At 40.4% G+C, this 72,089-nt stretch overlaps 2 protein-coding genes across 3 annotated transcripts; one reads left to right on the top strand and one right to left on the bottom strand.

Annotated features, from left to right (window-relative positions):
• Positions 1 to 20,317: 20,317 nt before the first annotated feature.
• LOC121066145 (cytochrome b5) lies at positions 20,318 to 33,635 on the bottom strand. 2 transcript variants are annotated; one of them, XM_040549554.1, is made up of 5 exons: positions 33,398 to 33,628; positions 25,979 to 26,107; positions 24,074 to 24,103; positions 22,226 to 22,260; positions 20,318 to 21,439 (listed from the first exon to the last, which is right to left on the bottom strand). In XM_040549554.1, the coding sequence occupies exons 1-5, from the start codon at positions 33,539 to 33,541 to the stop codon at positions 21,361 to 21,363; spliced, it is 417 nt and encodes a 138-aa protein (XP_040405488.1). In that variant the 5' UTR covers positions 33,542 to 33,628; the 3' UTR covers positions 20,318 to 21,360. The 2 variants fall into 2 exon arrangements, with proteins under 2 accessions (XP_040405488.1, XP_040405489.1); XM_040549555.1 differs by lacking the exon at positions 22,226 to 22,260 and having other exon boundaries at positions 33,398 to 33,635.
• A 1,378-nt stretch (positions 33,636 to 35,013) lies between these two features.
• C2H18orf63 (chromosome 2 C18orf63 homolog) lies at positions 35,014 to 53,479 on the top strand (the record flags this gene model as incomplete). Its single annotated transcript, XM_040549553.1, has 15 exons — positions 35,014 to 35,354; positions 37,324 to 37,396; positions 39,031 to 39,200; positions 39,906 to 39,984; positions 40,506 to 40,562; positions 41,995 to 42,106; positions 43,254 to 43,295; positions 44,315 to 44,391; positions 45,888 to 45,997; positions 46,638 to 46,734; positions 46,846 to 46,931; positions 47,487 to 47,670; positions 48,751 to 49,815; positions 51,083 to 51,202; positions 53,429 to 53,479. Coding segments are annotated over exons 3-15 (2,214 nt in total), but the record flags the coding sequence as incomplete, so codon positions are not given.
• Between the last annotated feature and the right edge of the window lie 18,610 nt (positions 53,480 to 72,089).

Below are 72,089 nucleotides of genomic sequence, written 5' to 3'. Positions count from 1 at the left end.
TAATGGAAGAGATTGAATCCCGAAGAGAAAGAATTGCTGGCCTCTTTTTATACGTGATCGATTTGGTCGTTCTGGGCACAGAAAAGTATTATCCCTCCATACCTCACTACGAGAAAGTTAATAGCTCCTTTCTTGTGCTACAAGGGCAACAGTGATAGCTACTTGCCTGGTGGAGTCTCTCACATTTCTCAGCTTATTTAACAGGAACAAGTTTAGATGAGGAGCATTTGGGATCTTAATCTTCAGCTGAATGTCGTGATTAGTTTTGGGGGAGATGTTTCAGTGCTGTTTTGTTTTACATCCTTTGCTAAAACATACGCAGCGACAAGCGACTCATCTGTAGGGGCTGCTTATTTTTACAATCAGCTTTATATGTCCTATAGTGCTCGGACGCACGTAAATGTCCACTGAAATGCATTTAACAGCTTTCTTCTTGTATTTATCTAAAGCTTTTGTGGTCTGTTCTTCTTGTCTTCCCCCAGTGTGGGAATTATCGCCTTGCCAAGCAAAGCTGCTTCGGCACCTTGCTGCTAAAATGGAAAGCTGTAAAGCGTCCAGAAGTCTGCCTAGGTTTCCTGATTTAAGAGATGCTACTGTGTGCCTTAAGTCAAAATGATTGTAAGAGAACAAGTTTTGCCTTAAAGAAACCCAAACCATACAGCACTGAATAGATGCGTTAAAGGGAGGTGCAGACACCAAATAGGTATTTTACATACAATTTAAGAAAAAGAAATCAAAATCTTCTCAAATATAACTTCTGAAACAGCTTTTAATTAAGGTTTATATACTCCTAAAACCGCAAGTTTGTTTTGAACAGACAGCTTTTAAGCAAGCATGGCAATGAGGCTGGGTACCTAAACTTCTCTCAAATGCATTTTAAAAGTGCTTAATGTACAAGGTCAAGAAGATCTTACATCCTGAGCCCTGCAAAGCCTGCCTGATAATGGTCAAACTAGGTAAAATTTTTGGCCATTTTTTTTCTTCATTCTTTTGCATCTCCAGGCCACACAGGACAGAGGATTTTCCATGTTTCCATGTCCTTCAATTGTATCCTGCTCTTCATTAATTTACTTTAACTGGATTGAAAACTGTGACGTGCCTTGAGAGTTTTTTGATTGGCTTCCTGATTGCAAAGTAACATCGATTCTGACCCCAGGAGCATCCACAGGAAAGAAAATTTTTTGCTCTTGGCTCTTAGCTTACAGTTCTTGCCTACATTAGGGATTTTTTACACAAAAATCCCCGGTTACTGTAAGTAAAGCTGAGAAGATATGCATTTTATGTGCTGTTCTAAATATATATATATATAAATAAATAAAAATTCAAAGAGTCTGAAGTTTTGTACGGTAATATATCTAAAATTAACCTTTGAGGATGTGATCTTATCAAAGGGAATGGAGATGATTTAGTTAAATGGCGATTATTTTAAGCAGTGTTGTGATGCTAACAACTCTAAAAGACAGAAGTCATTTATTTTAATTTTTAAAATATGCAGAATTGATGTCACATACAGCCTAGATGCGAATTTATTGACACAGAAGACACCATTCTTGTTGTCATGTATAAGAGAAGAATTGCTCTTTAAATGTAATTAAAATTCTCAGAGAGACTAGCTTAAATATTTAATGATTTTTAGGCCTTGCTAAAGTAATGTTGATTATTTCTCAGATTCTGCAACCTTTCTGGCTTTGGGAGATGTTTATGCTGTGAGTGTTACGTGTTCACCAAGCATGAAGTTTAGGAAAAAAAATATATAATTTTAATTGTAATCCAATGTAGAGGATGTACGTAGTATCTGGCAACCATAAGTTGCTCCTTCTCTCACCTGCCCCTACCAAGGATGGCAGAAAACACTGCTTTTCAATATGCGTAATGAAATCAGTGGATGATCTTCAAATATTTGTTAAGCTTGTCTTTCTGCGCACACAAGTATTCTGTGGATAAAATCACATTAAATAAGAGTACGATGTGTGTGGAGAGAGATGGGGGCTCGGGGAGAGTCAGGTCATTGCAGGAGTGAAGTGGAAGGAAGAAACGGGATGATGTGCCAGGGCTGCAGGTGGACAGCTGGTCCCTGCCCTACACTGACATGAAGTCAGCAGGACGTGGAGAAAGTGCCAGACGTGACATGAGGAATGGCTGGAGGTGCCAGGTGACAGCAAGAGGAACTGGCAAAAATTCAGGGGAGCCAGGGGAGGGATGGCTGGATTTCATGGGTTGTTAAGGGGAGGCTGTGTGAGAAAAGGCCAAACGTGGCAGGCAGCTGAAGGGAGCACGGGGGATGTGGGGGCACACTGCGCCTTGCATGGCTAAACCTTCAAGGATCACCACAGCCAAAGCCAGGATGCCTAAACCACACCAACTGTCCTGCCCACCTCACACCATGCACTTCAAACCCTCCGTTGCAGCCAGGGGACTGGAGACAAGAAAGCATTTCTAATAAGCCATCATCACAAGCCGTTGATGCCAGCCAGGCTGCCTTTCCACCATTCTAAAGTTTAGTTACTTGGTGTCTTATTCTTACCTCGTTACAAATTCTGGTCTCCAACCCATCTTTTAACCACTCTAATCTCAGTTCTCTGCAGTCATCAAATTAACCAGGAGTAGAGATGCTCCATTTCCTTACATTTCGTTTTTGATCGACTCTTTACGTGAATCAGTCTAGGACAGCAATGCAAGCACCTCTTCCTCGGGCATTAGATGTTATATAATATATAACCACAGCAAACATCGTTCATGTGGCATAAGGCCACAAGTTAAAGACCACAAGAGGTCAGTTAGTCTAGGCTCTACTTCAGTGTCAGGGAAAATTACACCTAAAAATAGGCATTCATCTAAACCTGAAGACCTTTTGGCTACAGCAGCTCCATAGCCACCCACGCAACCTCTTCCATTGCTTCCTATCCTTGCTGTTGTGTTACTGCACTGTTTGACCTGCAGCCCCCAAATGTCCTCTGATCTTTTCCTGCAGAAGACAAAGGGCTGTTCCCTGTGCACTGATGGTAGTCTGTGGTTGCTGCCCAGCCATACCACCTTTCTTTTATCTCCACGATAAAAGTGAACCGTATCTCCAGAAAAAAATTATTTCTAACCTTGTTCCTCTTATTACATCCAAAAAAATCCACTCAAGAGACTTCCCCAAGCAAGGTATAAATTATGTGCTTTCTAATAAGGCATGACCCACAAGTGAAGGTGTGGCTGCTCTCCCCAGCCAGCTACCCACGGGCACGCTGTGTCCATACAGACACTGCTCATACATTGCTACCCCTCAGGTAATGCATTAATGGCTTTTCCTTTGTAGCTGGCTGCCTCTTTTTACAAGTGATGTCAAAATCTAATATCCCCAAAACCTTTTTCCTACTGCTGAGTTTGTTTGAAAACAATCAATAAATTCAAAATTATTTAGGGGAAATAACACACGCTTTTGATTTCAAAAGTGACAGTTCCATAGAAAATAATAACAGCAACAGATAGGTTATTGCATTTTGCACTCAGGTTAAGTAAATATTTTCTTCATTGGCTGAGCAAAATTAGATGAATCCACACTGAATCTACCATTCAGGTTTTGAGCCCTGGAGCATCTATTTCTGTTACAATTTTTTAATCCTGATACAGAATGAAAAGTCTTAAAATTGTGTCAGTCTCAGGCCTGGAGAAGATGAGAAATTTTCTAAACACCAAGAGAAGAAATGATTAAAAAGTTATCTGTTCCACCAGAAAACAAGTTATGACAGAGATAGTAATTTTTCTCCAGAATAATAAACTTACTGCGAGTGTGTATTTAATGCACAACTCTGTTTTTAATTTGAAAAGGTTTCTTTTTGTTTGTTTTGTTTTGTTTTTATGGTAAAGGGTCTTGTTGTTTGTGCTTTAACTGCATAGCATTCCACATCCAATAAACTTCTGATTTTCTTTTCCTTCCCTCCCAAAGTGCCTGTTTTTGTGCAAGGGAGAAACACCTGCTGTCACTATACTAGGACTGCAGATATATAGACTAATCTGTAGTTGACATATTTCATCACTAGAGGGAAATCCATTACAGCGTTCTTCTCAGTAACACAGGTAGGCAGACTATTCTCCAGAGCTGCAAAATGCGCAACAGACTTGAGTTTGGATGCAAAAGTTGTAGCAGCCAAGTACAATGTAGGTAAGGCTGTTTTCTCCTTTCTCAGAAGGGTGCCCAGAGGAATTGTCCCTAGTCTCATCAGGTCACACCAGGTAATGCAGAGGAAGTTGCTGGAACACAAGTGTTCCCAGGAAAGAGAAAGCTCCAAACTGGGCTGATCTTAGCAGTGCAATTGCCCTGCATCAGTGCCTCCAAACCAAAACTAGGGCAGAAAGCTCTCTCAGCTAGGGTAACGCAGGAAAGTAGATAGTAAAGCCTGTTTGCACCACCAGCCCTCAAAACACAGACATGTGGAAGAAACAGCAGCATTTTGAGACATTGGTAAACAACCATTTCCAGTTGGTTTTCCCCCAGCTAGTCTCCACCTTGCACCAGCATTCACTTGGCTGCTGACCATCCTTCAAGATATTGAAGACACCTGGTTCTGTCCACTTTTAAAGTATGTGTCCCTGGGAACAAAAAAAATGGTTTGCAAATTAATGCTCATAAATGAAAAGCATCACAAGCAGAGAGCTGGGGTGATGCAAAGACAAATGTATTGTGCTCTGCCTTACAACCTCGATGTCCCCTCGTGTGTTCCCATGCCTGCTTGCTGCCTGCTGGGGGGGACATGAACGTGCCAGACACATGAGGATGCTCCCCAGGCTTGGCCGCATCGCTGACAGAAAGAAAGAAATGAAGGAGAGAGATCATCTAATGAGGGAGCCAACTTGATTTTCTGAGGGATACCATAGTATATTTTTTTTTTATCTCATTGACAGAAAAGTTGAGGCAAGCCACTGAAAGAATAGAAGAGGATTGTATGAGCCACCGCTGTTTTATTGTTTTGTATGGCTGTTTGTCCATTTCTGGTTTCAATGTTCCTTTTCAGGATAAATTGAACTCGTCTCCAGAAACACCATTTCATGCTGTTTTTACAGTGACCTTCTGTGGTGAATCACTGTGGAAATCAGTATTGTGTGTGTAGCTGGCATTAATTATGCTCCTCTTAATCAAAAGCTCATTTGTAATGAAGCAGAATTGCCACAACTTAATTGTTTTTTCTTTTCTTTTCTCTTCTTTTCTTTTCTTTTCTCTTTTCTTTTTTTCTTTTCCTTTTCTTTTCTTTTCTTTTTTCTTTTCCTTTTCTTTTCTTTTAACCCTTGAACTGTATGTTATGAGTGAAGGAAAAAATGAAGATATTTTAGTCAGTACAGCAGATCCTGAGCAATTTCTTGGCAAACAGATCCTCATTTTGCCATCCTTGCTTTCTGTATTTCCTTTCATCTCCAGCAGTATAACTAGTTACTGCCTCACTGCTCTGTTGTCCCATACCCAGATGCTGAAAGATGGTGTAAATCTTTGGATTGGCACAGGTTTACGCTGTTTTATGCCAGAAACACCCTAACTTCTGATCTCTATATAGTTTATTTCCCAATTATATTATTCCTTTAAGCCATTGCAAAGTGATTTCCATCTTCTTGCACAACCTTTTCTGCATGCGGTTGAGCATTAGATTAAAAAATTTCCAGGCTTCACAGATGAATGCCTGAATCTAAGAATCATCAAACCCTCAGAGATCAGACTGAAGAAATAATAGCTATAATTTCAGTTTTCAACTGCTGTCAAAATCCACTTAAATTTTAAAGCATCTTATTCCGTTCCAACAACTGGAGTAGCTCTGTGATTACACATTGAGCAGGTGAAAAAACAAGATGCAGTAGTATATCATGTCTCCCAGGAGGCTTTTTCTCCTAACAGTAGTTTCTTTGATGAACGGGCATTTCAGCCATGAAAACACAGAGCATATATTCTGGCCATTGAAAAAAGGACTTTTATGGAATTTAAGTGCCATTCCTAGATAATAGCAACTAGCAGAGAAATGAGAAGATGAAGGAGAGCAGGCACAGAGGGAGGAAAAGAAAAATTAGGGAAATCACAAAGGGGTTATCAGCAACAGCTGGAGGAGACACCTACAACCTGCCTCCACCCTCTCTTAGACCACCACCTCTGCCCAGCTGCTGCAGGTCACTTCTTGCTGTGCAGTCAGGCAGGGCTTTGAGTTTTTTTTCTAGTTGTTTCCCTCCAAGAAACAAATATGTCCAGGAAAATTAAATTAACTTGCAGAAATCCAGACAAGTAGCCCTCTACTCTCACAAGTTGGTTGCTATATGGCTTCTTTTCCATACTTATCTGCTTTGGAAGGGCACGGTAACAGGCTGTCATATTTCACTCACTGATTTAGCCAGAGTGCCTTATAACAAGCTTCATACTGCTACTGTCAGTGAAAATGAAATGCTTACACTGGAGCTGAGGGGTAACCTTCTTTCTGTACTTGTCTGCGTATGCATATATGCACACATACAGAGAAATTCATAGAAAAACCCTGGTTGGAAGGATCCTCCTGATGTCACCTAGTCTGATCCTGATTCAAAGCAGGGCCAACCTTGAAGTCAGATGGAACTCCAAAATTAGATCAGATTGCTCAGGGTCATGTCTAGTCAAGTTGTGAATATCTCCAAGGATGGAGACGTATGCTCTTTCCATAACAAACAAGTGTCTTAGATCCAGAGCACATGCAGCTCAAGGACTTTGGAGTTTATCTACAAAATAAATTAAGAACACTAACTGAAGAGATTATGTAAAAGCAAAAACTTCATCCCATTCATCTGAATCAGATCTGGGCTTGGATTATAATCTACTTTGATTAATTTCTTCTCCATTACCAATGTTTTACTTTCACCCTAATATCACAAAAAACATGCATTTTCTCCTTTAAGGGAAAAATAATAATAATTGCGTTATATTAAGTTACACAATTCAGGAGCTAACATTAAAATTGTATCAGGATGTTTTCTTTTGGGTTGTCTCCTACACACAGAGTTTGAAAAACTTCCTTTACTGATTAATAGACATTTGGTAATCAAACAGTCCAAAGTTTTACTGGAAGGACTGAACTCTTTTACACTTTATCAATGGTGAACCTCTTCAAAGAGCTGTAAAAGTAATCTTTTTTTTTTTTTTTTTTTTTTTTTTTTTAAATAAATTACCTGGGGAAGAAATTCCTTTTCAGCAGCTCAGTGGTGTCAGTAAGCAGAAAAAGAAAATGAACTGGAAAAAAACATATGCCCATTTCAAGATAAGTTTCAAAATGTTGCAGTATTTGATGTGTTCCATGTTCGTTTTGAAAGACAGTGCAAAATGTTGATATTTTGCATCATAAAATATAGTTGTTCAAAAATATGAATTGTTTCAGAAAACACTAACACAGTCAATGTTTTAAATACACAGAGCATTGAACAGCAACGTGAAATTTCTCAGCTAGGTGGGACCCAGGTGAAATACAGGACCAGACTGGAAAACAAGGGCTGCTGTAGCTTAAGCCAAAGTCATTTCAAATGTTCTTGACCCTGCTGAAGGCCTCTCTTTGCCACTGAAGTTTGCTGAGCCCACCCCATTTCCATTCCTTCATAACAGCCATGGCCACTGCAAACATCTCACTTACAAAGATGGATTTGCACTAGTATCTGATCTGTAAACTGGGATATACACCAGCTCCCAGCTGCAGCTGGTACAGAGCTGCAACCTCCAGCTGAACAGGACTAAATCCACCCGCACTTGTTTGTCAGAGCTATTAGACTCAGCAGCGCACACCATTAAAGCATTTGTCCCCAGATGAGGAACAGACTCCAGGTTCCTTCTCCCTTTACCTACCCCTCATCTCTTAGAAGAGTTTAGCCCCACCTGTGCAGTGTGCTGAGCCTCAGCCTGTACATGTGCTCACAGGATACTGAAGCCATCCCTCCCACATCAAGCCCACAGGGACTTGAGGGACTTTAAACAGAAGGAAATCTAGGTTACGGTTCATATGATAAAGGCACCAATTTTCTCAGCCTGTTTAGCACTGGGACATCTAAGTCAGACAAAGAGTTTTCACTGGATACTAAGACACTCCAGGGTGAAACAATACCCAAGCATGATTTTCAGGGTCTTCAGTTTTGGACATGGGGTGATATTTTCATCTAGCTTCCAACACCATTACTCCTGCAGCAGTAGGAAATAAAACATGACCAGGACACAGATCACCACAGCTTAGACCTAGCCCAGGCAGCCCTCCACAGCTAAGGGGCTGTGGGTGGTACATCGCAGACAGCAGCAGGCAGACTACGCACACAGGATGAGAGTATTGGATCAGGATGGTCTCTGTTTGTGTGGCACCATTCCTTCACAGACCAGTAGCTAAGAGAGACATCATCGTGCAGAGATGACCACAAACCAGGCCTTCCTACAGCGCCAGATGACTTCTCTCTGTTAGCCTGGGCCTCTCATAAATTGGGAATGACACCAGCTCCTCTTGTCCTCATTCTCCTGGCAGAGTATCCAACACATCAACATGTCAGTAGGTTGACAAGCATGATCCTAAAGATCCATCCTTTAACAAGGCCCTATTTCTCATTACCTGAACAAGGGCAGCCCTTACTCCAAGCCTAGCCCAAGCCCTAGTACAGCCTGTGCCTTCCTGCCGCCATCCTGTTCCCAAGTTGTTTGCATGCCATTTCCCTGTTTGGGCATCAGAAAGATGCCAGCATCCAAAAGCTAAAGCCACAATTGCAGCCATAATCTTACACCATCAGCTGTAGGACAGAACATGGCAAGAAGGGCTACACTTAATCCCTTGGGGATTCTTCTGAGCTCTAATTCTTGTTCAATGAACTCAGGCACACACCTTTTACACACACAAAATTGTCCTATGCTGATTTCTAAATCAGCTCGCTGTCTGTCCCAGCCCTTATTCCAATCCCATCAATGCAGCCCAAAATGCACAAATGTTAACCTGAGCCCTGGACAAAGGACTTCCTGAAAGTGAAGATTTTAAAAAAATTTGCTCTCAGACCATGCTCATGCACACCTATAGCCTGGTGTAGCTGTCCTTTACAACAACCTGCTCCCCTGGAGAAAGGGATAATATTTCCAGAAGAGACTCAGAGTTAGCCTGAACTCATGGTAGCCCAGGATAGTCATTTTTGTGAAAGCAATCAATGTGAATTGGAAGCACTCCATCAAACCACATTTCAGAAAACCTGGAGTCTAAAACATACAGCAATAAATTTAAAATTTCCTCAAACCTCAACCCACAGCTCTAACATAAAAACTATTTTTACCCACATCATCCTCCTCTTTTTAAAAATTGACAAATTGCAATACAAATCCCCAAACAAGTCCTATTTACTCTAAACAGCTCCAAAATATCCCCCACTTAGAAATCAGGCTCATCAAGGAATGAGAATAGGGATAAAGTTAGGAGTACCAGTTACTGAAACAACAACTAAGAGCTTTACATGTTAACTGTGAAATAAATGCATTCACCCAACAGGATTAAAAATTAGCATCTGCAAAAACTTGGCCACCACAGCCAAAAGTTGATGTGGCAAGCACACAACCCATGTAAGTCAAAATTGAGAGAAGAGGTCCTCCTCTGTTATGGCCCAGCCAAAATTCCCTTTGATACCTCCGACCAAGCCCAGCATTTTCCCACCACTTTCATCTCTCTTTGAGGCCGCCATGAGCTGGTGGCTCCTGGCCCAGGACAGCCTGAGGACTCGGGGCTTCCCCCATGGGCCTCAGGCTGAGGCAAAGGCCTGGCTTCAGGCAGGGTCCCCAGCACCATGGGCAGTCCCTGCACTACTGCCAAGGATGGGGCTGTGAGTGATGGCACAGGGCCAAAACCCACAGGGGCTGAGAAGACAATGTTGGTCAACCCACAGGCTGACCTGCACTGGTCTCTGGAGAAGCCTGAGCTTGCTTCCTCACAGGTGTCCCCACCAGCACCCCCACGGGGCATGGTCACAGTGGGTCACAGGCTCATCCCTAGAGAAAGGAAGAGGCCCAGAATGAATTTTAGGGCATGTACATGTGGGGCCATGGCTCAACGTAAGGTTTCAGACCTGCCAAACCCAAAGCAAGAAGGTGACTGAGCTGGCAAGCGCTTGCCAGGCCAAACCAAATGCTCCTGTCCTTGTTCAACACCACTGCATATCATCAGTTCAGTCTATACAGTATGCCCAGGATAGGATTAGGTTTGGGGTAACTTTTCACGATGGCGTGAGTACCCATGTTCAAAAAATGCACGGTCTGGGGCACTCTGTGGGCTACGTCCCCGTGAAGATGATATGGCTGTTGCCGGTTACTGGGCGCAGGCTCCATGTTGACTTTGCAGAGCCTCAGCTCTGAGGTTTTTCAGGCTTGTTTTGCCTGACTTTGCCTAGACCTGCCTGGAGCTTTCCTTTTATTACTTTTATTTGCTGCTGTAACAGCAATTTTTCTAAGGAGCGGGTAGCTACGCCTAACTTGCTTTGTTTACCTTCACATGACATAACCATAGCTTTTATAGAGAGAGCAGTAGCACGCAGCTTCTCTGTCTGTGTAGGATGAAATATTTATGACCTTAGCGTAATGATGCAATGCAGAGAAACATAGGCCTGGTGAGAGAGCAGGGGCCTGGGGAGAGCCCGCAAGGCACAGTACAGAGGAGCACAGGACAGGAGACAGGGCATGGGCTAGTGCTGAGGGCTGCAGGACCACAGCCAACATAGCCGCAGTCAGCTAGCAAAACACAGCCCTGGTAGCTCAACAAGACCTGTTATCAGTAACAAAAAGAATAAAGAAGAAGCATCTAACATAGATAAAATGCACCATATATAGTAAATTCAGTTGTAACAGAATTGCAGACCTGTGAGGAAAGCGCAAGTAGTGTTAGGAAACATGAAAATCACCCTCAGAGGATCCTACAGAAAGAGGAAGAAACCAGAAGCAACTGTACTCCTCCCAGCAAGGAACTTGGGATGCTGACACCTTGCCATCCCCACTCTTCCCAGACTGGAGCCATTGACCCAGAGGAGCAGTGGAAGTGTGAGCAGGACACCAGAGCAAAGGGATAGTTCCTAGACACTGCATGCATAACAATTTTAACTGTTTTGTTCTTATTGAGGCTTTTCCTATATATAGCTATATTCCTAATTTTTTCATCCTTCCTTTTTTTTTTTTTGTTTTAAAAAAAAAACTGCATAACTCCTCCTTCTGCCAAAACTTAATTTACGCTAACAAAAAATCCCAGCTTTCCCCGCCCTCCCCCTGTAGCAGGATTTTGAGTGTGACAGGGCTTGCACAAGCATAGACACGCTTAAGCAAAGGATGAAATGGGAGAGAGGCTGCATGAGGGGAGCTCAAATCAATTCACTGTCCCCAGGGCAGCCTCACTTTTCCCTGGGGCTCCTGCTCTCTGGTGTCTCTGGACTTGGCCTAGGCCTTAAGGCATGCAGTGCTTTGAATGCTTTCCCTTGCAGTTGGACACTGGACCATGACAATGGCTCTCAGGCAACAGAAACAGTTAATTAAGCAGTGAGCCTCTGAGTGGAGCTGTCATGCAACAGGGTCAATTTAACTCTTTTGCCTTGGACTCTTGTCCCAGGACCACTGCCTCCACGCAGTCCAGAAGGACAGCCGAAGTTCAAGTAAACAAAAGGTTATTGGATGGCTCAGGCAAGAGGAGGAACGATAAAGTAAACTGCTCGGATAACCACGTAAAGATTGATTGGTGGTACTATTGTAGGGCAATGGTAGAGGTTGAAAGGTTCATTCAAGTTTTGCAGTGACAGAGGAAGAAAAAAAACTCAAGAACAAAGCCTTACCCACTTACTTATACGAAAAATCATTCCACACAGACTCTGAAAAAGTATACTGAATAGGTAAGGGAAAAAAAGATTTTTATCACACACACACCCTCCACACAGCTTTTAAAAGGGATCAAAACCAAATGTTTAGAAAACCTTGTTTACTTAAAACAATACTTTCCTGTTTATACACTTCATATTTACAAATAGCTTACTAAGACCAAGAAAGATTTTGACCTATAGTTACCCTGAAAAAAAAAAACAACAAAAAAAAAACCACACACTATATCCAAAGTTTTTTTCCTCCCTAACTTCTTTCAGGTTTGTATGTTTTAGTAAATGGTAATTTTTTCAGGAAAAATAAAGACACCATTGCACTCGTTCAAGATATCAGCTTCATTATGTCTCTCCAGTTAAGCCCACATCCTGGCATAACTATATTCCTCATTACTGTAGAAAACCTTTTTTTTGTTTTTGTTATTCAGCTTCAGAGGATCCCTGCAAGGATCACAGCAAACACTGTCCCCTTAGTCAACTTCATAAAGACACATGTCTAAGGTCACTGGAGTTTTTTTCATGAACATGCCCTTGCGTGACACAGCTGATCCCAACACACCATCAAAAGAAACTCTCATAACCTATACAGAAGCACGTGCTCTGAGAGATTAGCAGCTTTCAGGGGTGCCTATGAAATCAGTCTTGCAAATAAGCACATACTCACAGAAACGATAGAAACACAATAAACAACCCTGAAACTTCACCTTCATAACCCAACTCCTCTACAGCTGGACATTTGTTTAAAAATCTTCAGCTGTAGTTAATTAAACACTTGGCCACAGAGTGAGTCAGCAATTGCCTTGAGTTAACACGCCACTGGCAAGCATTCACTAAATGCACATAAACACAAAATATCCTTTTCTGAAGTGGGTGTGCAGTATTTCTTCCTCCTCTGAACCTTGAATGCTTTAAAAAAACAACAAAAAACCACTAGCAATTGGGGAATCGTGTAAAAACTCCACTAGGAACAGACCAAGCCCCTCTATGACTCAGAGCCAAGCCATTTCAGTAAGGCCAGAGTGTGTTAGTTTAAACTTACAGTCAAGAAATACTTGGCCCCAAAATTTTCATCTGCCTCTGCCTAACGTTGAACTAAAGGTGTAGTAAATCTGAGGGAGCAGGGCTGCGTGCAGTACCTATGCTGATCCCCAGCCACCTCTAGCTGTGGCATGCTCTGTCTGCATCACCCATGGGTGGGTGAGCTTTGGAGGAAGAAAACAGCAGCAGAGCTGACAAAAGCCAGGTAACCCCACACAGCACATACTTCTGTAATTTTATCTTGATGAAGAAAAAAAAAATAAATAGATCACCTCAACCTCTTAGAAAACCTTTTGTTCCTTGCTGGTTGTGTTGTCTGACAACAGAGCAGCTCTGTGTTTGGGCTGAGACCTTGGCTGGGCTGAATGCTATGCTTTTGCATGGCTACAAAATCCAGACACAGGTTTTGCCCCACCGAAGAAGATATTAAGAACTTGAGAGAAAAGGCAGAAGAGAGGTATTTATTCTTAGGTAAAAATCTGAACAGAAATTTTCGAAAAGAAATTTTTTTCACTGCCACTTTCTCATGGGTGAGCAGACAAGCTCGAGAATTGTTTTTTTATGAGAGCTTTCCCTGTTTCAATTATTAACATACATCTATATATGTGCAGCTAGATAAACAATTAGGAGGATTATGTAGGTCCTTTCAACAGCACAGGTCAATAGTCCAATTCGTTTTTTTGCATTAAGCAACCTTATGACCTTTCTACCTTAGTTCAGTAAATCTGTTTACTTTGCTCAAGTATTTCTAATAAATACTGCATTTCCTTCATGATTGTGCCTCTGGGGCGCAGCTGCCTCTGCACTGTGTTGCAAGAGGCATGCTAATCTCGCACTTACTTCCATTATTCTTTTCTATTGCCAATAGTTTAATGACTTCTGATGAGTCCCTTACACTAATTCTATTTTACTATGACACAATCTCTAAGCTGCTTGGTGACATGGTATTGTACAATATTTTTAGAAACTGGAGGAACATCTGGATGTAAACATCAGTATTTGGAGTACTAGTCTGAAAAATACCATATAACATGTAAGCGAACTTTTCAGTTGCCTTTCAGAGTAGAAATCTGAACTTGTCAAGTCCCTGAATGTACCCTGTGAAGTTTTTATTATCAGGGCAGAGATATGAAATGCCCGCACCCTAGTTTGGACACGTTGGTTGTAATAGTAAGACTCAAACTACTTCATGAAATGGAGAAATCAGGAGGAAGATGATAGCCAGGGTATACAGGATATCTTTGATTAATGTCTTTGCCACTTGAAAGCCAGTAAAACTTTTGATAGCGTTTTCTGTTTACATTGCTTATATTGCAACACACTGATTAAGATAATCCCTACATTGTTATAGGAGAGAAATTCTGTCATGTGCTGAGTGCCTACTGAATAGATTTGGAATCTACGTACAGCTGATCTATGAAACAAATCACTAAAAAATATGCTTGCCTAAGCAGACATGTTTTTGGAATAAGGCTATCCTTATTCCAGAACGTTGTGGCATGGCAGTAATTTATTGCATCGATTGTGTTGACCCATCTAAAATAGACACAGTTGTCTCAGTTTAAAGATTATTTAAATTTTTAAATTAAAAACAAACAAACAGAGTTTTATTATGTAGCAACCACATTTCTTTGACAATCCTGTTTTCTTCATGACATTCCTGGACACTGGTCTCCCAAAGTAACCAGGCCAGGACATGATCAGAAAATACTGGAACTCATAACACTTATATGACACTTTAAAAATTTTGAAGTCCTTTTCTATTGTATTAATAAATCTAACATGAAAGCAAATTTAACCTTCTTTTAACAGCATTGTATGAGTGGATTCAAAATTAGATTATTAAGGAAGTTTTACCCCAGGGACAGAATGACAGGAATACAGTATGCCAGGAGAAATGCTGTGCCAAGTAACATGCATACTTCCCGTGTTTACTTTAAAATAACACTCCGAAGCACAGCACGCACCCGCAGTTCGTCACAACACTCACACTTCTTGGTCACTCATTTTGTTCTCAATTTCAAGACAAAGTCTGTAGTCTTAATCAATTCCACACTTTAGATTTTTATTGCTCTGGTAGTTTACAAAACAAAAGAAAAATCTAACACTGACATGTAGAGATTTCTATTTAAAAGGGAATTTAGACTCATCAGCTTGCCTGCTGGCCCCGTTACTGATACCCTTTCTAGCAGTGTTATTAGAGCTGTTCAGCTCCAAGCAGGATCACAGGTTTTTTGTATTTAGTGTTTTATACCAAAGCATAGTCCTTGCAATGATGACGTTAAAATATGTGTATTTTTAGAGGATAAAAATAATGTAGTTTGGTGATTTGTTATTAATGCTAACCCTATGAGTGTGTGTTTGTTTTAAATTCAGATTAGCAGTTGGAAGTAAGAAGGTCATCTATTTTTAAGGGGTTCATAATGAGCTCGTGCTGATTCAAAGAACGAACTGAAACGTCCCCACTTGGAAGCCTGCAACAAGCCTGGAGCTGCATTCCTGTGCCTCGTGCAACCCAGCAAGTCGCACCTACGGGAACGGTGCAGGAACATCCACGCTCACACTAAACTAGGTCAGAGTTTGCTCAAGCTGTAACACTTTGTCCAAGAACCAGGGTAAATATTCAGGTAGTTTGTCTGTTCCAGTGATAGAAAAAACAATGCTGGATTCACGGCAGAGAGAAGAGAATAAGATCCTCTGCAGCTTAGCAGTTAGAGCTCAGAAAGAAAATCCTGGTTGGTCGTCCTTGCTTCAAAGTCTGTTTCCATTTTCTCCAGTGACTGTTCTCTCACCTACTGACACTTATTTGCCAACACCAACTTAGTGTATGAAGAAGTATAATTAGTTGTGAAGAGTCTGATCCTGTTGATGTGCTTGTTATACGTGGTCTGAGACACCAGCCTCCCATCGGACCTCGAGGCAGCCAAGCCTTATTGGTCAGACTTGTGCATCTACTAGACGTTGAGCTTCTCAAGCATAAGATCATACATCCCTCAGCGAAGGTGGAGTAAATTATCTTGTAGATTCAGCTAAGACTAAGAGCAGCCCACCCCCAGGTGCTGCCAAGAAGCTAGTTAGCTTTAAATCTACACACCCTAGCTCATTTTCTAGTAATTTGTTCATCCATATCCTCAGGTCTGACAGCAGATCTCACCAAGACAACGTAATAACAGTACATAATAAGCTGTATTACTCAAGTATTTTTGTTACTTCATTAGGGTCAAAAAGTAATTCTACAGAATCACCTAAAGATAAAACAAGATTTTTCCCATTCTAAACCCATAAGCTGTGACTGCTCAAATACCATATGCCTTTTATTATTCATGAAGTGTCTGTACTCCTTAGACCCACGCAGAGACTGTTACTCACTGCAACCCTACTCTGAAAATAGAGTCAAATAAACACTGGTCGGGAATCCATTCAGTTTACAAATGAAAGGCCAGTTTTGCTTGCTTCCAGTTACCAGCCCACCAACCTGTGGGTTTCTATGTTGTAAGCTAAGCTCTTTTTTCATGTCCACCCTCAGCACCTACATAGAAATCACACCTATCATGCCCTTAAGGACATCCCTACAAGCCTTGTTAATATATGATGAGTGATGCTAAAAGCATCAACTGGCTTCAGAAATCTGTGACAATTGAATATGACAAGAGAATGATTCTTCCCTATTTTCAAAATGCCATTCAGGAAAATACTCTGCTTTCTTGGCTTACCGTTTTCCACTCTACCTACCTCCTCTTAGTCCTCAAAGCAGTTTCCAAAATATATTCTATTTAAAGTCAATTATTTACCCACAGCTGATGGATAGTAACCTCGTAATTTCAAACAATACGAGGCCACATTTATCCAGGACCTAAGTAGGTGGAATTCCAGAGCTCCTGTGGAGCACTCTTACCCTGTAATGGGATCGGTTGTTCAGCTTTATTCAAGGACCAGAGTCTACAGAAAAAGGAGATATTTCCGCAATAACTATGCTACTGGATACTGTTCATAGACACTGGGAATCCACAGGATTTCTGCGGTATTCCACCCAGGAATACCAAAACCCTTTCCTAAGGTTTTCTTGTGCATAACTCCTCTTGCCTGACAGCGCTACTTTTCTCTCAGTGAACAGAATCAACTGCTCTTGGCATTATGTGGGATACCTTATTGCTCTCTACAGCTACCTGAAAGGAAGCTGTGGGGAGCTGGGTGTCGGCCTCTTCTCATGGGTAACTAGTGATAGGACTTGAGGAAATAGCCTCAAGTTGTGCCAGGGGAGGTTCAGGTTAGAAATGAGGAGACATTTCTTTTCAGAAAGAGTAGTCAGGCATTGGAACGGGTTGCCCAGTGAGGTGGTGGCATCACCGTCCCTGGGGGTGCTCAAGGAAAGGTTGGATCTGGCACTTAGGGACATGGTTTACTGGGTGACAGTGGTAGTAGGGTGATGGTTGGATCAGATGATCTTGGAGGTCTCTTCCAACCTTAATGATTCTATGATTCTGTAAGTTATACTACACAGGACAGAAGTCAAAATCTATTCCTTATATGTGAGACTCTACAGTGCAATCTAATCTATTCTGAGCTCTGTGTTAGCAGCCACCAAGAGCGACCAGTAGCTGCATTGTGTGTCCCCAGTTTTAGAAAGTTGGCAAAGAAAATTTCAAGAATTGTTTTATGCACACTCTGGCATGTAAGAAGATCAAGAACAAGTCTAACTACTTTCCAGAAAGAAGAGAAAATCCAGCATTAATCCTCTACCAAGATGCAATGTGCAAGTATTTCTCATCAATTCATGCGCTTGTTTGACCTCCTACTTATAAGCCAAGTCATTCACTAGGTGAACTATTTCAATACATAATGAATTCACCATGAGAATGAATGTAATGTAACATAAAAGGAAAGCGAAGTCAGGAAAGTATAACTCAAATTTGTGATCTATCAGTTACTAACTTCACACCAGATCTGGTCAGTCATTAGAGCTAAGGAGACGGTATAGCTCCTCCCCCTCCTTGTTTCTTCTGTACTATTTCTGAAATCCTTTTCTGTGTTCAGCTCATTCGTTCTGACCGAGTTTCAGATGATAATCTTCACCGCCAGCCTTGCAAAAAACATTGCAACGGTTTTGTCAACACAACCATGAAATTCATAAGCACCTATTTACCCTCAGCAGTCAAACATTCAGGAAACAAAAACAATAGTGACTTCCTTTTTTCTTTTTTGCCTCTGCAGAGAGATGTACTGAGTTACAGATTTGTGATCAGGCTCCATTTTCTAGTTTTACTCCCTGGCCAGTCCCTCTCTGGCATTCTGGAGACCCCTGACTGCAGCACAGTGCTGGGTGCAAGAGAAAGGCATTAGACCGCTGTGCCAAAGCCAGTGAGCAAAAGAGACAGCATTTTCTTTTCCCCATCTTAGCAGATGAAACAAATGAATGAGTGTACTGGCTTTACTCTGCAGAAACCAAGAGGAAGACGATGATGTCTCCACTGAAAGGAGCTCACTTGCCACTCTGCACTCTTTTGAACATGAGAGAATAGTCAAATTAAGGTCAAAACCACAGAGCCCAAAGAAATTACTTCAGGATACAAAGGCAGTATAAATAGTGCTGTTGTAGAAGTAAGCAACATAGGAAGACATCTGGTTTAAAGCATCGACCACCAAAACCAGCTTCTCCAAACAAAAATTAGTATGAAAGGAAATTGCCAGATCATTAGAGCAAATAACTTGGATGGGATTTTGGGACTAAGGGCTTTGTTCTGAGAATAAATTAGTCTCTGCTTATTCTTTTCTTTTTGCTGTCACACCATGAAAACATTGACTCTCCTTACTTCACTTGAATTTTTTTTTTTTTTTTTTTTTTTTTAATAGCACAGTAATTCTTTCCTCACCACACCCATCTTTCTTCTTCCTCTCATATTAGCAATTAAAAGCTAAAGGCTCGTAAAAATTCCTCTATGACCCCTTATGGAATGCAGGTCTAGCCTTACTGTAATAAAAAGGAAATTTAATACTTTTTTTTTTTTTAATCATTTCACATTTAAAAACCTGCAACAGTAATGTTCACCTCTCAGGAACAGCTTACATCAGCACCCATGGAAGGGAATACAAACAGACCAACTATAGGGAGCAAGCTGCATGCATCTACAGTAGCTTTTTAACATGCATCAGTTTCTAAGTATCCCCTATTGTCTCCACTCATGGCATTTTTGGTTCACATTGTGGAAATTCTCTGAGCGTGCCAGCTAGACTGCTTTGTGATGGAACTGAGCTTGAAAAGATACTCCAGGGGATTGCATGATGTGATCCAGCCCCCAGTAAGCATCCAGAATACTGGGACATGAACAGAGCTATACCATATTAAAGTTCCCAAAGCATGCATAACACAGAAAAAAAAAAAAATCTCACGACAAGTATGTTGCTTTTTGCTTTATGGATGCACTTTGATTGCATTACCCTATCTGTTGATGTGAACATAATTATCCCATTCTGAAATTCTTGCAAAATTATTTGAAAGGTTAAGCTTTTTTTTGTATTTTTGGTTTTTGTCTTGCCCAGACATGTGAACTTAAACGTTATTTTAAAAACTAACAAACTTCAGTATTTCAAACTTGGTTTACAAGTCTAAATATCAACTTGGAGTTAATACATCCTTTTTAAAGGTCATCTGTAACAAATGGATAAAGCCTGAACTTTTAGCTCAGCCACACCACATCCAGAAGAAAAGTTAGGGCAAGAACAGGACAGCGTAAGAAATTAGTGCTACACAGAATCCCAACTACTGTCATTTATACTGCAAGTTCAATTTCTAAGGCTAAGAAGGTGATGGGATATACTCTAAGTGTACATCCCTATATCTCTAAATCAAGACTGACAGAAGAGAACAAAGTTGTAAGATACTACATGCCTTCACCATTGAAGCTGTGTGAGATGTTTACTGCAAGAACCCGAGTTTTATTAGATCCTTGTCTGCTTTAACAGTAAAGGAATTACCACTTCAGGAATCCTACAACAAAGAATACTTAAAAGACTAACACACTGTCTGGTGCATATGTAGGAATCTGCTTATTGTCTGAAGTCACAAAACTTCCCTTCCCCCCTTCTCCCTACTAAAATATGTATATATTAAAAAGCTGTTGTTCACAGCGTACCATTTTTCAGTTTGGTTTGGCTTGATGCAGGGCTTACACTGAACGCACCTTCCCCAGTGCTGACGTTACAAGTCCTGGCCACTGTCAGACAGGCAAAGCTTACAGGGCCAAACCACTGCTAACAGTGGCTACTCGGCGCTGAGTGCTCCACAGTACGCCATCCCACCTCTCAAATGTAACTTCCCTGCATAAAGGAAGCATCCAGCTTTCACTGTCAAACAGGTTCATCTGGAAAGTGTCCCAATATGCAATAGGATCCCTTCTAAGGCCTTTAATAAAAGGCTGAAATTAAAAGTATTTGAGCCAGGCAAGAGTAAGCAATTAAACTTTTATTCATGATCATTTACATATGCCTCAAAACATTCGCCACAAAATGCAGACTTTCAGTTATCTTGTATTTAGCATAGAAAATGGTCATCTCTGTAGTAAAGCACCAAGGAACACACAACAGAACAATCAGAAACAGATTCCACGTATCAGTTTTTTCCCTTCACAATGTACCACGACAAAGTTGGAGATTACATAAAAGTCTAAAAGTTCCAGAACAAATTCTAGAGTCACCTGAGTGCTTGGCAGGAACAGTATTACTTAGTAGCAGTTACATTACCTGCAGTGGAATTACACGCAGCACTTATTTTCTGCCTTTATTTTTTTGCTCAGAAGAGTTACTTTTCACAAAACTGAGACAAACATTATTGGGCCAAACACTAGGTTTCATATTTGGCCTGAATTTTCCAATGGCAACCAAACAGAACAGTTTGCCGGTAGGAGTACCTACAACAACTGTAAGAGCAGATGTCAAGAGGGAAGGAAAGAATCACCTAATTATAGTCTATCACCTCATTACATAGGGCCCAACCACTTAAAAGCCCTTACATACTACTCTACTCAGCTTTTTCCCCATTATGCTTATTTTAATTAGCATTTCAAATTTACTTCTTAGAAGACAACATGATTTTTGAATTAAGTGGTGTACATGGGCAAATACATGTACAAAGTTTTGGTAGTAATTTAAAGCTGTAAAATTGATATGCAAAGGAAGTCCTACAGACCCCATCACAGGTTAAAAAGAAATAACCAGAATCAGGGTGTTACATATAAAGCTACTTTAACAAAGAAACTAATACAGTTATCAAATAATTCATTAGAGAATAAATTGTTATACAAAAAGAAATGCTGCCTTTTTATCACTTCAGTACAGCAAATAAGAAGGCAACATTAAGAAAAGTGCACAGCAGAGAACTGTTCAGCTTTCTGAAAAAGTTGAATTTTTCTTCAGACACCAGGCTTTCGTCAGGAAACATCTTGGGTTAGGATTACCCCGATCAGTCTCTTCTTGCATTAGTTCTTGGTAAGGCGCTTACTCTGACATGTAGGAACGATACATCAGGGCCACGATAATTGCTGCTATTGCCGGGATCACCCAGTTGGACCATGAACTAGAAAGAAGTTTTTGAAACAGCAGTTTAAGAAGTGACAACCACCAAGTTAAAAAAGTCACTGGTTAAAGAAAGTCCTTCCCTCCCAACACATACTTCAAGGTTCAGGCAAGAGCAGAACACCTGGACTGGCCCAGTAATGCTCTAGCCAAGCAAAAAAGCTTGTCCTGTTCAGACTTTGTACTAGAGCTTACAAGTTAGTTTACTAGAAGAGTTAAGACTCTGGACATGCTTAAAGTCATGGCATGCTGCCCAGAATATCATTCATTCAAAAGCCATTTAAGACGTAACACATGACACTTTCAAGTACCCAAACTCCCCACTCAGAAGAGTACGGAATGGTGCTCTGAGGTTTCAGCAACAGGCCGCAGGATATAACTTTACAAAGTTATTCAGGCAATTTCGAACATACTCTCCACATCACCCCATTCTGACAGATTTTTCCTTTAATTGTAGCAAATTTTAAAAGTGAGCGAATCCATGTCAGAAGTAGTCAGCAATGGAACCAAGTGTCTTCTATTTCCTTGCTAGCCTCCAGAAATGAAGGCCTGTACAGCATAAACAATTTGATAGAGACTGGTACACATCAGTGTGGGAAAAAATTTAGATATTAACGTGCTTGTAAAATGGTACATAGATGCCAAACTGGACTTTACACAGAACAGAAATGTGCACGCTAAATCCTTTGACATCTCTGTTTCTGTAGATGAATGCTATTCAGCTTTCTGAGTGTCAGAAACATTATCATGAGGAGCTTCAGGTTTGATACCAGATATCATACTGTACCTGGAATTAGACTGCGCAGTGGTAATAAGAGGTTCCTGGAAAGCAAAACAAAAAGATATTTACATCAGGCAGACATCCTTCGCCATACTTAATTGCCCCTCAATTTCTCAAAAATTAAGGGGAACTAGTTTTGAAAACAACTTTGTGCATTGCCTTTGGAAAACATTTTATCGGATTTGCTGTAACAGAACTGTTGTATTATAAGCCAGATCGCTGCAGTTTCTGCAGTCAACACTGCATCGAAAGCGATTTCACAAAACAAGAAAGTTCACTGCAAGTTTTCCATGAAGTTAATGTCAACCTCAGGTTACAGTCTGAAAAGTTGTAGTTGCCTAAAAGACAAAGATCCATTGCTTGTCTAAAATCTAATCAAAGAGACTCCAAATGAATACAAGAGAATTTCTTACACAGAAGCAAGGTGCTGATTTACACGCACACAAGGCTTATTAAACTCAGCTTGTTAGCGTGGTGTTTCAGATTGCTTAAGAACTGCTGTCAAATTATTACAGCTTTTGATACTGACTTGTATTTCTTGTTCAGCTTCCATAGAAAAAGAACCACTACAAGACCAAATCCTAGGTGGGTATTTATGCAGTTTATAAGAGGACTTAATCATTTGAGTATTACTAACTGCACGTGGCCTAATTGCATTTGAAAGATCCAAGCATTAACAAAAATGTACTTTAATAGTACAAGATCCATCACTGAAAAATGAACTGACTGAGCTATAAACACTCTGATACCAAGGCAAAGTGTGGAAAAGATCCCTCACAGGGATCCTGTGTAGGTTTAAACAGGCTACTTTTTCAAAAGCCCAAATTATCATAGGCTGATGCACAACAAATTATATTTTAAAATAATACAGCTCACTAATTACATCCGTATTGTTTTTTGTGAACATCTCCACGAAGAACTAACCCCAAAGCCAAACCGTGTGGAGCAGCTCTTGCCCACACCATTAAGGCTAGCACCTTCTACAACAGATTTGCCACATTCAGGGCCAGGGAATGGTTCCCCCCAACACTAAGGCAGCAGGAAGAATGCAAACCAAAATATTATTAAAATATGAATAAAGTCACCAAAAATACGTTTCTCAAACATCATGACACAGGAAATTGTGTGCTCATGGTGCTTTAAACTGTGCAAAGATGAAAAAGACGTTTGTAAGCACAAGGCCTGCTGAAGGTTCCTAGAGGGCCAGGGCATAGGTTTGTCACACATCCAGAGGGCAGTTCTAAGTGAAACTGTCTTATCAGCTATGCCCACACGTCCTGTTAGAGCAAAGTGTTCTGTCTTTCCAGAAAGAAGCTGGAAAACACTCATTAGTGTAGATAACCATGACCACCAGCACTAAAACAAGGGAACAAGCCAAACAGGAGCGTAGTAAGGTGTCGTTTAGATCTCTCTTAACTCCAACTGGCCATACTTTGGCCAAACTACAATCCTAAGTACTTCAATTTACTAAGTTTCTGTGAGTTTACTGTAGTTAAGAGATAGTATTACTACAACTTGCACTAGGCAATCTGTTTCTCAGTTGCACTTATGGTTGCTGCTCTTACAGCTTAAGTGTAAATTATCCTGAATTTCAAAACAACTCTGAATGACAGATCTTTTTCTTGGTGGGAAGAAGCTCTGAATTCCAGTCACCACTCAATTTGTTAATTTTATTAGTACATTAGTTCAATTAGTTATGATGCCAGATCAATGAGCTTAAGAGATTTATGATCTGAAACACTAGAACTTAAATAACCTGACTTATTTTTGCATCTGAGTATACCGTTTACTCAGAGATACACCATCTACAATGCCCAAAAGAAATAATGTGACATTTCACGAAACAACACTTACTGTTGGCTTCTGAAGCTTCGCTCTATCATCCTGTGTGAAAATAAGGAGAGAAAAAAAACATTTAGATAAACACCCAAAACATGAAAAAAGTCACAAAGAATCATCCAATTCAGTTCCCAGTTCTATTCTCTTAGTGTATACCTATTCTTCCCTAAGAAACAGACTTACAAAAGAGGTATCAGTAGATGTTGTTCAGCTACCATAAACAAGATCACCTCCTTGAATAATACTTCCCAAGATACAATGAAGTGAAACTTGAGTCTTAAACATTTTTTTTGAGCACGTTTTTGCATTTCTTTTGTCTCTCAACAGTACATGTTTCCTTAGCTTACACATGGATTATAGTAATGCTAGCTTACTTCTACCTAGTCTGCTCGTATTTATCAAGCAAAATTATGTAACTAGCTTTGGCCTAACATCCAATACAAACGTCCCAAATTCTATGGATGTCTCAGAAACCCATGAAGCTTTACTTGGGATAGTCACATTCATTTCAAAAGAAACAGTGCATCTTCTTGACAGTGTTTTATTTATCAGAACTATCAAACTGCGTGTTTCATATTCAGTGAAAATGGGCATTTATCAAACAAGAATGAACTGGACTGGTGGCAGGTTATGAACAATTTTACTGTTATCAGTTGCCGCCTGAAAGAGATGACAAGTCTGGGGCATTACAAGTATGCACCAGACCTGAACTACTTCGTACTGGGAGAGGCTACACTAGCAATATTCATCCGGAAAGGACCTAAGACAGGAAGAGGATCAGGACTCTTAAATGTAATTCTCAAGACAGTGATATTCACCTCAAATGACAGACAAAACAGAAAAGACAGACAGCTGAGGACAAGAGAAGAGGCAGGGATGGGCAGGTAGAGTCTCTGCACACTAGCTGCCTGGGTCTTCCAACACGTGGATTTCAACTACCACCACGTAGGAGAGCTTAGAAGAGGCAGCCATGGCAACTACAGCAGCTCTGTACCTAGAAATATATCCTCCAAAGACTTAGGCAGCAAACAGGTGCTTGGTAAAAGTACAGGAGATACGGAGATTACAGAAAAAAAAGGAAGTGACAAATGGAACTGTCAGTGACAGTGGGAACAGATCATAAACCTGACAACTAGGTAACATCAACACAGCACAAAATGAGGGCAGCCAAAGACAGGGATGATATACGAAGCATCAAACTAGATTATGTTTGCGTTTTCCTATCTGAACACCAGGAAGCACTTTTTTACTGTGGAGGGTGACGGAGCACTGGCACAGGCTGCCCAGAGAGGCTGCGGAATCTCCTCCTTGGAGATCTCCAAAAGCCACCTGGATGTGGCCCTGAGCAGCCTGCTCTGGGTGTCCCTGCTGGAGCAGGGGGTTAGAGTGGGTGACCTCAAGATGGTCCCTTCTAACATTATTCATTCTACAATTCTGCAGCAGCAATCTTCCAAATATACACATGAAGATCCAGATTGTACTTGCAGATCAAAATGGAAGCCTGGCACATATGTGTACAATGATGAAAGCAGGAAAGTTGCTGAGTAATCACTTCACATGTTGACTTAAGAAGAGGTCTAGACATTCCAACATTCCACCGTCAGGGATTATAGAGTCTTATTATAAAGCTCACAGGGTACAACAGGAACAGCACATTTCCACATTCAGTTTACTCAAGAACTAAGCTGTAAAATATTTCAAAGAAGCAAAGTTTTAGACGTGACCATCCTCACATTATACTAGTCAGATCACTTTGCAGTGGTGCAACTGTCTCCAGAACAAGTCTATCCACAAACATCTGCAGAGCTGGCATCCAACCCAAACAGCAGCTCTCTTTATTTTGATGAAAATTGTCAGAGAAATAACTAGACACAAAGACACTATAGTAGACATTACGTACCGGTACACTTGCATACTCACCGGATGTAGCTCCCCAACAATAAATGATTCTGACAGCTTCCTTGCATCTGTGGAGTGGCCAACATCTTCAAAGTTCTCAGTAGCATCTCCCCCAGCTTGTTCCCTGAGGACCTCTTCACCACCTGGGTGCTACAATTTTAAATCAATGCGAATTTGATGTTAAAAACCATTCCACATTCTGAAAACGGAAGTTCATTTCCGTATTTTTAAAACAGTCCTTGCAAAAAAGAGTCCCTAGACCTGTTAAAGCAAATGTAAGCCCTCTAGTTATTTAGAGGGGCTTTGTGCAATCTCAGCAGCCAAAACCAAAGAAGCTAGGTCTCTACTCCAGTGACAGATCAGTAATAGGCACTACCCCAGCAGCAGCTAAGGATGGATTTAAAATATTACTGGTGTCAGTGTTTTAGCAGCCAAACTGTTATCTAAAGTTACACAGTGCTCATATTTCAACAGGAAACATTTTTATCTAAACAGTGCTTTATACAGCAGAAGGATAAAAGCCAAAAGGTGTAAGTTGCAGAAAGAAACGTTCCAGGTAGGTATAACAAAAGAAGATATTCACAACAAAGGTAATCAAGCAAGTTGTGCATGTTCCCTGGCCAATCCCCATCCTTTCAGCCTGCCTAGCCAAGGCCCTGAGGAACCTGACCTAGTTAATCATAGCTCAAGCTTGGGGCAGGACCAGATAACCTCCAGGAATCGTTTCCAAAAGAAATTATTGCACGATTATCTAGTACGCCAGCTACTTTGGAGCTGCTTAAGCACCACTGAAAGCTCATGCAAGACACCAGAATAGCATTTTTGTTTTAGCAGACCACAGAATCCCCAAACCACACTGCTGGTAAAACCACTGAGATGGAGAGAAGTCACTCCCCCGTACCTCTTGATGCCTCGACCCACCACCATTCCCTTAACCAAATAGCTGCTATCCATTGACTTTTATTCTTCCCCAGGATACACCTTTGGGATTGCAAGCAGTTCCACATTTCTGTCCATTAAGTAACTCCATATATATAGCAAGTTACAGTGTATCTTCTGGTTACTTGAGGTTGAGAAAACTCACTACAGTTACTCTGTTGTTAGGTAAGTACAGTACCAAAAAATTCACCACTCAACTTGTACGTGGAAAGCTATGAAACTATTCTATACAAACAGGAGTTGTTAGATGAGCAATTTGAGACTATATAAGTACTGCCTTGGATTAAGGCAACCACATAATAAATTCTAACGCCTCACAAGGGACATGGAAAATTAAGTCTCCAAAGCCTTATTTCTTTTTTAGATTCTGCAGTCAGGAGCGTTAAAGTGATGAAAATAGGCAAAACTTCTGTTAGAGTCAGGCTTAGAGTACAACTGAACAGAAAAGCCACATTTACAAAGGAGATAAAAGAAATGGCATAAACATTTCCACCAGCCTAAGGAATTAAAGTTTGCATTTAATTCAGATCTACCATATTAACCTCCTACCAATCCTTTTCTTCTAAGGGAAAAAAAAAGTAAGATTTGTTCATATAGATTAGGAAGACAGTATAACTAACTACCAGTTTCCAGCTGTGCCGGAACTCCAAAACTTGAGTTAATCTTTGCAAAGGCACAAGTTTATTATTAAAGACTGAGAAAGTTGCTTAAAAAAAAAAAAAAAGGGCCAAAACATCACAGCTAGAAGCACAAGGGATGCCTACCATGACTAAGCAAAAGCAAGATTAAGCAATCGATACAGAGATTAAGCATAGCAGCTGGGCAAAAAAAAAAAAAAGTTAAGAGTGCATGTAGAGTAAAGATTACGCAAACAGGCCTACAAACATGGCACGCTCATCAAATCCTGCCCTTGAATCCATTCTGATAAGTATTAGGGAAAGGACTAGAGAGAAGTTGAGAGATCATTCGAGTTCAGTGCCTTGAAATCCAGAGTACACTTAAGAAGCTGAACTTGGATCTAACAGGCTCTCCCAGATACTGTCGTAACTAAGTCTTCATAAAATTCACTCCATGGTTTTAATACCATGCTAAAGTACTGTGCACCCCAAAATAAACCTTTCTCAGAGGAATGAGTCATGCTATATAAACTGTGAAAAGCCACATTAAAAGTATTATGAAATATATGTGAAATCTTGAGCAGAAGGCAGAACTCCTTGGAAAAAACATGCTTATCTAACAAGACATCAACAACCAGCAAAAGGAACAAACGTGCGACTACCCATAAAGCACTAACATCATGCACGTTCACATTTGTGCGTTGTGGTGAACCCGAGCCCTGCTCCAACAAGTCGATACAGCATCGATTACTGCAGCAAGCTGTCAGGCAAGAGGATCCCTAGCAGTACAACTGCATCTACGTTAAAGCCTTGGGTACTTTAACAGACTACCTGCAGGCTGCTGACCACAGCACGGCCGTCCACTATGTTCCCAAATCCTTCCCGTGTGCTGCTACAAAGCAACCAAGTAGCTACAGGAGCAGCCTCACTGAGGCACTCCAACTTTTCTCTGAAGGTTTTGTTTTCAGTCTGACCAGCAGGTGATCCCTCCAATGCAGGGAGTTTTGCAGACTGTCACCACAGAGGAAGTATGGCCATGACCAACTCATCACACGTGTCAGCTGAAGGGGTGAAACTTGCCCTGACCTCTGCCACCATAGCTGGACAGATGTTATTTTTTCCCCTTGCATCAGCAAGACCACGACAAACATAAACGCACAGTGTTTCCAACTTAAGCCAACTAGCAGAAGGTAATCCTAAAAACCTACTAGACATACTTAAAAGTATTTTGAAACTTCACACATTTATTTTTGATAACATCTGCTTTAAAAATGCAAACTTACAACCTCCGTGCAAACAACCAGCATGCAAAACATGCAATTAGTGAAGAGACTTGGCCTTCCCCAATGAAAGGGAGTAACTGAAAAGCCTTACAAATGCCAAGAAATTACTTTTGTATCAAAAGCTTGGCATTTTCCGTGGTTCAATGAGTCTCTCAAAGGTTGTCTACACAAGGCCTTTGTTTATACTTTGTATGACAAAGCTTGCTACCAGAATTTCCATTTTCATAAAAAGCCTCTTCTAGCCCCTGGAATTGGAAGCCCAGACTGCACCAATAATGACTCCTGAACTGAAATCCTGTGATATAAATAACAAGTATTTTTGCAGGTAAAATTGTGGTTCAAGGGAAATGAAAAAGCTTTTGCTAGCCTAGTTCATTCCCAGGACAATCCCAATACAGCATATTTAAGTTACATGTGGAACAGAAGTCTGTACAAAGCCAGCAAAAGTACCTAGCATGGTCTAATTCCTAACAGCAGCACGTTAAGAAGATTTAGATGAAGCAACTAAGCAGTTAAATTCACTGTTATCATCTGGGTCAAGAGTCTAATTACTTCATCCTGAGCACCTATCAGATCTCCCTCTTGCTACAGTCATGCAACTTTCTCAGTGTCATAGTTCAAGACTATTAAAGTATAACTACCTGGATTCACAACTCTTATCACCCCTCCCCACGCCCCCCCAAACTGGGGGAATCAAGTCTTTTGGGTCCAATTCAAGTCCCGGGCGAGATAACTGAACGCCTCCACCAGTGGCAGCCTTAGGAATTCAAGTTTTGCACTCTACTAGAAGCAGAAAGGAGCAGAGACAGAACTAGAGGTGCTCCGCTAATTTTAGCTTTATTGTATAAAAAAGACTAATGCTTGCTTTAAGGACACTTCCATGTAGTCCTCCAAAATATTTCTATAAGCTATTCAAGTTACAGGACAGAAATTTTGCACTTATAAAATTTACGGAGCAGAGGAGAGTACTTCTCTTTATGAGTCTGCAGTTTTGAAAACCATCATTAGGGTTTTAGACAAAGTGCCCAATAGCTGAGTGCCCATTTTCCCACTTAAAAAACAATTACAGCCTGCAGTGCATGTTTTGCAAAGAACACTTAGAACTGCTATTTTTCAGAGCACTTTCAAGTCCTCCTTCAAGTTTCGCCACAGCTTTAGGATGTGATAGCACCAGTTTTTATCCTTAAACTGCAAGGTTCTGCAGTAAAAATTCACACAGTATTTTGGCAGACTTAAGAACGTGTCACTACTGGCACCTTTTGATGTAAACTATTCATTAACTTATACCGCTCCTCCCCAGCATCACATGAACATAATCCATCTCCACATGGTGGAGGGGCCATTTTTCACTGTGATGCAGTAAAACAGTATTAGTTTTTCCGCACTTTATTCGACCAGCATTCCAAAAGACGTTTTTTGAGATCTGTCCATTCTGTTTAGAAACAGTGCTATAGAAGCACAAGCTTTCAGATTATGAAAAAAAAAAATACATTGGCCATGCATATTTTCACTATACAAACTGTACATCCAAAGCAAGTTTTGAGACCACTAAAAGGACTATATTAGATGAATATTAAGTATGTATCTAGTTTGTTTCCAGAACACAGCATTTCTCTGAGGTTGAGGTGTTCCTGCTCATATTGGTTTCTCTGCCTCTCTTTAGGAATTCACTTAAGATCCCAGCAAAGCAAACGGGAAGACTCTCACCACAACAGGAAGCAGAGATCAGGGCACTGATCATTTCATTCCTGTTTTAAATAGGCCCAACTACTCATTTAGCTCCTGAGATCAATGTCAAACAGTCAGTCCTGAACAGTGGAATTCCTTTCTTAAACTACAGAAGAATACTATCAGGCAATACCACCATACTTACTCCATTACTTGACATTTCTTATTACACACGTATGGAATTATCTCCAATACAGACAGATATAGCCATAAGATCCTGATGTCAGTATGCATCTACTTCTAACAGCTGTTTTTCCTTAAAGGATGTAGGACCTGAAACTATGAAGAGGTTTCTCAAGTTTTCTGTAATACAAGTCCAACAGCTTTTGAATGAAAAATACGATACACGAGTTCCCTGTCCCAAGAATACTCTTTCATGTGAAGAGCATTCAGATAGCGCACCCTAAAAACTGAGGTCTCTGGATTTCCTCTCTTAGGGGATAAACGTGGATAATCGAAGAACATTCAGAGATATATATATTTGCGTTATAGTTTCAGAGATCCTACATTTGGAGATAAAAAACAGTTGCTGGAGTCTTCATCTCCAGTAATCTCTAAGATAAGGTGCCAAAGTACATAATCCTTTTCTTCTCCAGCACTTCATCCCTATTTCAAAGGATCTTTTTAAGCCTTGGCCTTAGGAAACCAAGCCAATGTGGTCACCCTGTGTGATGTCTCCACACAGCCTTACCACTCCCAATGCGCATGCACTGCTCCCAGTCCACTTACTAATTTCAATCAAGTGTTGACAAAGGCTGATGGTTCCCCCCCAACCCAAAAAAAAGACTTCCCCTAAACATCTGCGAGCTTTATGCAGAGACAGCAGCTGTACAGAGAAAATACAGCCTTTAAGTACTGTAATGAAGTGAAACGCAACAGCATACATTCACTTATTAAGCAAGAAAACACCCAGCGTATCTGTAACAGTGAGGTACTGTAAAGTTTTCAACTTCATAAGCAGAAAGAAAATAATTCCAAAGGTTAATGCAATAGTTGGAGAGATTTTTTTTGTTGAATTAAGAAATGGAACTGGTAAAGTCAGCTTCTGTTCCCAGTTCTTCACTCTCCAGTAAACTGACACGCTTAGATATTTCCTAGTAGAGAAGACGATTGAATCGATGCTTTAACAGTGCTCTCTGAAAGACTATTAGGCTTATTTTAATAGCCTATAATTAATTCTTGAAATATTTTAAGCTTTTCTACTTCCTGCAAGAAAACCAATAGGTAAAGCTGAATTTGACTAGTAATGCTATAGAAACTGCTCATGTAATCCCTGCTTCCCTGAGAAGTGTTTATCATAGTCCAGAATGCACTAGCAAGTGGCTCGCTTCAATTTCTCCTTATCTGTCATGTGTAAATCCCTCAAAGCGCCTGACAGACCAGAATGAACTAGTACATCGCTTTATAAGTTAACCACATATCAAAAGCATTCAAAAAAGGCAAAAACCAAAGTACCCTATGAAATGTTTTAATCCAAGGGTTCCAACCTCACAAAAAAAAAATCAATGCAATGAACACTAGGATATTAAAGAATTTTCCTTGGGAGTGCAGCTGCACTTAGATAGCCATTTTCAACAAAGCAATCTTATCTCACTCCTTTATTATCTTAGCATATCATCCAGGAAGTTCAGCTCCAAAGCCAGCCGTATCACAGCAAAAACTGTTTAGTGTGAGGCTAAAGCCTGAGCCGGTATACCACGGTGCATCAGACATCCTACAGCTGTCCAAGAAAAAGAACTACTTAACTGCTTACAAACTGAATTCTTTTGGTTTGATAGTGCATTTGCCAAGTTCTCCTGAGGGCTGAAATCAAGTCTTTCTTGCAAAACTTGAAACTAATACTTATCAATTTCATCACGTGTTCTGAACGAAGGGGCTGTCAGCTTGACTGTGCAGCTACTTAAATCATAATCTCATTAGTTCTTGGATTTTTTTTTAATCAAACTTTTTCTATTTTGTTTCTCTTTTAAATCTGGAAGACCTCACAGAACTGTGTACCAACCAAAAGCAATACAGTCTCCAAGAACAGCGCTGAGTTTCTGAGGCTCCACGAAAAACTGTTCTTCCCCAAGGCTTCTAGAGTTAAATTAGCCTTGCCTGTGTAACTAAACATTTCCATACCTAGGTAATGAACCAGACCAGGGCTATGGCTAGATGAAAACCAATTCAGAAAGAATTGGTAGATCTGGCTCACAACCCAACTGTGCTGGCACACAGCCTAAGCGTTGGCAAACTCCTATTTGCAGAATACCCCACTTTAAAGCTCAAGTGTTTAGAATCATGAAAACCAAGACAGGTCCACACGGCAGCAGAGGCTCACATAATGCCGTGTCACTACAAGTTAATAATGTAAAACTGCAGGAACTCTTTTAAATCGGGTGCCAGATCTTTGCAGAGTAGGAAGAAGGGACTGAGAGAAAAGCCTCAAAACATCACGGATAAATCCTAGCTACGCTTAATTGTGAAATCAGTTTAATCAGTTGTTACATTTGCAAGTGTACACAGAACATCTCGGTTGTTTCGGTCCAGTAACTACAGCGCTTCTTCATTAACCCTGACCACCAATGACTGCACGAACCGGCCACCATCAGGCGAGCGGGAACGCCAACTGTTAGCGAGGACGGACAAAACCAGAGGGACCCAAGTTTACCTCAGAAAGCTGGAACTCGTGCGGCTGGGCTCTGCCCGGGACCTGCGTACGGGGGCAGGAACAAGAGCACGAAACCTCCGGGGGGAACTCAGGGGAAGGCAGCGAGAAAAGCGAAGGAGAAGAAGGAAACGGGAGGCGGCAGCCGCGCTACCGGACGGCTCCCGGCCACCCCAACGGTCGCCCCCAGCGGCCGTGTAACGGTCGCCGTTCAACGTTCGCCCACCTCGTCGAGGAACTTGGTGACGTCGTAGATGCGGTGGTGCAGGATGATCCAGGTGCTCTGGCTGGTGTTGTGCCGCTGCACCTCCTCCAGCCGGTAGTAGCGGCCCCGCCACGCCTCGCCGCCGGCCTCCCCCGAGCCACCCATGGCCGGCCGCTGCTGCCCAGGCTCGGCGCCGCGCACACGGCCCCCGGGGCTGCCCGCAGCACGCCTAGAGCCCGGCCGCCGGGCCTCCCACCGCCCCGCCCGCCCGGCCCGCTCATTGGCGGAGAGGCACGCCTATCAAGCGAGGCGGCGGGATGCCGCGCGGGGGTTGGAAGACGCCGCGGGGAGGGGCGGGGCTTAGCGAGGTGGCCGCGGCGGTGTTCACAGGGTCCTCCTACCCCGGCCCCAGGAGCGGTCGGCGCCCTCCCCTCCACACCACGTGACTCGGTCACGTGCATCGCACCAGCGGGAGGTGGCGGTTGGCGCCGCCCGTCCCGCCCCGTCACGCGCCCCGCTTCAGGCGGCCGGCGGCGCCATCTTGCTTCCCTCTGGGCGCTCTTCCGCGCACGGCGGGGCCGCGCCGCGGCGCTGAGGGAGAGCGGTGTGGTGTGGTGGTACTGCTCAGGTGGGCAGCTGGGCTCCGCCACAGCCGCTCTGTCACTACCCCTCCTCAAAGGGAAAGGGGGAGAAAATGTGATGGGAAGGGCTCAAGGGCTGAGATAAAAACGGGGAGATCACTCAATAATTACCATGACAGGCAAAACAGACTCAGCAAAGGGAGATCATATAATTTTATTGCCAATTACTAACAAGGTAGAGAAGTGTGAAACAAAAAAAATCTGAAAACATCATCCATCCACTCTCTTCCACCTCCTCCCCCCAAGCAGTGCAGGGGAATGGGGAATGGGCGCTGTGGTCAGTCTACAGCACTTGGTCTCTGCTGCTCCTTCGTGGTCCCTCTGACCCTGCTCCACGTGGGGTCTCTCCCATGGGATGCCGTCCTTCCCGAACTGAGCCTGCGGGGGCTGCCCACAAACAGCAGCTCGTCAAGCACTGGTCCCACACGGCTCTGTACCACGGGGTCCATTCCCCAGGAGCAAACTGCTCCAGCACGGGTCCCCCACAAGCGGCAGCTCCCCCCCAGACCACCTGCTCTTGTGTGGGCTCCTCTCCACAGGCTGCAGCTCTGGCCCAGGGCCTGCTCCTGCGGGGGCTCTCCATGGGCCTCAGCCTCCTCCAGGCCACATCCACCTGCTCCACCGGGGGCTCCTCCACAGGCTGCAGCGTGGAGATCTGCTCCATGTGGGACCCATGGGCTGCAGGGGAACAGCCTGCTCCACCAGGGGCCTCTCCACAGGCCGCAGGGGAACTTCTGGAGCACCTCTTCCTGTCCTTCTTTAGTGGTTTTGGTGTCTGCAGGTTTCTTTCTCTCACATTTTCTCACTCTTCTCTCCCAGCTTCTGTTGTGCAGCAGTTTTTTCCCTTTTCTTAAACCTGCTCTAACAGAGGCCCAAACAACATCCCTTACTGGCTCAGCTCTGGTCAGCAGCAGGTCCCTTTTGGAGCTGGCTGAAACTGGCCCTTATCTAACATGGGGCAGTTTCTGGATTCTTCTCACAGAAGCCACCCCTGCAGCTTCTCACTACCAACACCTTGCCACATAAACCCACTACAAGCAGTAGGGCCGACTCTGGAGCCTGGCCCAGCCTCCAACTGCAGGTGCTTCCTCATGGCAGTGCTCGATGCTTGCTGGCCCCTGTTCTGTGGTGCCGAGGGCACAGAGAGCAGCTCCTGCACCTCATGAGAACTTTCTTTAGCATGCCTCTCCCTGTTTTCCTTCAGTGTTATTTAAGCTAAAACCTCAGCCCCTTTGCTGTGGTGACAAATGTTTTTGGTGACTTTGCTTTCTTTTCGGCCCAGGGCAGCTCCCCTCACTGCGTTACCACCACTGAGGAATGTCATTCAGCAACTTCAGGTCAGCAGTACCCCAATTTACACTTTCCAGTATGAATACAGACTGTTTTTTGTTTGTCTGTTTGTTTGTTTGTTTTTAAGGAGCTTGTTTCCAGTGTAACTTAAGTGACATAAAGTTTACAGAATGTGACCTCAAGATCCATTTCCTGAAAGCTGAGGCTTAGCTAGTGGATTTGCGCTTGCGCTGGTGCTGTTGGTTATTTGCGTGCAGGACGTCATACTTCCTTGCTGAACACCAACTGATTTTCAGGTCCTGTCTCCAGTTTATTACAGTGAACCAAATGGGAAGAGTAACTGCAGTTCTCCACAGCTTTGTGTCATTTTCAGTTTTAATAAGGAGGCTCTTTATTCCATCATCCACGTCGATAATGAAAATAATAAATACTGCTTACAAATTCAGTGATTTGTCCTTCTACTTCGAATAAAAAACAGTGATAACCATTATCTGACTGAAGTTCATTTTAGCATGAGCTCAGTGTTGGTTTCAACATCATGTGCTATGATTACCAGCATCTAGAGATGTAATTTCTCCTACACACCTAAGACCTGTTACTTGAAAAGAAGGCAGTTGGGTTTATTTGATATGATTTCTATTTAATACGTCTGTAGTAAGTGGTACTTCTCTCTCTCTTTTACCTCTCCCCTGAAGGGACAAACCATTTATCAGCTCTCTGTCCCATTAGCTTTTATGATCACTGGGAAGGCTTAACTTATGCTGAATACAGTGAGTCATTCCCACAGGGGAGTTGTCCTCTAACAGCAAGCGAATCACTGGAGCACTGCAGCATGTGTTTTTACAGCATCTTTGCCACAAAAATCCCCAGATGGCCATTTAGAATTCTTTTAAGCATTAATGAAAGTTGAGGACCCAGCCTTTCTTTTCTATGTTTGCAATCTGAGAAGACTTTTTTTTTCACGTTCGTTTGAAAGGGTCCTTTGCCTTAAGCTACGGCTTTTAGAATTATCCAGTGAAGTTAAAATCTTGACTGGCATTTTACAGAACCATAGAATATCCCGAGTTGGAGGGAACCCACAAGGATGACTGAGTCCAACTCCTGGCTCCACACAGGACCACCGAAAAATCAGACCCAATGTCTGAGAGCATCGTCCAAATGCTCCTTGAACTCTGACAGGCTCGGTGCTGTGACCACTGCCCCGGGGAGCCTGTACCAGTGCCCGACCACCCTCTGGGTTTAGAACCTTTTCCTAACTCCCACCCTGACCCTCCCCTGTCCCAGCTCCATGCCGTTCCCTAGGGTCCTGTCACTGTCCCCAGAGAGCAGAGCTCAGCGCCTGCCCCTCCGCTCCCCTCGCGAGGGAGCTGCAGGCCGCCATGAGGCCTCCCCTCAGCCTGCTCTGCTCTGGGCTGAGCAAACCAAGGGACCTTCAGTTGCTCCTCACATGCTGTGTCCTCCAGACCCCTCATCATCTTTGTAGCCCTCCTTTGGACACTCTACGTTAGTTTTATGTCCTCATACTGTGGCTCCCAAACTGCACACAGCACTCATGGTGAGGCCACACCAGCGCAGAGCAGAGCAGGACAATCTCTTCCCCTGACCAGCTAGCAATGCCATGCCTGATGCACCCCAGGGTATGGCTGGCTGTTTTGTCTGCCAGGGCACACTTCTGGCTCATATTCAACTCGCTATTGACCAGAACCCACAGATCCCTTTCCATGAGAAAAGATCTCTCCAGCCTCTCATCCCCATTAAAAAAAATCTAGTTTTCATGATTGAAGGAAGAAACTTGAAAAGCATTTTCCTTTAAGGGGAAAAAAATCTTTAAAATTATGGTCGCAAAGAACTAATCTTTTGATTTTTCTAGAGTATGACTGAGATAAAGCTCTTTAATGTTTTACACTGTAAGCAATGCAAAGCAAAATCAGAACAGCAAAATTACCTTTGACATAGTTCCTCAAAAAGCTTCCAGTTCATCATTTTTTAGTCATGATTTACAAAATTGCTTTTCAGGTGAATACCTGGTGACTTCATAAAATTTGGGCAACAAAATTGCTTTATATTTATTCCTATCTTCACTGCTCTGGTAAGTCCATTTCAAAAAGGGTTTTCAGGTTTGGAAGTTGGTGGGAGATCTATTAAAACATCTGCTTTTGGTGTGCATTGCTTGTGCTGGCTTTGGATAACAACCAGATTTTCAACCTGCCTGTTTTTCTTTGCAACACTTTGATTGAGAATGCTGCTATAGTAAAGGGGTATATTTTCTTTGAATAATGAAATGTTAGTTGTTATTTTTTGGCATAAATATTCTAGTTCCTTTACACTGAGCCTGGCCTGTTCCGCAATACTTAGGCTTGTGCAGCAGGCATGCAACAACCAGGTAACAGCCATGACTTCATGTTACTCCCACTGACATGAAATTTGTTAGGGCTGCTGCATCCCACTCACAAGGTGTGGCCCACCAAAGGTGTTTGAAAGAACAAATCTATGGCAAGGAGGAAATTCTTGTCTCTGCTCAGCGTATAATCCTGAAATAGTCATTGCTCAGTTAAGGTGGTGTGAATCATTATGGAATGATAACAGTTTACACTGTCTGGTCCCTTAGTCTGCTTGAAGGAGAAATAGCAAGAAGGACTAAAAGGATCACATTCTCAGTCTGAACTTCTGGTTCTTCTGGTTCTCCTTTCCAGTGCTTTTAAGAAAATCCCCAAAATCACAGAGTTGCGGCATGTCTTTTCAGTGGCAAGGCAATCAACATACATGCGCTCTGTATTCTAACTTCTCGTAAAATAGCCAGTCACATTCATTTCAGGATAATGATTGTAGCTGAGCCCCAAACCGCCTCATACTCTTCCACAAATAATATAGTCAATAATTTCTATTACAATGTAAAGCTTAAGATGTGAGAGACAGCTTTGTTAGAACCACCATCTGTCTAATCACATTCCACTCCAAATACCAGGTATGTTGTCTTGATCTTTTGATAAATGTTAGAGTGTAACTAAAATTCTGACCAAGACAAATGTTGTTCTGCATACATTCCTCCTTTGAGAGCAAGAGTAGGAGAACAGGTTGTCTGTGATCATTATTAACCATGCAATGTGATTCTGGATTAGTACAGATTTCAGTATGATGTAAGGAGGTAATGCGTTCTACATAGACAAGAACATGGTGTTCACCTGACACTTGAGAAGAAAGGTGGTTTTAAGCAGAAAGTACACAAATCTCCTGTAACACCAAGAAGGGGGCCTGGTGTGGGAAGAAAGAAAAGATTTCCAGTGTGGATCCCTATTTCCATGGTTTTCATCCTCTCTACCAGACTGGCCACTGTCTTTGTGTGGCTTGAGGAGGATATCTCTGTTGAGCTCCTAACAATTAAAATTTCTTTTTGGGCAGGAGGGGATGAGTTTCACAGGGTTCCTCAGCTCTTGGATCCCTGATAGATCCCAGCCCAAACATGGACTCAGAAGAAGATGGAAAGGATGCTTTCATCCTTATCTTTACTCTGAATATTTTTTAATATATATATATGTGTATATTTAAAATATAATACATTGTTTATAACAAAAAGAGTCTGTTTCGGTCAACCAAATTATCTTATACTGCCTACCTAATCTTAATCAGAAGATAATTAACAGATTATTGGTTTACTTGATATCATATAAAGTTCTTTAAATAAATATCTGCCTTATGAGAATGAACTACATTTTTTATTTCAAGACCCAGGTGCTGTTCTGGGGAAATCAACAATATAACATGAATGACACAAGGCGTCAGTCTCTATTCTTCGTCAGTCTGCCAGAGCTACAAAAACTCTGTGCCACTACAATAACACTGAGTTCCCAGTTACCAGAAAGTGAGTCAAGGAGCACACAGATAAAAATGTGCAGGTGAAGAACGCTGAGGATTATTATTTTCAGAAGCTGCTAGTGGTTGCTATTCAAAGATTTTATTAGTACTACTAGAGTTAACTGTAATATAATTAGTAGTAAACACTATAAAATTGTTCAGAGTAATTTAAGTCGTTGGTGGGGGACTTGCTGGCTATTGGGAAAAGAAACAACCCTTTCTATTATGTTTTTAAATGTCATCATCTAAAACTAACAAGACCACCTGCTTGGAACTGATAAACAGTTAAAATTGTTTTCTGTTAACATGCAAATTTGGATTGCTTTACAGCATCCAAATTTTTGCTATTGAGCCAAATCAGTAGCATCTTTTGAGCTATCGTAAACGCTTTATGTAGGTTGAGAGTGAGTGAACAGAATACTCAAAAAGAGTATGTAGTCTACTCAGTGCTCACAAAGCATAATGTCATTCCCTGTGATAGTAAAGGGAAGAAATGAGAAATTCTGCCGAATCGAATGCTTTTGGACCAATCTGCTAGTTTGCCTAAGGCCTGTAGATTACGTTTTAGACCCGTTGTGAGTGGGTTAAGAGCAAGTGACTTGGACTAGTCTAACATACTATACTGAACCACCAAAAACTGATTAAAAATGGAATGTATTTTGTTTGAAAGGGTAAGGAAAAGAAATGTAGGCTGAGAGAATCAAGTATGGAAGTTTATTGTTGATTTTTTTCTGCCTTCTTTGTAGACAGTTATTATTCCTGTATCAAGACATCCTTTCTGCACCAGTTATTGGAACACTGAACCAAATTTCAGTTGTAATGGCGGTCAGTAATCACTCTGCAAATAAGCATATGTAGTTACATGTAATGTATGCTTCTTTTAAAAAAGCGTGCTTTTTTTGAGGACAAAGGATAAGTAAAATTACATAATTTGAAGCAAACTTTTACTCGTATGCCTTAGTGATGTAGATGACAGCTTAGGTCATTTTTTCTTCTGACAAAATGACCTTTTCAGATGGTGAACCTTTTGTGGAACAGAACGGATTCAGTAAGATGCCACTCAGTTCACAATGAGATCAGCAGGGGCAGCTTCCGCCATTTTGATTTGGGCAGTCTTTTGCTTGCTTGGTAATATATCTTTACCTGGAAATGAGATTACATTATGACAAATGCCTTGAACTTATTTTACCTATCATTCTCCTTTAAAATAACAGGATTTGGTATTTTCTTTAAGTATTCCTCAGTATGTTTTTCTGAAGTAGAGACACTGATGGACCAAAATTTACTTTATGATTTGATAAAACACCCCTTAATTTCAGACACTTGGATTCTATTTATTTTTTTAGATACCATTTTACAAATCAGGAATATGTCAAGCCTATATAGAGAGACAAGGAGCTACCGTAAGTGCTGAAAGGTGTCACATTTCTTCAGATTGTTATATATTTCTGATTGTTGTACCAGAGATGGGTACTTTTCATAGGGCTTGCAATTTGCTCTGCAAGTTTCAGGGTGAAAAAAAAATCTGTCCTACAGACAAAATGTCTCTTCTGAATCTGGGTATAGGAAGTATACTTCATCAGAGTCAAAAGTTTAAAAAAAATCTTCCTGCTATATTTCATTAGATTCCTCTGCTGGATTGGAGTCCTGATCCTGTTCAGGAGCATAAATATTTGACCTCGAGGCAAAGACAGACCTGCCAAAGAGAGACCAAAGGGCTCCCTGGCGGGTGTAATCCCATTTTTCTGTGTCCTATAGGTCCCATGGGTGAGGGTGTTCAGAGAGCTGAACTATCTCCCCATTCACATTTTGTTTCTGTCCAACCCATATAGGATTGTTTCAAAGAAACAAAACAAAACAAAACAATAAAAAAAAAGAGTAGAAATGGAAACGAAGAGCTTAACAACTTTTGGTTTTAGACCATTTTTCATATGCTTTACTATCTTGTATGCAATGTTTGAGGGGTTGATGAATGTATGGATGGGTGTACTAAAACTGCTAAGCCAAAAAAAAAAAAAAAAACCTGATTGCAATCAAAGCCAGTAGCTCTGGTGATTTATTTGCACAACCATTTGGATGTTTTCTCGTGGTTCCCAGAAGTGTGAATGCATCTCTGCTTTTTTAAGATGTACTGTTCAAATATGGTTGCCTCACAGAACTGTTTTATGTACATTTGTGTAACTGACCTGTCATGGTTAGATTTTCCAACATCACCATATGTGTAGTAATACCTATATTTAATAACCATAAGCTGCAAGCAGATCCTTGCAGAATCTCATTAGAAACCTCTTGAAAGTGTACTATTTAGATCTTTTTAAACCCCCCCCCCTTTTTTTTTTTTTTTTATTTTGCTAAACATCAACAGCAGGCTATACAGGACAGAGTCAAATAGACAAGTAGTACTGCTAGATGAACAAAGCTACATTCACATGTTATTCCTGTGATTGCAAGTGAATGTCTCTGGTCTTGAGTTTGACAGTTGAGTTAATATATGTACATTTGGGACGCTGTGGCTATTATCTGGAAAGAGATGCATACCTAGTAGAATATTTTGTATACTTCAGCTAGTCTTTACCCCAGTTCTTTTATCAGCCCTATGAAACATCAAATGAATTGTAGCACACCTTACTCTGATGACCCATGAAATCTAAATGCCTACATTGAATATTGTGCTAACTGTCGTTTGTAGCTGTGTAGATGAAAAGTAAAGATGTGTAACACTGGGATTTGGCTCCAAGATACAGTAGCAGTATCTTTGGTAAAACTTCCACTGGAGCCTTTACAAAAATGTCTTGAATGATTAATGTGTGATTTTTCCTTTCTCACTGATGTTAGCTGGAAGAACCACAAAGAGTTAGTCCAACTATTCTCCAAAGCTGCCTCTCCTACACGCTTACAGCCAGACTTGCACCCATGTGGAACAAGGCTGGTCATCTCTTGGTGCAAGGTATTTGATTCACCTGGGCCAGGGATCAGACATTTAATTTTCAGTTCTTTATTATCGCATTTATTTTCCTAATTTAATTTCCATATTAATAATTTCCATAATTATTTCATTATTCTATTTTTTATTTGATTGCATTTTTATTGTTTCTTTATCCAAGTTAACAGTCTGAAAGGACGTATCATTCACTTTTGCACTTCCTTATCCTGTTATTTGTAATAGACAAAATATTTATTTCAACTGAATGCAACATACCAGACTGATCATTTCCAAACCAAATATTGTCGGACAGTAAATGTCTTCTAAAAACTCGGCCTGTTTTTCAAATTCATGCTTTCATCAGTGGCTCTTCTGTACTTAGTTTGCATGCTTTTCCAATACAGAAATGTTTTTCTGTCAGACCATCTCCTTTTACCAAGCTCTGTCTTTTTATTTAGAAGTTCCTTTGCCTAATATCTCTACACTAACTCCTATCTAGGGTAATTGTGAATTACGAAAGTATGGAAAAATATGCCTTTCAGATACTGTGGTGTACTCTTACTAATTCAAAATATACACTGAGAAAAGTGCATGTTGACTTATTTCCGGTCACAATATTAGCAGTGTTTTTGTTTTCAGTGGCTTCAAAACCTATAGTTTTTTGAATGAAATCAACTTATTCAGGAATAACAGCTAGAAGTAGAAGGCTAGATGGTTGCTGATATAAAACTGGCTTCAGGGAAACACTGACTAACAGCAATGTGCGCCTGGTGCATACAGCTTGTCTAATCATATCTATGCTAAATCTGGGCAAAACTCACGATAGATGGTAAAATATGCAGTAATACTACACAGGTTTGCTTTTGAGCTTGAGAAATGTATTAACTGTTAGTCAATTAAAATAATTCTATATATTTCTCCATTTTGGGGGAGAAAAAATTATGTATAAATTTTTGTCCATTAATATACTTTCATATATCTTTCTTTTATTTAAGATGCAAATGAGTCAGTGAAAATTTAATTGACGTGGAGGGTTTCTCTCTCTTTAAAGGGACAAACTTTTCATCACTCTTGACCCAAATGAAATTATGTGATTTCTCCATTTTTTGCATAAGGACATCAGGCATATATATAGTTTAGAAAATAATGTTTATCTATTTTATTTATTAAGGTAAAGATTTTTTGTCTCGTACAGGAAGGCAAAATGCAGTGGGTAAGTACAGTTTTCTGTTAGTGGTAAGCCTGTGTGAGCAAGGTGTGATTATATGAACTCATGATTGAAATACTGTCATGATCTTCATATTATCAACACAATGCCTTTTGGTTTTCATTCTGAAATAATCTCAGTCAAGTTAGACTTGATGGCAGATGATTCTTTGTATGTAATAGTTGTCAGCTCAACTGCACCCTTGAAAAATTACCCCCCCCAAAAAAAAAAAAAAAGAAAAAAGGTAATCTTCCTACTATTAATCTATGGCCATAGATTGAAACTTAACATTAAAACATTATGGTTATTACAATTAAATGCACTTGCCTAAAATTACAAGTCTTGCAAGTGATGTGGAAGCCCGATGATAATAGATAGGAAAATGAACTAAACTGACTGTACAATGTTTCTTGTTTGCAAAATTGAAGTCACAAAGCACACTGCTTAGCTATTGCAGAAAATACAAAATTAAATTTATATTTATACTTCCAGTATAAAAATTAAAGATTACATTTTGGGATATTGAAGTCTACATTTGCAACAGGACTATATATTCAGGAATTTAATGCATTCAGTCCCCATGTTACAGCTTACTCAACACTGGGTGAATATTCTAGAGAGGCATCAATAAGTGCTTTCTCATAGATATTGACCATTTTTGGATGTGTAATACTGGCTTTGATGACTGAATACAGCTGATGGTTATTTTTATATTAACTACATTTGCTTTGAAAATGGGTATTTTTTTATCAAGTGTATAGGTTTCAAGCATCCAGTTGCATGGACAGCCATGAGATCCATACACCTCACCTTCATGTGGAGGTGTAGGGATTGTAACTGATTATTTTTATTTTTTCCACAGTTAAAATACAATTATTTTTTATTTTCATGCTTAGGAAGTCTTGCGTTTTGATTTTCAAACTCAGCATTTTGACTAGCAGTTATTTTAAATAAACATTTGGTTTAGCTTTCTAACAGATGTATTATAGTTCAAAACAAGTCTTTGGACTTCTTTTTTATTTTAGTTCTAGACCTCAATGTATCAGAGACACAGCTTTGCATCAGTGTGGAGGCTTGCTCAATTCGGTTACCACCCCCTGAGGTATAAAACAGTTGCATTTTCTGTGACTGTATTTGTCATACTAAACTTTATTTTCTTTTCTGTAAGGTGCCATTCTATTAGTGTGATGGGGAGAAAAGTGCTTATTTCTGATTGTGTTAAGACAGTAATCACAGTCTGATTTTTGGGTGGTCCTTTGGGGACCCAGGAGTTGGACTCGATGATCCTTGTGGGCCCCTTCCAACTTGGGATATTCTATGATTCTATTGACCATATACACCTGTTCTAAGTGCATAACATCTCTATTTTACCTTTATTGATGCATTCTAGGAAGCATACCAAACGTCTTTGTAAAACAGATTCTATACTACTTAAAATACCTCTTGAAAAATCCTAGCAGATTATAGAAGTGAGCTGTATTTATGCTTCTAGAGTTCCTTCTAGCAGTGTTTTCTAGAAGGCATTCACAGTCTCACTGTAATACACAAGCAGTTTTGAGTAACTTCTTAAAAGCGAAGCTGCAGGTAAGTTGTCAGCACTGTGTGTAAGGTCCCTGGGTATATTTTTTTCTGTAATTTCCTTCATTTTCTCTGCAGCTGCCAAAATACAGGAGCAGCCTGTACCATGCAGCTAGTGAACATAATTAATAAATTAATAAATCATAGTTGAGGTTAAAAAATGGCCGTCCTTTCTGACAGCCATGTCACCTTTGTTGATAAGTTCATGCATACAGGGGCATATTTGTCAGGCTTGTTGGTTTCTTTCCAAAATTAGTATCTCAAATCCTAACTCTTCGTTTTTAGAACAGAAAAATAAGATTTATTTTGTGAGCTAGTTGGACAGCATAAGTATTAAAGCTGTCTTTATGAATCCAATTCTAAAATGACACAAAGTAATAATAGAAGTGATCACGGTGTGACTTCATTATCAGTTTGACCATTTACATACTTTTCTAAAACAGAAATGGCTAGATATTCTTGTCAAGGAATAAATGCAAGCCTTGATAGACCATAGAAAGAGAAATCTCTGTTTGATTGGCTCTGACAGTCAATTTTTTCCTTTGTGAAAAAGTATGGTGTTTTGTGACTTCTCACAGGGTGAAGCTACATGTCTCATTAATTCTGTTGCTGGGATCCTTGCACTTGATTAGGAAGGGGGGCCTACGCAGTTACTAGACTGTCAAACATGAGTTTCTGGGTTGAATTTAAAAAAAATGCATAAAAGTGAGACAGTTCTAGTTTGGGAAATTTGTTCTGTACTGTTATTTATTAAAGCACTTAAATTTTAAATCTCACTCATTTAAGTAGCCTTTAAACCTTGTACTTACGTAACTTTGGGCAGTGTAGGCTCTAGCATAAGATAGTGTGCAATTTGATAATGAGATATCTTATGAAATAAGCAGGCTGTGAGTCCTGATAGTAGAATAATAATGTATAAGCTTCACTGTATTGTGATATACAATTCTTTTTGAAATTTTAAGTTTTGTACTGCTATGGAGATATTTGCAAATACTTTTTTTTTTTTTTTCCTGTTTTAAGCTGGAAGATTTTGATATTTCAGCAAACACCATAAAGCTGTTTGACAGCAATCAAAATACAGTTATTCACAGACACTCCATATTAACTAACTGGTGCTATGTTTTGCCAAGGTAGGCATCTGTTTAAATTCCAGCAGAAGTAAACATTTCCTGGAATATATGACATGCAAATTGCAAATTCAGTGCTAGTGATAAGAACACATCTGTTTTATAGACCATTTTACGTTCAGGAAGTTTTCTTTTACTTTTAGGTTTCAATGTTACGGAAAATGTGAAAGAAAAGTTAGTGAATCATAAATTATGCACCTAAGTATCATTTCAGTTTTAGTAAGCTCTTTGCTAATGTGACACGTAAAAATGTTACTTGTCCTCAAGTATAATTATAGCAGAAAGAGTCAATTTAAAGAAAAAAATAATCATCTTTGCCACAAACTCTCTCTATTTTCACCTGTGATTTTCATCACAACTGTATCAGATGTAATGATATATTTTCTTTTGTTCTGTACTCACTGGTAGTGAGCATTACGGATGAGACAAATCAGACTGGTAGGTTCCAAGCTCTTTTCCATACTTCAGCAAACATCACTATTGTTTTATCATAAACAGTGTGAGCTAAAGATGTTAGCTCTCCTAACCTAATAATAATACATTCAATGCCAAAAATAAGATTTATTTTTTTAAGAAGTCCAGTGTATTTTCAGATGAATTTTAAGACATCCTATGTAAACATCTCTTCTTTACCTATGCACAGCATGAAAATGGGTCAGATCATAAACATCAGCCGTGTAATTCCTCCAGAATCTCCTTTCCATTCATATAAGGAATTTCAGATGCACTGGAAGAATCTGGTAAAAACAACATACACTGTTAATGTATTTTCCCTCCCTTCTTTGTGTATATTGAATTTATATTTGTAATACTCATTTCTGAGTGTTCTTTAGTGTTTGTTTGTTTTTTAGTATGGATATATGCTTCCAGAGGATCTTGAAGAGAGAAAAATATACCTGAGTGTTTACTTCAAGCCGATAGGGGAAAGGTTCTTTACGTATCCTTTGCAAATATTTTTGTTATATGTCCTCTACTACTATCTAAGACCTAACTTCTCATTTTTGAATACACCACATTTTCTTCTTCCATAATTTCATAGATGTCAGTGGAATTGTTTCATTAGACAAATTGGAACAAAGTATTTATTCAGGTCTGTCTGTCGCAGTGTTGAGTAATAGTAAGATGATACCACTATAAATGGTGGCGTAAAAGGAACAGTTAAATTAATACCATGCATTGTTCCTGTAAAAATATGTCCAGCAAAGATTCATTTTAAAGATAATTTTCCTGGTAGGAAATACTTGACTGAAGATTACCTATACTGAGTAATCTTTATTGCAGTAGATGTAGCATGGTATAAACATATTCTGTGATTCTGTGATTCTGTGATATTGAAGTCCTGTGACTTTATAAGTTTCAGCCCCTTAAGAAAGTAAATGATTTTGGTCACCTTTTTGAAAAATCTTTAGACACATCTTTAGTTCCCAAGGAGGAAGATTCGTAATTGTAGAAATGTAAAGAACTGTGTTATGTATCCCTGAACGCTATTCAGCTACCCTCTAAGTTGCATTCGAAGTCAACCAGTGCAGTATTTTGCTAGAATGGATTCAGAAAGTGTGTTGAACTCTTTTCTTTCTGATCTGAAGTGTAAGTTTTCACATCTATGTGGATTTCCAGTAAAGATGACAAGCAAAGCACTTTATGCTACCCAGGAACTCTCCAGGGCTCCAGTGCGTGTAAGGTTTTTTTTAATAAACATACTAATGACAGGTAGTCTGTTCATGGTATGAAGTAATCTTTATCATAGTCAGAACCCAGTAATGGCATGGAGGTATACTTTTCACAATTACAAATTCTCTTTTTCTTAGTAAATGTGTAATCTGGTATATATTTCTATTTGACACTGTTATATCGTTGTTCCCATGATAAACGCATTTTTTTAAAAGTTGGAGTTAGTATTATAGTATTAATTAGTTGCTGTCAGTTTGTGCTGTTCTGTTGTCCTTATTTTGCAGTTGGGTTTCCAGAACTTTCTAGCACCTCTTCCATAAAAATGATACTTAAAAAATGGTTTGTAATTTATTTTTAAAAAGCAAACTGAGAAAGGGATAAAATTGAATGGATTTAGGCATTTAAAAGCACTAAAACTGTAAGATTTATTCTGTGGAGTAAAGGAAAGGAGGCAAGCAATCACAATGCCTGTAATTTGAGGTTTTAGCAAAGGCTGAGACTCAAATTTCTTTGGTAGTAGTGTGTAAATGGAGAAGTAAAGTAATTAATTCTGAACAAAGAATACTGACAGAAATTGCAGAGATTCTGAAATGGTATAATCCTCTTTGAAAACACAGTTCCTGTTTATGGCTCTTCTGTGATCAAAGCTAAAATGGCTCCTCCTTGTCTTCTGCAGTTTTTATAGATATCCAGACTCTCTTTTGCTTGGAATGTCCTTAGAAGGCTTAAAAGACAAGGAGTACTGTCAGAAAAACTCTCTTTGCAGACCCCCCCTTAAAAGGGCATTACCCAGCTGGAAAGCACTAAACCAAGATAATGGCTGTAATTTAAGTCTTTCCTTCTGAGAAATATGATATTCCAGCATAGTTTATAAACAAACAACTGGGGGAGGAGAAAACAAATCTTCACTTATAATGACAACAAAATACTGTTTAAAATACAGATTGCTCTAACTCAAAATGGGAATGTATATAGTTATATATTGTGGTATGTATCAGGTATATATCATAAAGTGATGCATTAGGTGTCACTATCAGATTTTTAAATCCAGTTCATTCGATTTAACAACTCTTGTTGTATTGCAGGAAATAAAATCTAAGCATATGAAATTGGCTGATGAGATGGTCTGTGTAGTATCTCTAACCCAGGCTCCTCCAAAGAAACAGACTTTACCTAGCGTTTCTTCACCACGCAGTACAGAAAATAGCCACTGGATGGAGCGTTTGATCAAAGAGCCAAAACCACATATTTTTTCGAGCAGCAGAAGTATGGAAAAGGTTAGCGTTGAAGTAAAAGAGCAATCAATGAATCAGAGGCAAATATCAGGAGTATCAAATTTACCAGTTCTGAAATCCTTAGGAATGCCTGTAAGTTCAGCCTTTGAATTCCCCCCCCAAAAAGTCAACAAAATTATACCAATTTTCAAAGGAAAGTTAATGCAAATGAATGGAAAGACTACAAATCAAATTGATGGGAAGAAAAGAAAAAATGCTGAAAGACATTCACCAGTAAAAAATATGGGTGCTTCCTCTTCTGCGTTGACTGTTTGCAAGTCCAGCATAACTCAAGTTTACAAACCTGTTCAAAATATGCCAGGCAAAATTCCTACCCACAGCAGCTTTATTCAGATAATGACTGAGAAAGCATACGTAAAACAAGGTGTATCTGTATTTCAGTGGAAAAGAGAGTCTGGTGGACAAATGAATACTTCTGTTTATTCTGATAACTCAGCTGCAGGTCACACTTCAAGTGAAGTGAGTCACAATAAGGCAAACTCTCCTTCCTTTCTGAAGAACGTTGGGCCAGTGCTTTCGAAATCTAACATCAGTCCGAGCCTGAATACATATGCATCTATTACTTCTAGTTCAAGAAGGGGAAAAATGTTAGCAAGCCAAAATACCACACAAGTTCTAGAGAAACAACACCAGTCAAAGAAAATACATTTGCAGATTTGTAGATTAGATGATGGAATGACAAATTGCAATTTATCACAGCAACAAACAAATGAAGGACCAGGGTTAAATATTCACAAATCCATCTTAAATGATAAAGTGTGCATCGCCAAAAATGATGAAAGTAAAGCATCTTGCAATTCTAAGGATTGTATTGCTAAAACAACCTGTCTTCATTCCAGACCTAACTCTGAACAGGTACAGTAAATAACGCTCACTCTCACTGGTTCTCACAAATTCCATATATTCTAAAACAACAATAAGCAACAAAGAGTGTGACTTTCATGATGCTCTACCAACATTCTCAATATAGTTTTCTAAAATTTGTACCATATATATTAATGTTTTCAGCCACTGCTGGTTTTTTTTGTTTGTTTTGTTTTGTTTTGTTTTTTCCTGAAAGGGATGATTTACTTTGTCCTCTGAGATACACACTTTTTTATTTGGGACTTTTAAGGTGGGATAATTACTTTTAATTTCTTTAAAAGAAGGAAATTAAGCTTATCAAGATTAAACTATCAGCTTGTCAAGATTTGTGTAAGGGTAGTATGGTAAATTTTTTTGTGTTCATTCTGTCTTCATACAAAACCTGATTGCAGTGCATATAGACAAACATGGAAGATTTTGCAAATACAAGTTTAATCAAAGTTTAACTAAAATCAGAAGTTGCAACAGGAAGATTTCCTACTGGGCATAGTAGATGATCTTTAAAGGTCCCTTCCAATCCCTAACATTCTGTGATTCTTTGGGCATAAGGAAAAAAATCTTCAGAGTGAGAGTGGTTAAGCACAGGAACAATTTGCATGGAGAAATAGCAGAATTGTTACCCATTCAGATTCTCAGAATGTGACTGGGTGAGAGCCAAAGCAATGTGATCTAACTTTGAAGTTATCTCTGTTTTGAGTAAAAGTTACAACTAGATGACCTCCAGGCATCCTTTATAGCCTAATTTTTCTATGATTCTGACTGCATTTTAATAAAATTAGTAGCTGAGCTGATTTCAGTGCAATTTTTATGAGGATGATGTCCCACAGATTGAGCATATGGGTGCAAATGTGTTGTGTTTATCACTGTCTTCACCTATAAAGTGTAATTTTATTTATTTATGTAATTCATCTCAACTTTGTGTTATTAGCGCATCTTTTGCCATTCCATGAGCGCAGCCCTTCAGTTGTGTTAGTTCCTAAATGCCAAATGATCTGGAATTAAACAGCATAAGATTATTACCATCTGACAGTCACAGATTAGCTTTTAGAGTGTGAAAACACGAAGCAGTTGCTACATGGGATAAATAAGGTTATCAAGATGATGCCTGGGTTGAGGAGCAATGAGGTTATCTGTATAAATCATGTTGGTGTTAGTGGTGATAGAAATTACAGATCGGGATGTGTTGTGTTGATAAGATCTGATAGACAAGATACTGTGGTTTTTTTACTCATAAAGGTACAAATGTCTCTATTTTAAGATGTTTACAGGAAAAGAGAATCTGAGATGTGATGAAACACTGGCTTCAAAACTGACTTACTCAATGAAGGAGAGCAACATGGAAGCATCAGTAAAGAAAGGTTGTGCCAGAAGGAGACAGGTAAAAAAAAAAACCACCACACGTACACCCCTTAGCCCAGGCTACGAGGACTTGAATTAAAAGATAAAAAGGAAAATGTAAGTGTTATTGTTTTATCATGTTCCACTTAAAGTAGGAGAATCAAGAAATATTTTTGAGCCCACTCTGGGTGAAATTAACCTTAACCATCAGTTATGTTAATATTACTTCAAACATGCATCTAAAATGTTTGTCTCCTGCAAAAGGTAATACTAAAATGAAAGCATTCAATGATGGTATGTAAAGTAAATATGCTTCTGAAGCAGATTTTCTGATTCTACAGAAAACAGTTTGATTCTCTCTAATTGAATTATGGGCATTCTCATTGGCTATGTAAATATCTCATCTTCAGAACTTGAATTCAGCATTATTCGGTAGAAATGAGCTCTTAAAGGCTATTTGTAATTCAGTGTGGGATTTTAATTTTTTAAATTAAAAAACAAAATCTTAATTTTTAAATATATTTCAGTTGTTACTGTATTACTAACAAGAGCCAACAGCAGCAATTAAATAAGTTCTTAATACCAATTGGATTTTTTTTATGCCTTTTCCCCTGGATTCTGCTCTAATGTTGTGTGATGTAGTATGTACTTCTAAATTCCTCCTCAAAATATTTTTTCTGTGTTTCTTAAGTATTGCTTTTACCTATCTCTAGGCTTCATTTCTGTTTCTCAATATCAGGTCTTTAAAACTCAGTTATATCATCAGTCATCTCTTCCTCCTTACAACCACATTCTTAATGTTTTTACTACCTAGAAATGTGGCAGTTTAGTAAAGAAAGGGTCCTACATCTCCAAAGCTCAGTAGAGTTGTATTTTCTTATACAGATATGTAGATATTAGTTGTGCTAATAGCCAACTGAACATACTGTGCAATTACTTTACAAAATAAGGCAGAAGGAGGAAAAGTTACATTTTACTCCCTTTCCACCCAGATTCCCTTGCCTTTCATGTTTTATCTCAAGCAATCCCATGACCGTTCGAGGTCTCGTTACCCATGCTCAATATGAATTGCACATGGTACAATATATAAACTTGTCAAACCTATTCCTAAATTGGGCACATACTTAAGAGTATGTGCCCATCATCAGATTATTCCACTTAATTTGCATTTGTTAACATTAGATTTGATTTGCCATCTTTTTGTTTTGTTACGTTTTTCAAGCCAAATGGGACAATTCTGGGGGATTTTAATGGTGATTAAAAAAGCACAGTCCTGCTGTGAGTGCAGTTCAAATGGCCGGTAGAGCAGCCCCAAGGGCCTGCAGCAGGAACAGGGAAGCACCCTAGAGCTCAGGCTGCAGCAGGGACAAGAAGAGGTGGTTTGGGGGACACCGCCCAGCTGCTCTGAGCTGGCCCAGGCCAACTGCAGCTGGGACAAGCCCTTTCACAGCGCCACAGCTGTGTCACTGCGGATGCTACAGCAGCCAGGAGTCATTCTCTCTCTCTCATACACACACACATACACAAAAAAGCCAACTAAAAATCAGCCATCACGTAAAAATAGCTGTGGATATAAGAATCACAACCCCACGTGTCTGACTACTAAAGAGGGACTTAGACCATAATACGAATGAAGTTCTGGAGGCCTTTGCCTGCGACTGCAGGTGACCAACCTCAGCCCCACCAGGGGGTGTAAGCACAGGGCTAGCTCAGCCTGGGCAGGCTGGACAAGCACAGAGCTTGTAGCAGGGCTTATAGCAGCCCTGCTGAGGTGGGGAAGGGGCACTGTCCTGTCCTAGTCATGAGTCACAAGTGCCCAGCGCTGTTCCTCCCTCTCCAAGCAGGCTGCGAGTAGTGCAGGTACCAACCTGAGCCCTCCCAGCTGCTATAGGGAAGTGGCAGGAGGTGACAAGTCCTCGCTGGCTGCCTGCCACACCGCCAGTGCAGCACTGCTGCTGCTGGCACCATGTGAGGTGGATGCACAGCTCTAGGGAAGCCTCAGCTGGAGCCTCAGGAGCAGGAAAAGAACTTGACTGGGCAGGGATGGACTCTTAAGTGCTCATTAGTCTGATTCCTCCTCTGTCCAGATGAAAATATAAGTGTTAAAGGGGATAGTAATAGTGTAGTGGGGACACTGCTGAACACTGCATTCAGCCGAACCTTTCACTCAGAAGCTACTTTTTAGTTGAGCTGCTAGCTTAGTATTACTACTTTGCTTTCCTGTTGTTTTGTTGTTGTTGTTGTTGTTTGTTTGTTTTGTTAACAGAAAGAAGAAGGTTCCTCAAAACTAAAGAAAGTCAAAAGAAATAAGCCTTCTATTTAGGACGTAATGGAGTACTGAAAGAAAACTCTCGGTATGCTCATTACAAAGTTAAAAAGAGTTTTCTCTTTGTTAAAGTAACTGCACGTCTATAATAGCTCCTTGTATTCATATGGATTCTGATAATGATATCAAATGTCTCCAGAGGAATCACTTTACTAAACAAATAGCTTCTAGAGCAAAATAAGAAGGTAACAGAAACCAGGATTCTTGGTTTCTTTGGACACTAGCAGATAAAGCTTTGCTTTTTTTGTGAAACAAGCAATGTTAAATACGAAGGTATCTTGTACTTAGTCGTACTGAGAACTTGGCTTCAACTTGTACTTTGATTGGCTCATTTTCTTTTAGACTAAAATTAATCTTTTTTCCTTTTTTTTTTTTTCTGCTGATTTTCATTTGAACCCGAGCTAAAGTTAAAACCATAAACCATTAAAGTGAAGCTTTGTATATTATTTAATATCATTATATGCAATAGTGTGGCTAGATGCTTTTGTGGTGCCAAGATCTAATCCAAGGACGAAATGGCCCATTGTGCAAAATGAATGAAAATTAGTTTTGTGGCCAGATATTTGAACCCACAGCCTAGATGGTTGTTGATAACTGTCTTGCAGGATAGAACAAGCTTTTGCATTGAATATTCCTTTGAATATTAAGGATATATATAGCATATGAAAACCGCTACTTTTATTGATCTCTTTGCCTATTGCACATTACCAGGAGTAAAATATGCTGGAAGCAGTAGCCTTTGCAGTTAACTGTTTCAGAAATAATTAGAAGTGTATTTCCTCAGAAAAAAATACTGGTGTAAACACAATGATCACACAGACACAACAGCATGAAAATATACATTATACAAAACAAATAGAAAAATGCAACTATAAAGAAGCAAAATATAAAATGCATGTCTTTTAACTGGCTTTTGGCTTCAGCATAAGTGATAACGTGCCTAGTAGCTTAGCATGCGTTTTTGTCTCAGAGCTATACTTTATGTCCTTCCATTCTTTGCATAGATAAATTTCCTCAGAGGAACATATATATCCATTGTATATCAGTTGTTCCCCCAGTCTCTGGGGAAGGACATATTCAAAATAGCAGAGCTGAAGTTCCCAAGCCAATCGTCTACAGAACTCTTCCTGTAGCTCTACCCTTGTGTTGTAAAATGATACAGACCTTTGGTTTTAGTTGACAAATTCCATTTAGCAAATGAGAAGCTAAAAATTCATCAGCTATAGTAACAATAATATTATTTTACATGAAAGTAATTGCTGCTTTTGCTGTAAGGATACTATATGAACACAAGAGGAAGGCAGGGGATCCGCAAACTGGAGTTAAGTAAAATACTCAGTATTTTTTTCTATAAGGGCTAGAGCTCTATTAGACTGTTTCTTCTAAAATGTGGATTGTCCCAAGCCAATATTTAGGAATTTCTTTTGTGACTAGAAGGATATGGTACAGAAATTTCAACAAAGCCATCTTTCAAGTGCTTTCTTGATGTGAAATATCAAGTTAAAATAATACTTTTTTTGTATAAATGTTACATGATCTGGTTTTATGAAGAAACACTTTCAACTTAAATTTGAAAACATTTACATGGAAATTATATGTGGTGAAAATATTTGTGTTTTCATTTTATAAAAAAGATTCTGAAAGATTTTAATCTTTCAATGAACAAGCAACTTCTTTTATGATGAAGGAATATTTATTTCCAAATCAGATCTAGTATCAGAAATGGACTACGTGCATTAGTAAGTTGTCGGTACCTAGATACTTGAGCCATGCTCCAAAAAGTAGATGCTACCATAACGTTGTTGCTATTATTCCCTCCATTTTTCATTGCTGCAGGTTTGTTCCAGGTTAGGGTTAATCCAATTTACTTCATGGTCAACCATTTTAAAATGCTGAAGAACGATTTCTTCAGATTCTGTCACTTACTTTTCTGTAGAGCTAAGAATGTGACTGGGTTACCTGAGCTCAGCTAGTTAAGAAGGCATGAATACACTTCTGCAATGGAAGTTGCTCCTTCCAGCATGGCAGGAACAGTATTTTGAAGGATTTAAACTTAAAGACCCAAACATAAGAGGAAAGATAAAGCTGAGCATAGTTTGTATTTACCATAGCTTTATCAAGAACAGATTTTTTACTTTTGCTGTGTAAAACTGTGAAAACAACGAACTTGAATGCTTTAGATACAAACTTTGTAAAGAAAATTAACATACAAATTCAGAAATACAACATTTGTTTGTGTATTAGCCATACAGCTCTGAGTTGCCTTTTGATTTCTTTTGTGATTTACGTTTTTTCTGTGTTTTCCTACATTCAGGCTTCCAAGAGTGCATTAACAGACTTGAGGATCTCTGAGCTTCGTGAACTTCGCTGCGTTTATTTTGTGTCATTGCTACCTGTTTCTGGATGAAAAATGGAGAGTTAAATATGTGCAGTCAAGTGAACCCATATATCAGCTTCATCTCCAGACAGTTCAGGTTAATAATCCTCAAATGGATTTGTAAATTCAGCTAATTGCTTAGAGTCCTTGAATCACATTATGTCTGTCCTAGTACTTGCTTACATACTTAATCACTGTTCCAAGTTATTTTGAAGTTTCAAGTCTATCTTTTTGTGAAACAATTATATCTAATTCTTTACTACAATATCTACATCTCTTTGTTTCCACAGTAAAACATTCCAAAATAACTTCTCCTTGACAAATGGTTAGAAGCTAAACAGTGCAGTTTTTCTTAGGGGAGTGATCTTAAAGCTGGATTTGATTCCAGCTTCTTTAGCTCTTGTTATAATTTTTAATGAATTTCCATTCTCAAAGATAAAACTACTGTATGAAAGATTTTTTAAGCCTAATTCATAACACCATTCTTTAGCAATTCATGCAGAATATGTGTAGCTGTCGCTTGAGTAATTTTATCAAAATAAATGTATCTTAAAAGACCTACTTGAAGATGTAGTTATAAATATACATATATGATTGTTGTTCTGTAATTGTTGTTTTTAAGGGAATATTATTGTGTTACATGGAAATTAAGAAGCAAATGTCACAACACTAGCTCATAAACTCAGATATTATACAACTGCAGTATAACGTTTGCTTTGGATATACATCTGCAAAACTTTTTTTCTAAAGGAATTGGTACAGTGAAATTTTATGTGCTTTATGAAAACTTTATATTGTCATAGTTGTGTTTTTATTTACCTCATGTTTCAAATTAGGATTTTTCCCTACTACAACAACAAGATTTTTTAATGATTATTATTTTCAAATGTTAACTCTCAGTTAGCTGTAATTTAATGGTGCCACTGTTTAAAAGAAAGTGGTCACTTCAATATATAAATTTCTTGAATAGAATACAAAAAAAAAAAATACAAAATAATACAAATAATACAAAAAGAGCAATATATATTCAGCAAGACATTAAATAATATTTACATTTTTTCTGGAAATTGGTACACAAAGCTACTTTTCAAATGCTGTGGATTAGTTATTCCTACATAGGTTTGACTATATGTAATTGTTCTTTTTCTTTCTGACAATATGGAAAAGCTGGTAGAGCAATTGCATTTCTGCTATGCCATGTAAATTAGTGCTTCATCTGATCTGTTTCCTGTTGCTGCTTTTTAAATGCTGCCTGTTGCCAACATTTGCCTCGTATCTTGTTATTAGTGGAAGCCATTCTTCATTATTCTTGTATTTTAAAATGTTTGCATCATTTTGTGTTATCTATTGTAATACTCTAAATAGAGAAAACACAATTATTGTAGATGCAATTTGTTCCACTTAAAATAAACGACTGAATAATTCATATGTGCTGAATTGCCAAATCCTTTCTAGTCTACGGTGGGGGAGGGAACCTGTTTCTCTGACCCACCTGCCTCCCACTCCTCATAAAAGTGTGGTAAGGTGTTGATATGGAGTGGAAACACACGGGGTGTGGGAGTGCTGGTGGAAATGCCACTGCTGATGAGGGAGGAACAGTGCTGTGGCTGCCTTCTGAGGATTTATCGATGCTGAAGGGACCTTTGCTGCTGCCTTACCTTTCACTGTTTACATGGAGGGGTGGCAAGAGCCTGTCTCAGTTTCCTCTTGTAATCCATTCTCACTAACTGGGCAGATGTCCTTGCTTCTGGCAGGCACGCCTGGCTGTCAAAGCACAGAAAACCTCGCTACCTAGGATCAGCTGGAGCCTCCACATGAGATGTCTGCAGGTTGGATTTCTCAAGGTTAAAGGAAGAGACAGACCCACCTGCCCCACAATATCCAAATGTACATCACAGCAAATAGAAATGTAAAAGGTTAAAGAAATCCTCAGGTGTGAAAAACTTGTAAGAGGTTAAATGGCAGAAGATATCACCTGCCCTTTGATGGTTATTGGGTTTTATAGTTTTTTATAGCTCTCTTACCAGTTTTCAAATGATCTGGTTCTATGTCTGAGTCAATTCAGATTTACATTTGAGAAATCTCTGGCCACAATACTAGAGGATTTAGAAAACTACAGTTGAGGTATTTGTAATGAATTTACATTATTTAGTAGACATAAACTTCCACAGAGCGATCTTGTTTATCTTGGATATTTTCATATGTTGTAGTCATTCTTTTCCTCCATAGTCTTCGCAGATGTAAGCCGAAGGGACTTCTTGCATTCTTTAAATTGGCATGTGCTCAAGCTCCATGTCAAACCTAGACTTAGAAGGTTACAAGTTATTTTACAAGTGGTTGTAACAGCTGCTCTTCAGTTCCTTTGGTGCAGGTTTTGTACCAGCTTGTGGTTAATAGTTGTTTCAGTGATAGTCAAGTTAAAGCCTCTGCAAGTGCCACGGCACTGTACCACAAAGTACTTTACTGAGCAGAGCACTTTAAGGACTTTGGGCTGCGTGCTGACCTGCATCAACACGCTTGTCCTAGCTTCATAGAGAACCATGAAGAATTTCGTGGCATCACTCCTACTCGTTGAGGAAAATGATGTGTTGCAGCTGTGATCAAGATACATTGTTCTGCCTTCGTGCAGAACTATAGTTTTGATAGCCCACAGGCAACGCAGAGCAGTGGCTCAACCTCTCACCTACAAATTTGCAGCCAGGATGAGCAAATATGTTTTCCCTGGGATCTGTGCAGAACTGGATGCTAACTCTGAACAGCTTAATCCCCCCAGGGTAGCATTAGATTCTGGGACAAAGCAGTCTTACTTAGCTAGAAAATATGTGAAAATTGTTCCCAAAGAGCTTGCAATTCTGTCAGGAACACACATAGCTTCTTGCAATGATTGTATTGTTGTTCAAAACAGCGACAAGAAATTTCTTTTTAGACTCTACGTAAAAAAGATCTAAGCTTGCACCTGTGAGAGAAATCAAACGTGTTAGAAGCTGATATGTCTGATCTTGCCGGGTGGATCTCCTTGTCAGATAATCCCTTCTAGGAGTTTTGTTGCAGTGTGAGAGCAGCCCAATATGTGTGTACACATAAATTATATACTGTGTGTGTGGATGTGTGTGTGTTAGAGCACATGTATGAACACACACACATACATACAGCTATACTTCATTACTGATGTTCAAAAACATGCTGATAAGAAAAAATATTCCTTAGTGCAGAGTTCACACTGGCCAGCAGCACTTGGTCTTTCCATGTCGTTGGGTCCCTTGGGCTGATGCAGGAGGGATAATCTTCGTTTTGCCATCAGGATCCGCGACACAAAGCTCCATTTCCATCAGATGGGAACTGGCTGCCAGCGCTTAGCTGGCTTTAGCTGCATATCAGCGTATGATTTTGCTGAAAGGGATACTGTGTGCTTCTTATCTTCAAAAGAAAAAAAAAATATCAGAAAATGAATTTATTTTTCTCTGCCATTCATAAAATTGAAAATAATATATATGTACAAAAAAAAAAAAAAGAAAAAAAAAAAGAAAGAAAAAAGAACAGACGCTCTGTAAAACAGATATTCTCCCAGAGCTTTTGGTGCATCTTGTAGCAGATATGACTGGTATTGTAAAGAACTAAAATTTGTGTAAATTCAAAGATTTGTTAACCAGATACCTTAGGTAGTGCTCTTTATATTGAAAGAAAGACTCAAGTAAGACTCTGTTGCATTAAGTTTTATTTCCCGGGAGATCAGACTCTCTGAAGGCTGACAAAAGCATTTCAGCTTATATCAAATCTCACAGCTCCTTTCGGAACGTCCTCGCTAAAATGCCACCCAGAGAAAGCGAGCACTTGGTCCTGTGGACCGAACTTGGGTTATTATTTTCCAGTCTCCTAGTACTAATTGGTACATTCTGCCTCTGCAGCTTATCTAATTTGGAAAGAATAACAATAGAATCAGGATTCTGGACATCGGTGGAAGCGAGTGCATTCCAGTAATGGAAAGCGCATGGCTCCCGAGCCCTGGGCACCAGGCCAGCCCAGCTTGGTATAAACATACATCTTCATTAATTCTCATTTAGAAAGGGATCGACTGATGTTAGTAGCGTAAACCCAAGTAGTATAAACCACCATTCAGATGTAAAGGAGAAAAAAAGCCCTCGGTTTCAGGATTTCAGCCTTACTGGGAATACTGGGTGTGCCTACGTCCACTGGCTATTGAAACGCCTGGCTCTGGTTAAATGTGAGGCCGCAGCTGGGTGAGGGCCGCAGGACTGCAGTCCCTCACGTCCTGCATTCGTCCAGCAGAGCCAAATCTGCCGACCCCCCGGGTCAGAGCGCGGTTCTCACCTACTTTCCCAGGCTTTTTCTGGGCTGGAGGGGTGTGGGAGTGGGCAAGAAGTTGTCTTAAATCACAGAGACAGTCCTTTAGAAAGCTGGCTTACATCTTTGACGTGTGACTACAGAGATTAATTAATTTTAAATGAATCTAAATTAAAAGCTACTTACTTTCTGCATTGTGAGTCGGTGACGTTAACACAGTGGGTGTTTATTTTATCATGACAATTACGCTGGGAGTTTCAACACTGACTGGTGTACACATTTGCATCTTTATAAAGAAAAGTTGTCATCTGATCAGTTTTTTTCAAATATTACACTTGCTGTCTAAACTGGAAAGTTTAAAAGGTGCTTTGTGCCTTGTAATTTAATGTATTTGTTTTTTTTTTTTTCAAACTTCATTGAAAAAGATCTATTTTTGTAGCATCATATGCAATTTTTGACCCAAGATTAAGATTTAAAGCAGTCGTGTTGGCAACCGAACAGGAGAACACAAACTGGAAGATCTCACAAAAGGTCTCTGTAGATTGAGCAGAAAAATGAAAATGCAGAAGGAAAGCTTTTTGCAGAACTGAGCCCACCCTGCAGCACATCGGGGACATGCCCGTCAGCGTGCCCAGCTAGCATCTCATCCAAGCTTACTTAGCTGTGCATCAGTAATGGAATAACGCTGGAAATATGCATCACTAATTTTTAAGACGGCTACTCTTAGAAGAAAGCTATCAGACTTTGTGAAGAGCCTATAGACCTGTCAGGGCTACATTTTATCAGCACAACATTTTTATTTTCACGTCTCTGAAGAGCCAGGATCTGTTTAAGTTACTGCAATGTTCACTTATTGTGCAGTTTCACACAGTACCCGAGGGATATTTGACTCAAGTTTAGCTTCTTCACGTCGGCTGTAAATGCCTCTTGCTGCATGATCAGCGAGAGGACTGCAGAATAATAATGCAGTAGTCTTTTAATATGATTCATTACCAAAAAAGATTTAGCACCAACTATTTTTTTGCTTCATTTTTGTGAACATAGGGTAAGATATTTATGCAGTAACTCTCTATTTCTTCTAGATACAATATGTTTTATTGCCTGTTTTGGCAATAGCAGTCACGTAAGCTCAGAAGGTCTGTAAAAACCTGAAGGCAACATGGCATCGCGGGTGTGCTGCTCGCAGCTCTGCTTTGCTTGCGCTCAGGCAGGCAGGAGGGACACAAGGTTGGAGGCCTCGGCTTCTGATAAGAGCAGAGAGAGAGTAAGCATCAAGATTTATAACTGCATCTGGGTCACCTGGTTTCCACTGAGTTCTTTGTACATGAAATCATGTCTCCCTTTATGATTGTGACAGCGCTTCTATTAAAGCCAGTTAATCAATCATATTGAGTTCTGTGTTATATCCGCCCCTCCTCTCCCACAAGTTTGTGCACGCTCAGGCCAAACACATAGCTCTGTGCCTGCCGTCCAGGGAAGGCCTTCCCACCTCTGCCTCAGAAACTACAACGTGTTTAGGACTCCAGTGTGAATAATGCACTTTTGGGAACGTGCTACATAAAGTAGTTAATGAGGCTGGCTTTCATTCCTGGTGTGTCAAGTTTGGGCCAGCAGTGATTTTTGTACAGCTTAGGTTGTTCGTTCTGCTGCTTAATAGGAGAGATGTGACTGAATGCATTCACCGTGGCAGAGCCAGGTGTCCTCTGAAAGAGAATCTGACAAGAATTGAGGTAACCTTCCTTTTCCCCATTTTGATCTTGTGAGATCAAGGTATTTCACTCACAGTCATAAATGTTAGATTTCCTTTACTTTCTCCTTATAACTCTTCCCTGCTGTGCCCCTCCTGGGCCAGGCACCAGCTAGCTCTGCCCGTAAGTACGTGCCAGAAACGTCTTCCCGAGCAGCCTGACATGCCCAGGGACACCAGCCTGCACCAGCCTCTCCCACCGGGCTCGCTCCCTCCCTCACTCTCACCCCGGTCTGACACGTTTTCTTAGTTCCACAGCCAGAAATCTCTGTCACTAGTCAGCATTTTCACACCCTGCCTTGGCTTCCACACATGTGTCAGCCCAAGCAATGACCCATGGAGGATCAAGGTGTTCACCAATTCTCTATCCTTGCAGGATTTGCTTTGAAGGGTCTTTGAAAGAGGGACCCTGGGACTTGTCTTCTAGAGCAGTGGCTTTTACAGGGTGGGAAAGTGAAAGGTGAAAGTGCTGCTGATTTCAGATGGGTGATGCAGTTCCTCTGGCTGCACAACCATCTTTCTTCTGGCTCCTGCATCCTTTTATGCCCAAATCTCAGTGGTCGCTGCTGAGAAGTGAATTCCTCCAGCTGTGTACACAGACATTTGGGAAAGTGATCCTGTAGCACCCCACGAGGGGGAGATGGAGGAAACATGGGTACCAGCAGGTCTGAGCAATGTGTGGGAATGAGGGAAGAAAAGCACATCCTAACCTAGACAAGACCATTGGATTTGGGGCTTTGCCAGGGAGTAACATATATGCAGGGCTGGTGGCTAGTCCAGACCACTCAGGACTCGTTTTCTCCCCCTTCTCTTTTTGTGCTAAGTGGCAGTGGTAAGTAGTAATGTAAACCAAGCAGAGCAATTAATGTGGGGCCAAATAGTTAAAGCCCTGGCTGTGTGTAATACAAACAAGCTGAGAGAGAGCTGCAAGGGTCTGGGGGCAGACCCCATGCTCGGGGTCGGCCAGAGTGCCCTGAAGAGCTGTGATATGGGTACAGGAATGCTCTGGCCTCAGGAATAACCTAATAAAGGGGTACAGAGGTGGCCTGAGAGACCAACCCTATAGTTCTTGACTCTGCTAATTAAAAGTCATGGGAATTTCCATATGTAAGATTTGGCCCAAAACTATTCTTAGTACTTGGGGAGTACATTTTATGGCTTGGAGTTTGTGATTAAATGGGGAAATAAGTTCTCATGCCCCTTCATCTCCCATTTATCAGCATGGCTGCATTGAAACCAAAATAAATGACCTTAGAAAGGAGAAATTTATGTTACAAAAATATTCATATAGTCTGTACGGAAAGCATGTGAATATTCCTGAAATATGATCAAAACAAAACCCAGATGACTTGAAGAGATTGAAGTAACATTACCTTCCCTTTATTCAACCCAAGCAGAATTTAAATCTGCTGCAGGCAGTCTCTAGAAATAGCACTTAATGGGATGCCAGAACACCCTGCAGAAAAGGTACAGCACTAATGTATGTGGATTGTCTCTGATTTCATTCAGTTGTGTGAAAGGGCACAGTCAGATAACCATACTAATGGTAATTGTGGAATCGACCCATTCGGGACAACCGTTTACATGCAGCGGGGCTCTTGCATGGTGGAGAGCAGCAAAAAGAAGTCAGATCAATGTCTCAGTTACTAAAATACATCTTCATTGACATGTTTTATAGGGGTCTACTCTGACACTTATATCAGAAAGTTTACAGTAACTTCCTAAAGTAGTACTTTATAGGTTTTGTTTTGTTTTGTTTTGTTTTGTTTTTTGAGTATTGGTACTCTTCCTGCCCTTACCCTGGGGCCTCGGGCTGATTTTACATCTCTGTGGGCTTCAAGGTCTGGTGGATTTATGAAACATCCCTGTGCTTGCCTCAGGTTTTCAGTCTGTCCTTACGGTGACTTACCCCTGAATCCAGGCTGTGAACAGACTGCAGGAGGACCCACCCCCAGTGCAGGGACATCGAAATGCTGAGTGACATTGGCAGGTTTTGCATCTGAGAGGACTCTGCAGAGGAAATATTTCAGTACAAGCAGTAGAACGTACATTAGCACTGGGATCAAAGCTTCCACTGATTTCATTGGAGGCAGAATCAGATTTTTTTTCTTCTCTTCTGGTTTTTCTTCATTTTTGAGTACTTCCTTATTCTTCTGGGCATCTGAGGCCTCAATTTTTCTGTCCATCTTGATTTTAAGGTAGAGTTGGCAAGAAGAAACAGACACAGAGAAGAAAACAGAGCTATTGAATACCGCAGCTAGGTCTTTGAGGTATTTTCCCTGTGAATTTTGTTAGAGACAGGTGAAGTTTTGAGTTTCATTTTGTTCTCTTTAGTCAGTCAGATGGTCAGCTAATAATGTCTTTTGAGTTTCCCTTGCTGTTCTGACCTACCCCTCAGACAGCGAATTTCTCTAACTTCATAAACAGAAAAGAATGCAGATGTTCATTATACAAAGCAGAGGGACAAATACATATTTTTTTTGTATTTTGCCAATTCGTGATAATGCCTGCCTAGAGAAATATTAAAATAAAACCATATGTTCATATAGCACTCAGTGCCTTTTGAAATGCCGCAACTTAAATTTACTGTTTTTTTTTTTTTTTTTCTTTTAAGTTTGGGGTCATTTAAACAACTACATAAAGAGCTTATCATTAAAAATGCTGACATACATTCTTGCAGAGCATTTGCTTGAGTGGACATAGTTTGCCAATGCCTGACCCTGACTTCCCCAAAGCTGTCTTACTTCATGAAGAATAGATATTAAGAATAGATGGCTGGAAGCCAGTATCAGACAGATTTAATTGAGAAACAAATGAGAGTGATTAGCCATTGGAACAAGCTATGAAGAGAAGCGGAGGACTTTCCATGTCTGGATGTCTTCAAATCAACAATCAAATCTCACATGGATGAAATGAGTAATCAAACAAACATTTCTGGGGCCTCAACAAAGGGCAACTGTATCAATGTCAGTGGCCTGTGATCTGCAAAAGATTGCAGTATTTAATGGCTCCTTCTGGGTTTATGTCTGAGTGCAGGGCAAATTAAAGTACTGATAACGTGAATGTGACTGTCTGAACCCTAAATTCCCTTGCAGATCTTTTTGTCCAAGTCTGCCAAACGTCCAAATATTGAGCGAGGGTGGAAATAATCTTGGAAGAGCCCAGTTTTGAAAAGCTGCCAAGAAAATCATGGGCCCACGTGTCCCAGGAGATATCCGTAGGTGAAAATTTCTCACAGCAGAGGGAAGCTGAGAGGAGCCCCACTGAGGAGGGCTGCCCACCACCGGGCAGGCACTACCCTGCAGCCCAGAGTGTCCCTTGGTGACATTGACTAACCCATAAGTCACCGCCGGTTCTCCCCAAACACGTTTTCCATCTAAGCATCGACTTGTGCTAAAACCTTTTAGCACTCGCTAAAACTGAGCTGTCAGTAGTTCAGGTCTAAGAGCAGAAAGCACTGCAAGGCCTCACTGTGACAGCAGTGAGGCCAGCAGGCAGGTGCTGCCCAGGCGAGCTCTACAAAGGCTGGCAGCTCCGCTCTGTCACAAGGCAACCACAAAAATGCCGACAGCAAGCACGGCACTCGTAATCACACGGTTTTCAAAATACCCAGTGTCACAGCTCTCGGCGCTATGTAATGAATAACAATTAGGGGAAGGCCTCGGTAGCTTTTCTCTTCACACTAGATTATTGTTGGTGAGATATTCAAGAAGCTACAACTCTTTCAATCCCTTTTTATAATGTTTCTCTTGTAGAACAAGCAAGCACGTGCTTTGATTTCAGACTAGCACTCTAACCAGGAGTAGTTGCTTCAAAACTAGCAAGACAAATTGGTGCCTTTGCTTCCTGTCCCTTTGCTTCGCGTGTCCTGTGATCTAAAGTCACAGTGAGATATTTCCCGTTATCAGTGTGCAGCCTCCTGCTTTAAATTGCCAACTTCTGAAACACTTTTCAAGCATGCCTGAAACAGAATATTTAATGTGGAAATAAACGAGTTTGTGAAAGTCTTTTAATTATTTTACTTCAGTAAAAAGATTAAAATCTTAGTCTCTCTGGTTCCACATCCGTGTTTTAAGTTAAAGGAATGTGAAGCAGGTTAATCATTTTCATGTCAAATACAGAACAAAGCATATTTTTCATTTTCCACGCATAATGGCCTGATGAGGTTTTGGAGGGGAGGATGTAATTGTTGCGAGGGGCTGTTTGGGAATCAGGTCACTCACACACTGGACCTCAGATTCTGGGTCTTTTTGAGTTCATACAGCCTTGTAGTGACATTTGCTGCCAGTGAACACACCAAGCTTCCTGCCCGGCTCCCAGGGAAGCCTATTCATTCAGAATAAATTAAATGAGGACTTCCACATAGCATACCAGCCCCTGGGTTACAGCTGGTGAGCACCACACCACACAGCACGGAGTCATGGAAATGTTGACTGCAGTTTGGTTTGCTGTAATTTGTATCTGTGCCATGCATTTTAAATCAGGTGTGCACTAATGCATCAATTATCAAGAATGAACAGAGCAGAATGCTGATGGTTTTTTATAAGGACTTATTCAAGGCTAACTGATTTTTTAATGTGAGTGTTTAGTTGCAACCAACATTACAGTAATTGAAATAAAATTATATGCAGAATGAAACAGGAAGCTTTTATATAAAGAAGAAGCCAAATGATACAACAAATGCCAGAATCATTATTAATGCCAATTCAAATAAAATGTTTAAACGAATTAGTTATGCTTTTTTTTTTTCAATACTGAAATCCATGTAGATTTTATTAAAAATTACTTCAAAAGCATTCACATCTCTGTTAATGGAGGGCATGCCCATATTTCTAAATAGTATAAAGAGCGGCACTAGAGTTGGGAGTTTGTTTTATGCAGCACAGTGAGCATCTTTCACAGCAGCAGAGCAATCTTGAATATTATTGGGGATTCTGCATCTCAAAGTCCCCTCTTGCTGCCCAAATAGTGAATCTGTTCTCCGAAAGTCATTGCTTGAGCTGGGCTTCTACAACACCAGTTTTGCAAAAGGGTCTGGGAACTGAGGGGACACACACACTGAGGCAGGTCACACATTAGGTATGTACTCTAATGTACTCTCTAGTACTACTCCTAGGTATGAAAATGTTGGCATCTGCAGAACAATCCTTTTTGCTGAGCAGGCACAAAACAGCAGATCCTAGACATTAAGCCTTGTAGGTAATTCGGCCAGAAATATACACTAGTTCAGTTCTCTTTTTCTGTTTCTGTGGATATTTCTCAAAGCAAATACAGGTGCTGTTTTTGTTTTTATTTTGCCTTTTTTTTTTTTTTCCCCCGAAAGGTTTTGCTTTGTTTAATTGGTATGTCTCAGTCTTTACAAAGTCACTAGAAAATCCCAAAGCAGCCAGCTATGGAAAAGTTACAAAAGAAATAATACTTAAAGTGTCCTTTAACCCAGTCCTAAGAAGCAGTGCACTTCGTCAGAGCAATTCTAACCTTTCATAATGTCTGGTAGATTGCTGGCTGTTTTCCCTGGCTCTGCTCCGTGCCGGTGAGCGATTTGGCTCCTCAGCTCACTCTGTGGCTTCAGCATGAACAGATTTCCTGCTAAGTTTCATTTTTTTTCTTGTGCCCCTCAGGTATTCTGTGTTTCCTGATGGAATCAATTTGGGCCTTCCTTGCTGTGATTTCCACCAATGGTAAGAAGGGTCTCTGCTCCCTGGACGCGTAATTGATGTTTATTCACCTAATTCCTCACCCGCACTCACTGTAGGCATGTGTCAACACATTTCACCACCTACTTTCTCCTGAAACACTGCCAAATGCCACCTCACCTTTATAGCCTGAAAAGGGAAGTAAGTGAACTTGCACCAAATTTGACCTTGGCCACAGGGAGGCTGATTTCAATGTCTGAGCTAACCTTTTTAATCTAATTTGAGTTCCTGCAGCTGTAGCAGAGGCATGGTTGCAGCTCCTCTCCTCCCCCCAAAGGCTCTGAAGGAGAGAGGTGTCGGGCACCGTTTCCATCACAGACATCCCATTTTCTCCCAGTGCTGCAGACCATGACATCCCATCGCCTGATTTTATCCCAGTGCATCAACCATGGAGATGGTTGATGCTTTAGAGCCACCAAACTCAACAACAGCTGGGACTTCAGGCTGGGCAGGCAGGATGTCACCCAGGGTGGGAATGCAAGGCATGGACAAGAATTGGAGCCTTTGGGCTAAAAGTGATGGTCTACAACCCCACTGATTGGGGTTTCATTATTACCTTTCCTCCAAGCATATTGTGTCCTTCAACAAGTCAGTTCAGATGAGGCTTAGAAGTTCCTTCAGTGCCTGGAGAAGCACATACATACCTAGCTGGAGCATCAGCCTGTCAACTTTTGTATCAGGATATCCCAGCCCATAATACAACTAACTCCTTGCACAGCCACGACTCAGTTGTGATGGCCGTGGGGACCCCCTGGGCTGGCCCTGGGGTGCAGGAGGTACAGAGACTGCCCAACGCTTAGCCAGAAATGAGCACGAAAAGACACCCCGTAGCCATAGCGCTGAGGTTTGAATCACTGAGGCTTGATTAAAGCCTGAAACATGTATTTTTGTAGGCTACCTTGGTACTGTTTGTTAAGAAAGGCCAGACCCTCAAGAAGTTTGGTGTTGGATGTCACCTGCTTGTTTCTCATTATTAAAAATAAATTTCCTTCTCTACAGGAAGGAAAGATAAAGTATTGTCTCCATTCTTGTCTGCCCTGAGGCAACAGGTAATAAGTACAAGAGAGCAGATAAGGATGCATATGTGCAAACACAACTTGACTGTGTAAGTCTACTTGCAGCCCTCAGCGAGATGTTGGTCTGTCATCAGAACAATGCCAGACTGCAGCCAGTGAGGGTCTGAATGCTAATTCTCCCCTCCCGATGGTTAGTACTGTTTTGAAAAGAAGTTCCTTCTAATGAATATCCCATTAAAATGATTCCCTTACACTACAGTTAGCTGAGAAAGTTCCATTGACTTTATTTAAAAAATGATTTTCCAAACAAACTTATTCTGACAGTTTTTTATTCTGATGATTCTGATGATCAGAATCTCTTGAATAATGCTAGAAGAATAAAAATTTGTTGCCTTTTTTTTCTGGGGTAAGGAAAAGATACTTGCGGCTCCACCAGGACTGCTTTTGTGAGAGCATTTGTAGCTTTCCTGATAGCAAGGGCTGTTGGACAGCTAGTTTGTCTGATGTGTGTGTGTGTGTGTGGGGGGGGTGCTCCCTGACATGTCCCATTTCATAAATCAGGCGAAGCCACAGCTTAAAATGTTCTCTGCCAGATTCTCAGACACCATAATAAACCACAACCCCATTAACTTCACTGGCGATGGGTCTGTTTACAGCAGCTGGCACAGTGTAAAATGCAGCTATTGTCCATGGAGGGAAGAGGATATGAAATGTCGGAGAGGCAGACACTGACAAGCAGATTATATTTAACAACAAAAGAGGAGCAGGATGAAGTCTCCATTACTGTTTTTTTGATGCTGCAATTTAATGCTCTTCTACTAACTATTGCCACAAATCTACTGCTCTTCTTTTCCGTCCTACAAGCAGCAGGCTTGTGCTAGTACCGTTCACACTTTACAACGTGACAACAATTTCTGAGGACCCTTCTAAGGAAAGTCATATGGTAACTATCAGACATTTACAGGTAACCAAAAAATTAAACCAAAGATCCTTAGAATATTCATCACAGATGTTCAAAAGTCAAAATGCTCTTGTCAATGGTAACAAAACAGCTCAGACAATTTCCTTGGAAGCCTGAGACACCAACTGAACAGAGCACGCAGAGAAGTCTGATAGGATTTTGGCTGTGGCATTGCCATGTTGTGGTCAAAGATAACAAAGCCCAGGGCGCACCACAGGTGCAGCAATTCATGCCAGTGATTTCCAACTGCTTGCTCGATAGATGAAAATATCCTAATTCTCTGCAACATGCTTTTTCTTTCTCTTTGAGCGCACTAATTCAGATGAGCTGGTTTTTGTAATTTTCTTCTTTCTTTATCTTTAGCAGATTTCTTTTTGCTTCTTCTGCTATGCGGCAAAGAACATAAAACGGGAAATAAAGCTTCTATTGCCTCCTTTCCACACTCGTAGTAAGGCAACCATAGGACAAGGTGTGCGCAACCTTTATGATTTCTGGCATTCAGAGGGGCTGCCTCTCAGTTTTCTGAAGGTAGGAGCTGCCCCTGACCGATGTGGGAGTAGAAAGCAGGCCAGGAGCACTGCGGCACTGAGCCAAGGAGGAATCCCTGCCAGCCTGAGCTGCCTGCAGACCTGCAGGATGCACTCACTCCCTGCCCTCACCCACCCGGTACGGGCCAGGCTGACAAACAATTACTCTATCAGCAGCATTGCAAGGAGTCAGCTTCTGGGTATCCAGCCGTGGTTTGTTCGTGAAAACTGAAGGGTTGAAAACTGCGCTAATGAGGAGGTCTTAACAGCCTCTGACTTAATCTTCAGATCTGTTGTAGGTCACGTATGGGGGAATATGGTTTCATACAATTATAAATTAATGAGAAGTAAGTGATTAGTGACAATGAACTCTTTGTGGCTTACGGCTTACTGAAGAATATTTGTAAAATAGGACTTTGTGCTCTCAGGGCGATTTATGTTGGAGCAAGAGTGTCTATAATCTGCAGGTGTCTCATTAAATTTGGCTGCTGATTAGAAGAAGCAGCCATGTGCAGAGATGTTCATCAGGGGCTCTGTGATTCGTGTTGTCATGCCTGTTTTCTTCCTAATAGCTACACACTGCTTAGTATTGATGTTCAGCTGCTATGAGCGTAACTCTGCAAAAATAGTAGGTTTCCATTCAGAAGCGAATGGCATCGGGCCAGCTATTGATTTATAGATTGACTTATGCCCCTGCGTAACGACCGTGAGAACACTTGGTACTTACCTGTTACCTTTCCTCAGGAGTACATTAAAAATAATTTTCCACTTGATAAATGGGCACATGCAGCATGATATTTTCACTGGTCGTTTTCACAGAGAGAGCTGTGGAGTGTGGTTTTACACAATTACACTGGGGAGAAGGAGGTTGAGAAAGTTTGCCTGTGTTCCCAGTTCTGGTTAAATGGCTTGGCCTGAAGGCAAGATGGATACATGCCCATCTCTTCCCAGCTCTGACATGTGGTTGAAAGCAGAAACTTGGTGTAACACTTTGAAAAACAAGCAAACGAACAAACAAAAAAAGCCAACACTTTTATATCTGTCACATATACTGCTTCTCTGGGGAGAAAATATTGAAGCTTCTAACAAGAGTGATACGTAATTTAGAGTCCTGCTATGTCTTATTCATCTGCACAACTAAAAAGCATTTATTATGTTATTTCTACAGAATTTATTTCATAATTCTCTGCTAGCTACCTGACAGCTACCTTTTAAAATCTTTGTACCTCTAGCGTTTGACTGGTCTCTTTTCATCCTATATCTTCCAATTTCATCTAAGATAGAAAAGGAGCAGTGGGATTTTCTCAGGACCGAGGTTCTGTTTGGGAGGATGTATCTAAGTCACAACAAAGGACACCAAACTGTTGGGCTTGATTCTGATTTTTTTCCACACTGAGGTCTTGCAGTGGATATAGATGATATCAATATCCACTTTTGTCCGTGAAGGTCTTTTGTAGAGCAATGTAGAAGGGTCCAAACGCAACTGCAAATTCAGGCATTGTGCATTACAGACATTGTGCTGGTCCTGGCCAGCACCTAGCACTGGGGCTCTTATCCATTTAGCCCAAAAGAAGCAAAAACATGTTTAAAATGTGGCCATATTGTCTTAGAAGTTCAGACGGAAAACTTGCTAGGCAGAGACCAAATATGTGCTTTTGCCCCCCTTGCATAAAAAATATCCACAGTTGCAAGAAACATCTGGGTATTTTGAGTAATAGCAGTTACAAAAGACCATTATGTTTCTCTGATTTTTAACGTGTGTGGCTGACATTTTAGAAAAGGATGCGTGCAGGTACTGAGACGTGGAGGTCACCTAGTCCTACCTCTGGCTCAAAGTAGGCTGTTAGACCAGATTTCTTTGGGTCTTGTCCTGGCAAGTTTGAATACCTCCAAAGACAGAGTTCACAACATCTTTAGGACCTTCTTCACAGTATAACACTTGTTCTTAATATTGAGTTGGAATTTCCCATTTTCC

This window comes from Cygnus olor, chromosome 2 (genome assembly GCF_009769625.2).
Source record: "Cygnus olor isolate bCygOlo1 chromosome 2, bCygOlo1.pri.v2, whole genome shotgun sequence".
Taxonomy (NCBI): Eukaryota; Metazoa; Chordata; class Aves; order Anseriformes; family Anatidae; genus Cygnus; species Cygnus olor.
The sequence above is the reverse complement of the archived record's forward strand: the minus strand, read 5'-3'. Positions and strand labels throughout refer to the sequence as shown.

Coding starts and splice junctions, on each gene's coding strand:
- LOC121066145 (XM_040549555.1), bottom strand. CDS start 33,541: ATGGGTGGCTCGGGGGAGGCCGGCGGCGAGGCGTGGCGGGGCCGCTAC. Junction 24,104..25,978: donor TTGTTGGGGAGCTACATCCG/GTGAGTATGCAA, acceptor ATTTTCACACAG/GATGATAGAGCGAAGCTTCA. Junction 21,440..24,073: donor CGAAGCTTCAGAAGCCAACA/GTAAGTGTTGTT, acceptor ACTTCTTTCTAG/TTCATGGTCCAACTGGGTGA.